Source organism: Lactuca sativa, chromosome 6 (genome assembly GCF_002870075.4).
Source record: "Lactuca sativa cultivar Salinas chromosome 6, Lsat_Salinas_v11, whole genome shotgun sequence".
Classification (NCBI taxonomy): Eukaryota; Viridiplantae; Streptophyta; class Magnoliopsida; order Asterales; family Asteraceae; genus Lactuca; species Lactuca sativa.
Genome location: NC_056628.2, coordinates 142,420,490 through 142,492,037, shown reverse-complemented (window position 1 = coordinate 142,492,037; position 71,548 = coordinate 142,420,490). Strand labels below are relative to the sequence as shown.

At 36.5% G+C, this 71,548-nt stretch overlaps 5 protein-coding genes and 1 pseudogene across 8 annotated transcripts; 1 reads left to right on the top strand and 5 right to left on the bottom strand.

The window, feature by feature from the left end:
• Positions 1–2,039: 2,039 nt before the first annotated feature.
• On the bottom strand, positions 2,040–7,041 carry LOC128126723 (beta-amyrin synthase 2-like). The gene is made up of 17 exons (XM_052764739.1): positions 6,564–7,041; positions 6,203–6,478; positions 5,841–6,038; positions 5,564–5,648; positions 5,311–5,477; positions 5,041–5,229; positions 4,818–4,931; positions 4,621–4,740; positions 4,425–4,547; positions 4,248–4,346; positions 4,082–4,138; positions 3,913–3,959; positions 3,635–3,778; positions 3,378–3,555; positions 2,648–2,728; positions 2,469–2,552; positions 2,040–2,381 (listed from the first exon to the last, which is right to left on the bottom strand). Exons 1-17 carry the CDS (start codon positions 6,762–6,764, stop codon positions 2,268–2,270), a joined length of 2,277 nt encoding a protein of 758 aa, XP_052620699.1. The 5' UTR covers positions 6,765–7,041; the 3' UTR covers positions 2,040–2,267.
• A 4,199-nt stretch (positions 7,042–11,240) lies between these two features.
• LOC128126722 (beta-amyrin synthase 2-like) lies at positions 11,241–15,933 on the bottom strand. Its single transcript, XM_052764738.1, has 17 exons — positions 15,720–15,933; positions 15,362–15,637; positions 14,985–15,182; positions 14,735–14,819; positions 14,482–14,648; positions 14,212–14,400; positions 13,989–14,102; positions 13,792–13,911; positions 13,595–13,717; positions 13,418–13,516; positions 13,252–13,308; positions 13,107–13,153; positions 12,829–12,972; positions 12,572–12,749; positions 11,842–11,922; positions 11,663–11,746; positions 11,241–11,575 (listed from the first exon to the last, which is right to left on the bottom strand). The coding sequence occupies exons 1-17, from the start codon at positions 15,918–15,920 to the stop codon at positions 11,462–11,464; spliced, it is 2,277 nt and encodes a 758-aa protein (XP_052620698.1). The 5' UTR covers positions 15,921–15,933; the 3' UTR covers positions 11,241–11,461.
• A 1,154-nt stretch (positions 15,934–17,087) lies between these two features.
• LOC111918114 (phosphatidylinositol-3-phosphatase myotubularin-1) lies at positions 17,088–23,656 on the bottom strand. 4 transcript variants are annotated; one of them, XM_023913779.3, is made up of 9 exons: positions 23,297–23,656; positions 22,040–22,265; positions 18,719–18,840; positions 18,272–18,305; positions 17,919–17,990; positions 17,776–17,836; positions 17,628–17,681; positions 17,499–17,547; positions 17,088–17,419 (listed from the first exon to the last, which is right to left on the bottom strand). In XM_023913779.3, exons 2-7 carry the CDS (start codon positions 22,085–22,087, stop codon positions 17,677–17,679), a joined length of 342 nt encoding a protein of 113 aa, XP_023769547.1. In that variant the 5' UTR covers positions 22,088–22,265; positions 23,297–23,656; the 3' UTR covers positions 17,088–17,419; positions 17,499–17,547; positions 17,628–17,676. The 4 variants fall into 4 exon arrangements, with proteins under 4 accessions (XP_023769547.1, XP_042751832.1, XP_023769548.1 ...); XM_042895898.2 differs by lacking the exon at positions 23,297–23,656 and having other exon boundaries at positions 22,040–22,447; XM_042895900.2 differs by lacking the exon at positions 23,297–23,656 and having other exon boundaries at positions 17,119–17,419; positions 18,234–18,305; positions 18,651–18,840; positions 22,040–22,067.
• Positions 23,657–25,271: 1,615 nt separating this feature from the next.
• LOC111918113 (uncharacterized membrane protein At4g09580) lies at positions 25,272–27,164 on the bottom strand. The gene is made up of 4 exons (XM_023913778.3): positions 26,609–27,164; positions 26,048–26,318; positions 25,808–25,978; positions 25,272–25,729 (listed from the first exon to the last, which is right to left on the bottom strand). The coding sequence occupies exons 1-4, from the start codon at positions 26,866–26,868 to the stop codon at positions 25,601–25,603; spliced, it is 831 nt and encodes a 276-aa protein (XP_023769546.1). The 5' UTR covers positions 26,869–27,164; the 3' UTR covers positions 25,272–25,600.
• A 334-nt stretch (positions 27,165–27,498) lies between these two features.
• LOC111918145 (uncharacterized) lies at positions 27,499–27,987 on the top strand. The gene has a single exon (XM_023913807.1). It carries the CDS (start codon positions 27,499–27,501, stop codon positions 27,985–27,987), a length of 489 nt encoding a protein of 162 aa, XP_023769575.1.
• A 37,522-nt stretch (positions 27,988–65,509) lies between these two features.
• Positions 65,510–70,421, bottom strand: LOC111918143 (vacuolar fusion protein MON1 homolog; annotated as a pseudogene).
• Between the last annotated feature and the right edge of the window lie 1,127 nt (positions 70,422–71,548).

Sequence of the window (71,548 nt, the reverse complement as noted above, 5' to 3'; positions counted from 1 at the left end):
GGAGCCATTATTGTAGGAATAGATAATAAAGTCAAATATTCAATACAACTTATATCTAATTGTGAGACTTAAGTCGTCCTTTAATATTCCCCGTTGAGCGGTAGGTAAACAAACACTCAAACCGGAACAAAACTCTTAAGTTGTCGAGTCAATCCCTTTGAGAAGATGTCTGCATATTGTAAAGCTGAAGGAATGTGAAGCACCCAAACTTGACCTAACTGAATCTTTTCCCCGGACAAAATGAGTGTACATTTCGATGTGTTTCTTCCGTTGATGTTGAACCGGATTATCTTGTACTGTAGAGACATTGTCACACTAGATGGTGGTAGCCCTCTTTAGGGGAACATACAATTCGAGCAATAGGTTATGGAACCATGTAATTTTGGCAACGAAATTAGTGGATCACTGCCCAATATTCTGCCTCGGCATTCGAACGAGAGACGGTAGGTTGTCGTTTAGATGACCACGAAATGAAATTATTCCCCAAAAATACACAATACCTGGAGGTGGAGCGTCGAGAATCTGCCTCCACTCCGCATCTCAATGAATGAATGAGTAGGTCGGGTGATAAAACAATCTGTAAGCCATATAATATTGTCGATAGGATACAAAAACAGAGGATCCTACTTCGCTCATGCGCCGTCTTTTCACCATCCTACCGCTGGTAAAGCTAGCAGTCTAATAAAATTTATGCATGTTAAGACAGCACACTAGTACATTTTCATTAACCATTGAGCCCATGCGTCCGTTTGGGGATCACAGGACTATGCGGAAGAGCCTTCTGAGGGGGGTATCCCTAAGGAAAACCTTCTCCTTTAATACGCCGAAGGTCTCAGATTTAAAATTCCTAGCCCGTAGGTCTGTACGCATTAAGTGTCCCGACGTGACCTGTTGGAACTGCAAAGAGAGTGGTCATGTCAAAAGTCGGTGCTCAATGTTCATGACAAATAAATACCAAAAGGAGATGAATATGGAAGAGGATTTTGAAGGTGTCATGCTTATTTGTTGAGTTGAAAACTCAATAGAATCCTGGGTCTTGGATTCTGGTGCGTCATTTCACGCTAGTCATTCCAGAGATGTGATGCAAAACTTCAGGCATTACCAAGGGAAGGTCAGATTAGAAGATAACAAGTGTTTAGACGTCATTGGTGTCGGAGATGTGGTTCTCAAGACGAATCTGGGTACATATTGGACTTTGAAGAATGTCAAATTCATTCCAGATCTAAAGAGAATGTTGATAGCAGTTGAGCAAATTGAATATGACGGTCATCATGTTACATTTGATGATCACAAGTAGAAGGTGAAGAAGAGAAACTTGATCGTTGCTAAGGGTCAGAAACATGGTACACTATATGTGGTGGAGGTTTCTAAAAATGAAGCACGCATTGTTGAAAGAGTTGGGACATACGCTCTATGCCACCAAAGATTTATTCATATGATTAAAGAGGGAATGAGGAAGCTTGTATCCAGTGGGAGGATGCCAAATTCGAAGATTGTGTAGATGCTTCTAAGCCATGCTCTAGAAGAAAGTCAGTTTTGCGAAGATATATAATCTGCTTATGTTTGGGAAGTTAGTTTCAGTTCATTCTGGTATTTATAGTGTCCCACTTCAGTTTCTTCAGTGGGAGGATCCCAAAATCATGTAAGACCTATCATTGATCAAAGGATAGGCAAATGTTCAGAAAGCAGTGGGAGCTCTGATAAACCTGAAAATAGTGGGAGCTCTGATGATAATAATTGTGAGGGTGGAGTTATAAGTGTATCAAAGATCAAACCACCTATTATCAAGAAGACCACTAAACAAAAAACTCCAGTGAGCAATTCCCCATCAACCAATGACTTGTTGATGTGTGAGAATTGAATTTGGGTCTTCTGACTTGTTTCTACACTACACTATGGAAGGGGATCCACATAAAAAAAGCTATTTAATTTCATCAACCAATGATGATGTTAGTGTTACATCAAATGTTGCTTCTATTTTGTGGAAAGTACCTTCTGGAATTATGGAACATACAAAAATTGTCTCTATGATTACTTTTATTTCAGCTTTTGTATCTGCTTTCTCAATTTTCAGGGCATGTCTTTATTATCCAAAACACGGAGAGCTACGTTAATTTTAAACAATCTTAATATGTTACAAGTTTCATTACATGAACAATTCTGATTCCTCTAAAAGCACCCTTCATCTTTCTTGAAGACGTGGGCCATTGCTTAAAAGTTTTGATAAATAATGAAGATAATGATAAAATTGTTTCATTTTTATTTCTTTATATCTTTAGCAACACCTTCTTGCGATAATCAGCTAGGGCCCACATTGGGTATATATTCCTATACAATGCATAATGCAACATGCAGTTCTTCATAAAGACTCCAGTTATTTCCTGTATTATGTAAACAAAAATAATAAATGTAACACCTTTTTTCATCTTTTCATTTAATTTTACTTGATTCAACTTATTTTTTGTTACCTGTTGTGGAAAATCACCATTTTCCAACTGGGAATTGATCAATAACTTAGCAGCTCTGTGTAGGGGTGTTGAATCTCTTTCCATCTATATGTTTTGAATAAATTAATTAATATATTATTACAAAAGAAAATGAATATTATAATTGAATTTAGAATTTAGAATAAAAATAAAATAGTGACCTGTTGAGAATGAATCAATCCCATCATAGCCCATGCAGTATGCACCAAGTTAGATCTGCCTCCTTCAAGGGGTATGTATTTCTGTTCATAAAGCAACAAAAAGATTATTCATTTTATTATTTTTTTTCTAAAACAAGTTTTTATCCCATATGCTCATTGAATTATGGGAAAATACCAGCAATAGTCAAAAAATGGGTGGTATTTTCAAAAGTTAGACATGAAAATTGACTTTTCCAGGTATAGACATGGATTCCGCGGAGATAGCTCCGTGGAATGGCAAAATCGTAAATAAATCAGAGTATCAAAAGAAAAACTCAAGATCCATTCCGTGGAGCTACCTCCGATGAATGAACTCATTCTGCGGAGGTAGCTCCGACGAATGGATCTTCAAAAAAAAAATTCCACATCGGTTCTTCGGGATTTATATTAATTCCCCAACTAATTATTTTCAAAAAAAGATTATGATAGTATGATAATTAGTTGGAGAATAAATATAAACCCCGAACAATCGATGCGAAAAGAAATCTGAAAATCCATTCCGCGGAGCTAGCTCCGCAGAATGGATCTTGAGTTTTTTTTTAATACACTGATTTATTTACGATTTTGTCATTCCGTGGAGCTACCTCTGCGGAATCCATCTCTATATCCAGAAATCCAATTTTTTGTGACTATATTTTAAAAATACCCCCCATTTTTTTACTAGTTCAGGTATTTTCCCTTGAATTATTACCTTTTCTGGACATGATTTGTAACTTTCACCCCAACCACCATCTTCCAGCTGTGTTTCCAGTAAAAATCTGACAGCTTTCCGAATTGCGTGACAATTTTCAAATGTTTTATTGACAACTGTCAATCCTCCAAGAGCAAACCAAGTACCATATGTAAAACACACCCCCCAGTTTCCATACCTAATATACACAAATTCTCTCATATGTTAAAAACTACAAAAAAGTTGATTTTAATTAAAAACAAAAACAAAAAACAAACCATGATCCATCTTGCATTTGTATTTTCTCCAAGTATCCACTTGCACATGTAAGGAAACTTTCTATTTCTTTTCTTCTATGTTGAGGGTATAACTTTTTAAACAAAACTAGTGCTTGCATTGCTGATGATGTGCACTCAACATACCTAGTCAAGACATTTCGTAAGTCTCGTGAAGGGTAAAATGGCCATTTACATCTTTGGTCATACAACAGTTCTTGTAGAGAGACATAGTAATTTAAAAGAAGATATTGAAATTGTAACGTATGTAGGAATCTTACTCGTGTTCAATGACAATGTCAGCAAAGAACTCTGTAGGATTGAAAATCTATGATGAAGGAGTATAAAATATAAATATCAAATCTTTTGTAACTTAATATATATATATATATATATATATATATATATATATATATATATATATATATATATATTAATTTCCGAAAATACCTCTAACCATTCTGAAGATCCTGATGGTTCCCATGATGCTACCCCACCATTTTTGCTCTATAATATTATGATCACAATCAAGTTAAAATGTTTAGAAATTAAATTGGAATGTCTATTGAAGAATCCAAATATTTGAGTCTATTTTAATTTTAGGAATGAAATAGACCTGTAGAGAAAGTATTATGTTGACAGCATCTTGCAATTTCTCAGGTTTCATTTTTTCACCAACAATTTCTGGTGGCATTGTTGAGAGTAGGAGACAACACTGGGGGCAAAACAGTAATTTGACAATAAGAACAAACGCGATTTGGAAAATTACGATTGTGGGCATCTCACATCATACCTTCAATGCTTCAGCAGTAGTGTCTGAACCTTGCCATCCATGATCTTGATCTGAAAAAGTCCATGACCCTTTTGAAATATGTCTATGCATGCTCTTAAATTCTCCAGAAGGATTATCTTTAACCTGAAACAATAATTAATGATTAAACAATCCAGTAAAAAAAATTAAGAAATGTTTTTTTAAGAGTTCTAACAACCTGTGAAGCTTTGATAAATTCATGTCCTTTCATCAAAGTAGCCCCAATTTCTTCTGTAAGATCAGTAGCTAGTAAAGCTTGGATGGATAAACTAGCATCCCACCCTTGACTTCCAAAACTCTGTTTCAAATTTATAACAATCAACTTCAAGAATTATAAAATTTATTATATTTTTTATGTTTAGATTTTTATATAACCTGCATTTTCATTCCATCTTCAGCAACCCAAATATAATCAGGGATTCTTGCAAGATGCTTTTTGAAACAAACACCATTTGGATCTTCAACCCAACATGCAAGCATACACAACGACTACACAAAGAATTGTACTTTGATATAATTTACTAGATTTTTCAAATATAATATAGGAAGAAATGATATAATCAAGCTCTTAGATATTTAGATTATGAGATTATCTAACCTTTACAACTGAACCAATGGTGATATATCGACTATTCTCATCTTCATAATGGATATGCTTCATTGTTGTCTCCAATGCTTTCTTTCTTAATTTATTAAATGGCCAACGATTTAATAAAGGCTCAGTGCAAATATATAAACTATCCCACATCAAATCTTGTAGCAACGGATGAGGATAGTATAAATCTTCCTGAAATAATAAGTTTCTGCAAAAGGGTAAGCAAGTATTATTATGCAAACTACACTTTTTACAAATATTAAAAAATTTCACCTTTGCACATAAATGCCTTATACTCTTCCAATTGATTTCATTGTAGGGTTGTGAGTAAAGTTCATCTCTAAGTTGTAGAATCAAAGGAGTAATGGGACCCACAAATCTTTTTCCATAGAGATACGACATTGGCATGTATACAAGCCGACAATAGCACCATAGTTTAGCTACATTTGTCCATTAAGCCGAGCCGATTAAGCCCATTAAGCCCAATAAGTCAAAAAGAAACATAAAGTATTCACTATTCACTAACCTGGATACATAGGAAGAAAAGAAGGGAGGATCCAGAACTCTGGAGGCATAGGGTTGGTTCCTGCCCACTCACACACACCAAGTATCTAAAACAAATAATATTTTATAAGTTTGTTACATATATATATATATATATATATATATATATATATATATATATATATATATATATATATATATATATATATATATATATATATAGAGAGAGAGAGAGAGAGAAACTAAAGAATATATAAATATATATACAAAATGAAAAAAGAAAAACTTAAATATCTTACAGAAAGCCATGTTTTGCCCCATGATGGGATGGTGGTGACACTGTCATGATCCAAGATCCATTTGCGGGCTTTGGTGCATGCACCATTCAGACCACCATCCGGATCTTCACCCAAAAGCCGCATGCAAATGTAACTTAAAGCAGTCCCAAACATCGTGCTATGTCCCTCTATGTGAAACCCCCATCCACCATCTTCATTCTATAAGCAATAGCAATGTACTTCTGTTGATTTGTTTGTTATATCATCATAGTTTCATTTCTTCTTAAGTAGATCTCTTAATAAGAAAAAAAGTTGGAAATATAACATGCTAATGAAAGTTCATTGTTATTTATTGCGTACGTTCCGATTTAAAATAGTTGTACCTGATGACAATATAAATACCGTAGAATTTCTTTACGGTATTCTTCTGGGAAAACAACGTCAAGATGATTGGTAATATACATACAGATAACCAGCGGTTGTATGAAATACAGTGGGCCTGCATTTTCAGCAGGCCAGTGACCATCACTGGCCTGCAAAGCTGCGAAAAAGCTGACACACCTTCTCAGTGTGGTTGTAGCTTTTTCACATGATATCTCTTCAGAATCCTCTATTTTCACCTGAGGCGTCGTTTGTTTGAATTCTTTCTCTTTCAAAAACTACACATATATTATATTAAGATTATCCACATTTTTATAAACAATACCAAAACAAGTATCAATGATTTTAAAATTTTCTTTCAACCTGCATGCGCCAAAGGACATCACTGCTGGGCTTGACCCGGTGTCGATGGTTCCAGAAATTGGTTTGAGCCTGTTCGACTGTGGCTCGGTCTTGTGGGGTTCCATGGTTCGGGTCAAACTCCCATATTTGTCTCCCGATAAAGTTGTTTGTGGAATAGAGACACAAATCATTGCCTCCTTCTGCTGTCTTTAGTCTCCACATTTTTTTAAGTGAATGAAAAAGAAGAAAATGTGGTGAAAAGTGTGGTAGGATGTTGTGTTTTTATATTGAGAAATGTGAATTTAAGAGCATAAGTCTATGATAATAACTTATGGGTTTTCTTCTTAAGGTGGCACACGATTTTATATCAATAGATAGTATATTAGGTATAGGGAATCATTAATTTATTGTACAACAACATAGACATTTTGCTGATGTAAAACATGTTAGTTATTTTAAGTATATACTCCTACTTAAATACCCTCATACTCATATTCCTTCCTGTTTCACATGACCTTTTTTTAACCAAATTTAGAAAAGATTCATCATTCAACATATCTACTTATGTCTGACCGTGTATCTCAAAAAGATAACTTGTCTTTTTTGTATAATTCTGTTTATTATACATTTTTCCTTGGTCCAAATTATGTAATGGTCCTAGCCAATATAAATAAATGAGTTATATATATCATGAAATAAGGTGGTGGTGCTGTGCAATGTTTTAAAAACCGGTTTTTTAGTTGAACCGGTATGGTGACCGGTTCCCGGTTTAACCGGTTCGACCGCCGAGTGAACCAGTTTCTATATTTTTCATGTTTTTTTCTATTTTCCTATACATACATACATATAGAAATTATGAATTTGATGTTTACAAGTTCAAACATTAAAAATATACATAAAAATAAGTTGTAGATGAATCCAAATATATTAAAATAATACATAACCATAAGTTTTAGTGTTTTACATCAATCCATATACGTCAAAAAAAAGTATAATATTGAAACGAAATATAGTTTTTGATGAATACAAACACATCAAAAGAATTTTTAATATTTACCATATGTTTTTATTTAAAGAGAACTAAATAGATTTGAAAAAAATTCACTAAAGTTTATTATGTAAATGGTTCTTTTTCATGTGTTTTTATTCGGTTCAACCGGTTTATTTTGATCGGTTCAACTGTTTTTTTTTAAACCGGCCGGTTCAATCCGGTTCAGAAATCAATATAAAATCGGTGATAGTTGAACCGCTCCCTCTCCCGGTCCAACCGGTTCGACCGGCCGGTTCAAACCGGTTTTTAAAACATTGGTGCTGTCTGTGTGTTTTGTACTTGCTGAATAGAGTTTCCAGAGAACACTCTTCTAAAAAAGTTTAGATCAAATTCGGAAGAAAATTTAAAATTTGGACTAAAAGTGTAAGTTTGAAAAATGACATGTTTTACTTGGAGACAATCTGAATAATTTGTTTTCTTGAGAAAGTGTTAAAACCCAAAAAAGAAATTAGGGTATGTTCTACTCAACTAGACTGATTCTAATTTCTAAGCCTTCACATCTGAATAATTTGACCACCTTATATCCTCTAAAACCACCCTTCGTCTTTCTTGTAGATGTGGGCCATTGCCATGGCTTAAAAAGATTGATAACTAATGAAGATAATGATAATTTGTTTCCTTTATTATCAATTTTTCTTTATATCCTTTTGATCATTGGCAACAACACCACCTTCTTGCAATAATTAGCAAGAGCCCACATTAGGTATATATGTATAGATGCAGTTCTTCATAAAGACTTCAGTTATTTCCTGCATTATGTAAACAAAAATTAAAAAAATTTAGCACCTTTTTTCATCATTTATTGGTATTTTCTATTTTCCTTTCTTTCATTTAAGTTTACTTGATTCAACTTCTTTTTTGGTACCTGTTGTGTTGTGCAATTGATGTGTGTTTGAACTTGTTTGTGAAATAAGTTAGAAAGAAACAGCAAAGAATGAAGAATGGTTTTCATCTTGTGATGAATTACAAAGATACCGAGAGAAAGAACGAAGAGCTAAAAAAACCGGAATGAAATGTCTCATGTACACGTCGACTTCTATTTGATGGTCAAAGTCACTTTTGACATCCCATATTTACAGTAATGACCCCTGGACTAAAGCCTTTTTTTACGAATTAGACCCTATACTTAGATTTAATGCCACATTTTATTACAGTACCTGTTGTGGAAAATCACCATTTTTCCAACGGGAATTGATCAATAACTCAACCAGAAAAGAAAAAAAAATACAATGTTGATTCTCCAAGAAAATGATAACTAATTAGTATTATTTTTTTGTCCTGAATTTATTTATTACACTATTGCTAATGTAAAACATGTTGGTTATGTCAAGTATACTCCTACTTAAATATCCTCATACTAATATTCCTCCATGTTCACATGCCCTTTTTTAAACCAAAGGTAAAAAAAGATTCATCATTTCAACATCTACTTACTTTTGACCTTGTAATCTCAAAAAGATAACGACCCAATCAGTTGGACCATAATCTAACAAGAAAAATCAAAATTTAGCATTATAATAAAGGAGATTATGGTGGGTTGAATCGATCATGTGTATTAACAATGAAAACCCCTTTATATAGGGGAAGAAATACAAGGAAATGGAGCCATTATTGTAGGAATAGATAATAAAGTCAAATATTCAATACAACTTATATCTAATTGTGAGACTTAAGTCGTCCTTTAATATTCCCCGTTGAGCGGTAGGTAAACAAACACTCAAACCGGAACAAAACTCTTAAGTTGTCGAGTCAATCCCTTTGAGAAGATGTCTGCATATTGTAAAGCTGAAGGAATGTGAAGCACCCAAACTTGACCTAACTGAATCTTTTCCCCGGACAAAATGAGTGTACATTTCGATGTGTTTCTTCCGTTGATGTTGAACCGGATTATCTTGTACTGTAGAGACATTGTCACACTAGATGGTGGTAGCCCTCTTTAGGGGAACATACAATTCGAGCAATAGGTTATGGAACCATGTAATTTTGGCAACGAAATTAGTGGATCACTGCCCAATATTCTGCCTCGGCATTCGAACGAGAGACGGTAGGTTGTCGTTTAGATGACCACGAAATGAAATTATTCCCCAAAAATACACAATACCTGGAGGTGGAGCGTCGAGAATCTGCCTCCACTCCGCATCTCAATGAATGAATGAGTAGGTCGGGTGATAAAACAATCTGTAAGCCATATAATATTGTCGATAGGATACAAAAACAGAGGATCCTACTTCGCTCATGCGCCGTCTTTTCACCATCCTACCGCTGGTAAAGCTAGCAGTCTAATAAAATTTATGCATGTTAAGACAGCACACTAGTACATTTTCATTAACCATTGAGCCCATGCGTCCGTTTGGGGATCACAGGACTATGCGGAAGAGCCTTCTGAGGGGGGTATCCCTAAGGAAAACCTTCTCCTTTAATACGCCGAAGGTCTCAGATTTAAAATTCCTAGCCCGTAGGTCTGTACGCATTAAGTGTCCCGACGTGACCTGTTGGAACTGCAAAGAGAGTGGTCATGTCAAAAGTCGGTGCTCAATGTTCATGACAAATAAATACCAAAAGGAGATGAATATGGAAGAGGATTTTGAAGGTGTCATGCTTATTTGTTGAGTTGAAAACTCAATAGAATCCTGGGTCTTGGATTCTGGTGCGTCATTTCACGCTAGTCATTCCAGAGATGTGATGCAAAACTTCAGGCATTACCAAGGGAAGGTCAGATTAGAAGATAACAAGTGTTTAGACGTCATTGGTGTCGGAGATGTGGTTCTCAAGACGAATCTGGGTACATATTGGACTTTGAAGAATGTCAAATTCATTCCAGATCTAAAGAGAATGTTGATAGCAGTTGAGCAAATTGAATATGACGGTCATCATGTTACATTTGATGATCACAAGTAGAAGGTGAAGAAGAGAAACTTGATCGTTGCTAAGGGTCAGAAACATGGTACACTATATGTGGTGGAGGTTTCTAAAAATGAAGCACGCATTGTTGAAAGAGTTGGGACATACGCTCTATGCCACCAAAGATTTATTCATATGATTAAAGAGGGAATGAGGAAGCTTGTATCCAGTGGGAGGATGCCAAATTCGAAGATTGTGTAGATGCTTCTAAGCCATGCTCTAGAAGAAAGTCAGTTTTGCGAAGATATATAATCTGCTTATGTTTGGGAAGTTAGTTTCAGTTCATTCTGGTATTTATAGTGTCCCACTTCAGTTTCTTCAGTGGGAGGATCCCAAAATCATGTAAGACCTATCATTGATCAAAGGATAGGCAAATGTTCAGAAAGCAGTGGGAGCTCTGATAAACCTGAAAATAGTGGGAGCTCTGATGATAATAATTGTGAGGGTGGAGTTATAAGTGTATCAAAGATCAAACCACCTATTATCAAGAAGACCACTAAACAAAAAACTCCAGTGAGCAATTCCCCATCAACCAATGACTTGTTGATGTGTGAGAATTGAATTTGGGTCTTCTGACTTGTTTCTACACTACACTATGGAAGGGGATCCACATAAAAAAAGCTATTTAATTTCATCAACCAATGATGATGTTAGTGTTACATCAAATGTTGCTTCTATTTTGTGGAAAGTACCTTCTGGAATTATGGAACATACAAAAATTGTCTCTATGATTACTTTTATTTCAGCTTTTGTATCTGCTTTCTCAATTTTCAGGGCATGTCTTTATTATCCAAAACACGGAGAGCTACGTTAATTTTAAACAATCTTAATATGTTACAAGTTTCATTACATGAACAATTCTGATTCCTCTAAAAGCACCCTTCATCTTTCTTGAAGACGTGGGCCATTGCTTAAAAGTTTTGATAAATAATGAAGATAATGATAAAATTGTTTCATTTTTATTTCTTTATATCTTTAGCAACACCTTCTTGCGATAATCAGCTAGGGCCCACATTGGGTATATATTCCTATACAATGCATAATGCAACATGCAGTTCTTCATAAAGACTCCAGTTATTTCCTGTATTATGTAAACAAAAATAATAAATGTAACACCTTTTTTCATCTTTTCATTTAATTTTACTTGATTCAACTTATTTTTTGTTACCTGTTGTGGAAAATCACCATTTTCCAACTGGGAATTGATCAATAACTTAGCAGCTCTGTGTAGGGGTGTTGAATCTCTTTCCATCTATATGTTTTGAATAAATTAATTAATATATTATTACAAAAGAAAATGAATATTATAATTGAATTTAGAATTTAGAATAAAAATAAAATAGTGACCTGTTGAGAATGAATCAATCCCATCATAGCCCATGCAGTATGCACCAAGTTAGATCTGCCTCCTTCAAGGGGTATGTATTTCTGTTCATAAAGCAACAAAAAGATTATTCATTTTATTATTTTTTTTCTAAAACAAGTTTTTATCCCATATGCTCATTGAATTATGGGAAAATACCAGCAATAGTCAAAAAATGGGTGGTATTTTCAAAATTTAGACATGAAAATTGACTTTTCCAGGTATAGACATGGATTCCGCGGAGATAGCTCCGTGGAATGGCAAAATCGTAAATAAATCAGAGTATCAAAAGAAAAACTCAAGATCCATTCCGTGGAGCTACCTCCGATGAATGAACTCATTCTGCGGAGGTAGCTCCGACGAATGGATCTTCAAAAAAAAAATTCCACATCGGTTCTTCGGGATTTATATTAATTCCCCAACTAATTATTTTCAAAAAAAGATTATGATAGTATGATAATTAGTTGGAGAATAAATATAAACCCCGAACAATCGATGCGAAAAGAAATCTGAAAATCCATTCCGCGGAGCTAGCTCCGCAGAATGGATCTTGAGTTTTTTTTTAATACACTGATTTATTTACGATTTTGTCATTCCGTGGAGCTACCTCTGCGGAATCCATCTCTATATCCAGAAATCCAATTTTTTGTGACTATATTTTAAAAATACCCCCCATTTTTTTACTAGTTCAGGTATTTTCCCTTGAATTATTACCTTTTCTGGACATGATTTGTAACTTTCACCCCAACCACCATCTTCCAGCTGTGTTTCCAGTAAAAATCTGACAGCTTTCCGAATTGCGTGACAATTTTCAAATGTTTTATTGACAACTGTCAATCCTCCAAGAGCAAACCAAGTACCATATGTAAAACACACCCCCCAGTTTCCATACCTAATATACACAAATTCTCTCATATGTTAAAAACTACAAAAAAGTTGATTTTAATTAAAAACAAAAACAAAAAACAAACCATGATCCATCTTGCATTTGTATTTTCTCCAAGTATCCACTTGCACATGTAAGGAAACTTTCTATTTCTTTTCTTCTATGTTGAGGGTATAACTTTTTAAACAAAACTAGTGCTTGCATTGCTGATGATGTGCACTCAACATACCTAGTCAAGACATTTCGTAAGTCTCGTGAAGGGTAAAATGGCCATTTACATCTTTGGTCATACAACAGTTCTTGTAGAGAGACATAGTAATTTAAAAGAAGATATTGAAATTGTAACGTATGTAGGAATCTTACTCGTGTTCAATGACAATGTCAGCAAAGAACTCTGTAGGATTGAAAATCTATGATGAAGGAGTATAAAATATAAATATCAAATCTTTTGTAACTTAATATATATATATATATATATATATATATATATATTAATTTCCGAAAATACCTCTAACCATTCTGAAGATCCTGATGGTTCCCATGATGCTACCCCACCATTTTTGCTCTATAATATTATGATCACAATCAAGTTAAAATGTTTAGAAATTAAATTGGAATGTCTATTGAAGAATCCAAATATTTGAGTCTATTTTAATTTTAGGAATGAAATAGACCTGTAGAGAAAGTATTATGTTGACAGCATCTTGCAATTTCTCAGGTTTCATTTTTTCACCAACAATTTCTGGTGGCATTGTTGAGAGTAGGAGACAACACTGGGGGCAAAACAGTAATTTGACAATAAGAACAAACGCGATTTGGAAAATTACGATTGTGGGCATCTCACATCATACCTTCAATGCTTCAGCAGTAGTGTCTGAACCTTGCCATCCATGATCTTGATCTGAAAAAGTCCATGACCCTTTTGAAATATGTCTATGCATGCTCTTAAATTCTCCAGAAGGATTATCTTTAACCTGAAACAATAATTAATGATTAAACAATCCAGTAAAAAAAAATTAAGAAATGTTTTTTTAAGAGTTCTAACAACCTGTGAAGCTTTGATAAATTCATGTCCTTTCATCAAAGTAGCCCCAATTTCTTCTGTAAGATCAGTAGCTAGTAAAGCTTGGATGGATAAACTAGCATCCCACCCTTGACTTCCAAAACTCTGTTTCAAATTTATAACAATCAACTTCAAGAATTATAAAATTTATTATATTTTTTATGTTTAGATTTTTATATAACCTGCATTTTCATTCCATCTTCAGCAACCCAAATATAATCAGGGATTCTTGCAAGATGCTTTTTGAAACAAACACCATTTGGATCTTCAACCCAACATGCAAGCATACACAACGACTACACAAAGAATTGTACTTTGATATAATTTACTAGATTTTTCAAATATAATATAGGAAGAAATGATATAATCAAGCTCTTAGATATTTAGATTATGAGATTATCTAACCTTTACAACTGAACCAATGGTGATATATCGACTATTCTCATCTTCATAATGGATATGTTTCATTGTTGTCTCCAATGCTTTCTTTCTTAATTTATTAAATGGCCAACGATTTAATAAAGGCTCAGTGCAAATATATAAACTATCCCACATCAAATCTTGTAGCAACGGATGAGGATAGTATAAATCTTCCTGAAATAATAAGTTTCTGCAAAAGGGTAAGCAAGTATTATTATGCAAACTACACTTTTTACAAATATTAAAAAATTTCACCTTTGCACATAAATGCCTTATACTCTTCCAATTGATTTCATTGTAGGGTTGTGAGTAAAGTTCATCTCTAAGTTGTAGAATCAAAGGAGTAATGGGACCCACAAATCTTTTTCCATAGAGATACGACATTGGCATGTATACAAGCCGACAATAGCACCATAGTTTAGCTACATTTGTCCATTAAGCCGAGCCGATTAAGCCCATTAAGCCCAATAAGTCAAAAAGAAACATAAAGTATTCACTATTCACTAACCTGGATACATAGGAAGAAAAGAAGGGAGGATCCAGAACTCTGGAGGCATAGGGTTGGTTCCTGCCCACTCACACACACCAAGTATCTAAAACAAATAATATTTTATAACTTTGTTACATATATATATATATATATATATATATATATATATATATATATATATATATATATATATATATATATATATATAGAAACTAAAGAATATATAATATATACACAAAAAAGGAAAAAGAAAAAGTTGATGTATTACAGAAAGCCATGTTTTGCCCCATGATGGAATGGTGGTGACACTGCCATGATCCAGGATCCATTTTCGGGCTTTGGTGCATGCACCATTCAGACCACCATCCAGACCTTCACCCAAAAGTCGCATGCAAATGTAACTTAATGTTGTCCCAAACATCGTGCTATGTCCCTCTATGTGAAACCCCCATCCACCATCTTCATTCTATAAGCAATAGTAATTAGTATTGTACTTCTGTTGATTTGTTTGTTATATCATCATAGTTGCATTTCTTCTTAAGATGTCTTAATCAGAAAAAAAGAAAAAAAAGAGTTGGAAATATAATATGCTAATGAAAATACATTGTTATTTCTTGCATACGTTCCGATTTAAAATAGTTGTACCTGATGACAATATAAATACCGTAAAATTTCTTTACGGTATTCTTTTGGGAAAACAACGTCAAGATGATTGGTAATATACAGACAGATAACCAATGGTTGTATGAAATACAGTGGGCCTGCATTTTCAGCAGGCCAGTGACCATCACTGGCCTGCAAAGCTGTGAAAAAGTTGACACACCTTCTCAGTGTGGTTGTAGCTTTTTCACACGATATCTCTTCAGAATCCTCTATTTTCACCTGAGGTATCGTTTGTTTGAATTTCTTCTCTTTCAAAAACTACGCATTATATAAATAAATATTATCCACGTATTTTATAAACAATTAAACAAATATCAATGAGTTTAAATTTTCGTTCAACCTGCATGCGCCAAAGGACATCACTACTCGGCTTGACCCGGTGTCGATGGTTCCAGAACTCGGTTCGAGCCTCTTCGACCGCGGCTCGGTCTTCTGGGGTTCCATGGCTCGGGTCAAACTCCCATATTTGTCTCCCGATAAAGTTGTTTGTGGAATAGAGATTCGGATCATTGCCTCCTTCTGCTATCTTTAATCTCCACATTTTGTTTTGTCATGAAAGTATTAAGTGAATGAAATTGAGAAGGAAATATGGGAAAAGTGTGGTAGGGTGTAGTGTTTTTATATTGAGAAATGTGAATTTAAGAGCATAATTCTATGATTACTAAGTTATGGGATTACTTCTTAAAGTGATACACGATTTTATATCAGTAGATAGTATATTAGGTATGGTGGAACCATTACTTTATCCTAATGTGAATTATTTGATTTTTTGGTCACGCAATCCATAGTCCATACATGCAGTTTAATTTGAATTATTCAACTATTGCAATCACTATACACAATAGGCAGGTAAAATATCTTTTTACAAAATCATGCTGTTTAATTTTTATCCACAAGGATACTTACTTCCATTAATCACCAATCAATGACTTTTTGAGTTATTCGATCTTTTGGTCACGCAATCCATACATGCAATCCAATTTGAATTACTCAACTATTACAATCACCATACACAAACAATGAGTGCACTCAAATTCTCATATCTCATAGTCAAAATTATGGAATCCATTCACCACTAACAAGTTAAACATAAGACTAGGGTTGGGAATTAGTGGTCATGTTTCCATCCTTCAATCCATTGGTCCACATCACATGAGTCAGTTTTTCTCTTTCTTCCCACAGTATCTTTCAACCATCCTTTGTCTTCTTATTCATTTTCATTTCTTGCTTGGGTGGTTGTCTTTCATAACCTACCAAAGTTGATTACCACAATATCCATAACCTGTGTACAAACTGCATAACACTACTAGAAACATGGATTTCAAAGACGACCAATCCGTCGCTAAAGAATGTTTGCGACGGATCATCGGCAGACATACTCCATAGGTGGTTAAAGTGTGGCTAATGACTTACAGATGGATTTAGCGACGGATTACTTATTCCTTGCGACGGCCTTAGCAACGGAATATCTGTCGCAAATACATCACTTAACGCATTTATTTAGGACATTGGCGACAAAACTCAATAACATTATTCTCTATCTCTGTTTTTTTTATATTCTGTTGCTGATCCCTAGCTAATATGTAAATATCTTTTTTTTTTTTTGGATTACATATCTAAAACAAAAAGAATACCAAAAACATCGAACAATTATACAATCCCAATCCATTATCATTTAAATACATAAGCATTAAATAAATATACAATCTAAAACAAACATTAACATTAAAATACTAAAGTTAAAATCCAAAACAAACATTAACATTAAAATACTAAAGTTAAACATTGATTGATATTTGATTTCATAAGATAATGTACCAAAATTCTCAATTTCCTATCATATTTTGCATTTCATCATACATCTTCTCCATTCCTACATATCTTGCATCCAAAAGAATGACTGGAATGGAATTGGATTCCGATTCCTATTAAATCCCATGGATTACTGTTTTCAGGTTCAACTTTCTGAGTGTCAATTTCAGGTTCACCATTCCATTTGATGCTGTTTTGTTAAAAGAATGGAGACTGGTTTTTGATCCTCTGTGAAAGAAACAAAAAGATGAGTAATTTGAAAGAAAAAAAATGTATAAAAGTATACCACATTTTTAAATATACATACCTAAGCTCCAGAAACAGTCATCAATTTTAACAGACTTGTACAAGTCCCCCTGTATTTATATATAAAAAAAAAGGTATGTTAATGAAGTTTATATTAATGAAGTATTATTTCATAAAACAATACAAGTACCTGTCATCAATCATTTCAAGGAGCTTGTTTTGATATTTTCTGCCCAAAATTAACCTACATGTAAATAGAGTCATTAACTAGCAACTCAAAGATCTTTTACAAAAAAGATGTAGTTCTCTTTTAGCTCAAAAAATAGGAAACAACTTACATGAGCTTTGGATCAAAGAAGGATTTGACTGAAATAGGAGAACAAATTTGAACACAAAAGCCTACAAAATTAGATTAACAAGAAAATATTAATAATAATATTCTAGAGAGAAATAACAAAATTAACCTTTAAGAAAAACTTACAATCTTGTTGAACTTTTCAATGGTGGCCAATGGTATTGTTCCAAGTGCATTAACTTCCATGGATTCTTCACTCTTATAGAAGATAACAAAATGTGTCAGATATAAGAGAAATTGACAAAGCTTGGTGCTAAGATGAATATTGAATCAAGCCATTTGATTTGCTACTAGATATCTACAACAAACTTCTGACGAACATTAAACATTGAACATTGTACATTTTCAATATCATATATAAGTTCTACAACTGGAAATTATAGTTGGTTTGTACTATGGCATGATTCAGTAACAAAAAAGATCAATAGATGGACAATTTACCAGGAAAACAAGAAGAAAATTGGTCACAACAATGGTACCTGCTTCACCAGTGTTAAAAAGACCACCATGCCCCTAACAACAAAACACACAAATATGAGACAAAGGCTTTTAAGTTTTAAATGAAATGAAATTAGCACAACATAACAACAGGAAAGCAACTATACACCACCAGAACACAATTTAAATGAAATGAAATTTTTTTAGCACTCCATCGTTGTGTCTACCATAATCCTTCCTCCATTTTATAATATCAGCCATATTTGTTTGTCTTCTTAATATCAAACTACCTGCTATGAACTCTCACAAATATTAAGAAACGGAAGGACAATCAAATGATCGATATTGTATTCGAGATGCTATGGTCTCCTAAATAGAAGAAACTTCTAATTCTTTCTGCTTATTTCAATAAGGATATACCTTTCCTAATATATAGACTGCCATGACAGAGAATGATCCTAATTCCCAAATTGCCCCTACTGTCTCACCAATCTTGCAGTGCTTTCGTGAGTGTCTGTGGTCCCCTCCATAAATGGAATCTTTTTAGTCCTCTTTCTCTGATAGGTGAATTGCACTGGTGGGTGCACCACACTACCTTGCCTTCAAAAATCTGTTTCATCAATCATCATGTCAGAATATTAACCACTGTTAATCAAACCAGCATTTCAAAATAGTAAACTGATACACCAAGAACAAACTCAAAAGGGGTTAATTATGACATTAACATCATGTAGTAAGGAAAGCTTACACTTCTCTCCTCGAAGTAGTATTCAATATCCCCTTGTCGAATCAGTTCAAATCTTAAAAAAAAATCTGTATGCTAATTTATATAATCTAGAACATAGAAATTAGAGTTAAGATGATAATCAATATGAAAACCCTAGGAAAACCAAAATTAAAGAGTTAAAGAAGGTAGAGATTAGAAAACGAGTGGTCATATGAGCTAGAAATGAAAGAGAAGTAAGAGATCTACATGGAAATGCAACTTACACACTATTAGAAATTAACCAGAATTGGAAGCTGATAAAGAATACTTTAGATTTTCTCGAGTTTACACGATCTGAAGCAGCAATGGATGAACCAACAGATCAAATGGCTTTGATAGGGAAACGAGTGAGTCAATAAGGAAGGGAGATGAACCGAGTGGAAAGCGAATGAGGATGTGATTTCTGAGATTTTTCTTTAATGAGCTTCAAGTGTACTTCAGAGAGTGATGCAGAGAGGGACGATGCATGTGGACGGCGGTGGAGGTGATTTCTCAGGGCGGAGGAGTGGATTTGAGTCGATATTATAGAGGGTTGATTAGGGCTTCGGGAAGAAATCATTTAGGGCTTGGGAAGAAATCGGAGGGAATGAAAATAGGAGGGAACGAAAAAGAAAGAAAAGCAGGAACGAAAAATAACATGAGGGAATTAAAAAAAAAAAAAAAAAAAAAAAAAAAAAAAAAAAAAGAAGCGTCTGATTTTCTACGAGGGATTGGCGAGGCCCAAGAAAAAAAGGCTTGTGGTTTTAAGCAATGTGTCTTTGTTCCCTAGCTAAAAGGAGTTAATTTGCGATAAAATACCGACAGACTGTTTTTTGTCGATAAATTCTTAACATTCTGTCGCTAATCGTTTGGTAATACCTCTCAAAATTTGTATAAGTTTTTTTGGTCCATATATTTATGTTTTCCATCGCTGATCTCTCGATATTTCATCACTGATTAGCTAAAGATCAAATCTGTCGATGAAGGTCAGGTTTCTAGTAGTGTAAATGCATACAAAGTATATAAATGTGTTGTGTTCTAGCCCTTTTTGTGAAGCCATTATTGCTGACAAAAAGAAACCTAGGGTGGCAAAGATTTCATATCCTCGATGAACACATTAAATGGAGAGGCTGGAATGGTGGCTGGGTTTTAGTATAATTAGAGTTTCTAGCATCAGTTGTAATGCATCCAAAACTCAGAGAGCATTTAATGCATTAAAAAAACATTAAATGGAGAGGCTGAAATGGTTACTCGATTGATAATATACTCAGGTAGCCCGAGCTTGACTCGAATTGAACCGAGTCGGATTCAAGTATTTTTTGAGTCGATCTCGAGTATCTCACGAGCTAGCTCGACTCAATTACATCTCTAACTTTGACAAATGACTTATTAGGTAAATAAATTAAAAATAAACGTACTCTAACTAAAAATAGTAAACAATGTGAATGGTTACTTTGGTAGGGGTGTGTTCTTGGGAATAAGAACATCTATGTAATTATATTGACCATTATAAATCATTGTTATTCCCAGTGGGAGGGAAGTGAGCTTCACTAATATAAAATTGTTATCGACTTCTTTGTCATCATCATTTCGAGTAAACTTAGAGGCAAATATTGCAGCCCTATACGCGACAGTCTCGTCCCCATTAAGGTTTTTGTAAAATTGTTTGCCATTAAAAAAATCCTCCATCATTTTCTGTAGCTTTGGGGTCCTGTTGGAACCGCCGACAAGAACCACATCATCAACTTCATGTTTCTCCATGTTGGTTTCCTTTAGACATTTTCCAACCAACTTAATGCATTTCTCAAAGTATTTAGAGTTTATTTGATCAAATTTAGTCTTGTAAATTGTAGCTGTAAAATCATTACCATCAATGTCTACTATAGTTGAAGTGGAAGAGGAAAGCACACTTTGCTCTCTCACGGACAGTTTTGAGCTTCATCATGGCTTTCGCATTAACTACCAGGTTCTTATTGTGTTTCTTTTTCAAGTCCTTAACAAAATTATCTATAAGTCCATTGTCGAAATCTTCTGCACCCAAGTTGGTGCCCCCTCCAAAAGTTTTGAGCTTAATCTTATTTTTCTCACAGATATCAACTTCCAAAGCAACTACATGGGTTGTGGTACTTTTGATGTAGATGTCTTTGAACTTAATGTCGGAGAAGAAAATAAGATTAAGGTCAAAGCTTTTAGAGGGGACACCAGTTTGGGCGAAGAGCTTTTCAAGAATGAAATAATAGACAATTTTGCTAAAGACTTGAAAAAGAAACAAAATAAGAACCTGATAGTTAATGTGAAAGCCATGACGAGGCTCAAAACTGTCTATGAGAGAGCAAAGTTTGTTGTCCTCTACCACTTCAACTATAGTAGCCATTGATGGTTTGCTTGATGATAATGATTTTACAGCTACAATTAACAATGCTAAATTTTATCAAATAAACTCTAAATACTTTGAGAAATGCATTAAGTTGGTTAGAAAATGTCTAAAGGAAACCAACATGGAGAAGCATGAAGTTGATGATATAGTTCTTATTGGGGTTCGAGTAGGTTCCCAAAGCTACAGAAAAATGTTGGGAGGATTTTTTAATGGTAAACAATTTTCCAAAAGTTTGAATGGGGATGAGGCTATCACGTGTGGTATGCAATACTAGCCTCTAAGCTTGCTCGAAGTGATAATAACAAAGAAGTCCATAACAATTTTGTGTTAGTGGAGCTTACTTCCCTCCAACTGGGAATAAAAATGACACCTAATGTTGGACCTAATTACATGAATGTCATTGTGCCCAAGAACCCATACCAACTACCATTATAAGATCAATTCAATCACTACCTTGAAAGGCAACTATGCTATAATCTTCTACACTTTAGGCTCGTTGTACCTCCTCCCAATGAGCCTCTTTATATCTTAAAGTTTAGAGGATTCCCATTAGCAAGACGAATCAAAATATAAAAATCAACCGATAATAATTAAGATACATGTAACAACAAATGGTCCCCCTATTCTTTCAACTTTTAGATTCCAAAGAAAAATATAAAATGGGAAATGAAGACAAAAATAACTTACCAAGGACAATGTTACTAGGGTTCCGAGCCATCTAGTACTTTGCAGCATTGCCTACCATCATTTTCTCATCATCAAACACTATGACAGATGGCGTGATTTTCTATCCTAGTTCGTTGGGTATGATGTCCACCCGATTTTTTGCTTCACACCAAACGCCAACACAAGAGAACGTAGTTCCAAGGCTGCTCCTTTTCCGCTTGCAGACATTCTTGAACCCGAAAACATTCTACATGGGACAATCTCAAATCATTAATCTCAACTTCAAATACAAAATCCATTCAATCATGATCAACTTATCAACACATCCAATTTATAATACTAAACTTGAGGCACACATATTTTGAAAAGCAAAGATGAATTTAAAAAAAAATAAAAAAATAAAAATAAAAAAAAAAAACGAAAAAAGAGTACTAGACAAAAGAGCTATAAAGAATGGAATCTTGAGACTGATTTCATGAAGCACGAATCATGGGTCATAGCAATCAAATAATTACCAAAACATTGCAATGAAACTAAACATTGAGTCACTGATGGCTTGTATCTTCACCACCAACTCACCAAGGTTATAATTTAAAATACACCTTAGTTAACAAGTAAGAACCCTTGGATAGGTTAAGGGGGTGTTTGTCTAAGCTTATTAAAAATGTTTTTAACTTTTTAACTTATAGCTTATTAGCTTATAGCGGTGTCAAAACAGAGATTTTTTTTTTTTTTTAAAGTGTTTCGATTAGTTTATCAGAACGCTATATGCTGATAAGCTATTTTTAGTGTTTGGCAAAAAAAAAAAAAAAACTGCTTATATATGTAAAATTACCAAAAAGAGCTTCCTTTTATATTATGACTTATTTTGATGTATCACCATCAACAAGATTATCATTGTTGGTGTCCATAACCTAAACTACATTCAAGTATCATATAAGCATCTTAAGAATATCATTCAAAACAATATGTATGTTCCTGTTATGAACACAATGTGTTTGGTCCTATACTAATTGAATATAGAGATAAATTAGGATATTAGAAAATACTACAAAAAATAATTGGCTAATGTTGTTTCTGTTGCAGCCATAACACGATTTTGATTTCACACATAAAACTAAAATTTGCAGAAATCACATAGATTTGGATTGCAACAAACTCATATGATTTCGATTTCAACTAAAATAAGATTTCGATTTCAACTAAAATAAGGGGGAAAAGGAAAATCGATTGCAGGCAAAATGCAGTTGAACGAAAGCAGGATGAAGAAAATCGCACCTGAATCGAATCTGTGGGGTGCGATGGTATCCGGCGGCGAGCAATCGGGAATCGAGCCGACGAGAGAAGAATGGAGGCGTGCTGTGTGTGTGTTTTTCTTGTCTGGTGTCGCAGCATATCAACAAAAACCTTTTTATTAGTTTTAGGGGTATATTGGTCAATTCCTAAATGTAATGAAATAAGCGTTTTTTTGTTAGTGTAGACAGCTTATCAAAATTGAATTAGTTCCTCTTTGTTTACTCTCTTAATTTCATAATTAAGATACAGTGTCTTAAAATTTCAAATTCACACCTTTTGTTTGCGTATTATTTTTTACCTTTTAAAATAAAAAATACCTCTTGTTTATTCAGAGAATAAACCAAGTCTAAAAAATAAAAAAAATAAAAAAAGAGACGTGCTTCCTTTTTTTCCTATTTGCCCTAAACAGATCGATGCCTCTTATTTTTCCTTGTTTACGAGAGTTATCATCCGGCTATAACCTATTTTTAAAAAATTGTCATCCAAATATAGGGACGAACAAGGTATTGGCCAGGGCCCGAAACCTGCGGTTACTATGAAGTTAGAACAGGAACCGATTTAGGAGGTTCTTAAATTTTTGGAACGAATTCCGGAACCGGCGGTTTCAGTTCCAAGAGCGGGTAAAAAAATAATATAAGTTACAACAGCAATAAAAATTATGATATAAGCTACAACGGCAAAAAAAATAATCATTTTAAAAAAGATAATTCAAGATCCAATTAGATAGTCTCAACATATATCCAATCAGATAATTTCAACATATGTCTTACTCATCAATATTGTTACGATCAATTCTTTAAGTATTAAGTATTTTTAAATTTTAATATTTCGGAACCGGTTCCAGCGGTTACTCGGCGGGTAACGGTTCCTAAAAAATGAAAATTGAAATCGGTCATAGACGGTTCCCACTTATAGGAATCGGAACCGGAACTAGAACCACGGTTCCGAGGTGGTTCCAGTTCCAAAAAAAAACGGATATCCATTATATGTACGCATCCTTATCCAAACACTCTTTTTTGGTTGATATCGATGTGGAACCGATAACAAGTCAAAAAACTCATTAAATAAATTTAGTCAAACACTCCCTAACTTGCAAAAAAAACATAGAATAGATTCTTCAACAATAACTCAAGAAACAATTAACATGGAACAAACCCTATTCAATCACTTACTTGGGAAATAACGAAGCGCATCGCGGGTAAACATACTTTTCAAACGTCAATTTTCAAAATCAAATGAAAGAATCTAATCGAAGACATCGCCACTCTGTTCACTAGCTAGCTGAGTCATCTTTCTCATTTGCCCCTTTGTGCTCGTTGACGCTTTCTTCCACTCGATCGCCTTGCTCCGCCACTTCCTCGTTACGAAGACATCGCCTCTCTTTTCACCGGCTGCATCCGACCACCACTTTCACCCTGCACCGATAGTCGTCGCCACCCTCCCCATCGACCATCGCCACCATCGTTACCTACCATATTGACCACCGCTACCGCCCCTTTCCTTTATTCTCGATCTCCACATGGCAATTAGGGCTAAAAGGGAGATATAGTTTTTATTTTGTATACGTTTAATCCTTATTGCGTCTTTTTAAATAAAACACATTTAGTCCCTATGACCTATGGATGAGATTTAAAACTAGAAAACTGCACCAAAACCGGAACCGTTGAACTGGAATATGCTAAATCGGTCCGGGTTTTGGGTTTAAATAATAGCCTTATCCGGGTTTCGGGTATTCCATGTTTATGCTAAGAATTACTCGGAATGTAAAGAGTTTTTTAATTTAGTATATAATTATTGTGATTTTAAGTTATTGATCGGTTAAAGGTATTGAAATATTCACAAAACCATGTTTCATGTTGAATGCAGACCTGCTACAAATTGTAATAATAATCTTAATTAATATACTATAGCTAAAACACCAGAAACTTGTGTTTAAAAAATAAAAACAGCCACATCATACTTAAATAGCTAAACATTTCTTATTTTATTAATCAAGATAAAACAAAGTTTACATCTTTGAACCCTTGATCACGTTTCATAAAATAGAATCCACCTTTTCCAGGATTCTTTCTACCAGAATTATTATTAACATAAAGGAGTAAGTAAGCTCCATCTTAAACTTTTTACCATTTTACCCTTCTATATCTGTTTGCGCCTCTCCAACATCTGAAGCACCAACCATTGAATCCCAACAAAACCCCAGGTGCAAATGGAGGCTAAATTTGTAATTTTGTACAGAGTTGAAAGCTCAAGAGGGGTTGATTTGAAACTTTATAATTCAAATTATTATGATTCTTTCTTTTTGGTTATAAGTGTAGGGGTAACAGATGCAATCCCAATGAGAAACAATGTTACTATCGAATGGATGTCATATAGGTCTCCAATTGACTGTAATTCTCCAAGAGTTATTCCTGCCTATAAAATTCTAAATAATTAATACAAAAAAAAGAGCATTGTAATCTCAAATTTGCAAATAAAGTTTATAAATAATACCTTAACTGTGACATAAGCAGCTGGAATGAGCCCAATAGAAGTCGCCATTAAAAATGTATGATAAGGCACATTGACTATTGGTGAAGCAACATTTATGAACATATTAGGCAAAGTTGGAGTCAACCTTAAGAACAACATGTAGTTCAATAACCCATCTTTCCTTTTAGCCACCTAATTATTTTTAAAACAAATTCATCAATCACGACTTAATATGGTAAGCTATATATACAGTAAGCTAACCTGATCTTGAAAGAAAACCAATTTATCGGGCCATAGAGACAAGATAAGGGGTCGCCCGATCAATTTAGATAGAAAGTAGCAAGAAGAAGCACCAGCTGTAGCAGCGAAGACGACAAGAGCTACACCTCTTAAAACCCCAAAAAGGGATCCAGCGAGAAGCGACATGAAAACAGTTCCTGGGATCATAAAAGTTTGCATGAAGATGTATACAGTGCAATACCCCACTAAGACTTGAACTGTGTAGTCGCTTGTATATCTCTCGAGATGATTTCTGGCAAAAATCGAGAAAGGAGATTGATAATGATTAATGAGATGATCGGTTGTGTAAAGCTACGAAATTGTTTTGGAATTCAAAGACAAGATTCAAAATTTCAAATCAATATGATGATAATTGATATCTTTTGGTTGTTGATTGCAAAAGATTTTGCCGATTAATGGAGGCTTACGTGTTTGCTAATCAAACAGGGGATGTGAAGAAGAATTATGAATTGTTGAAAATTAAAAGGATCTAAAATCGTAACACGTAATGGATTTGATTTGTTAAAAGGGGAAAGTAAGTACCTGAGGATATGAAGATCTTCAAGTGTTTTTGGAAGCTTGAGAAAGCTGTAATCAGAATCCGGCAAGGTGAGGTAAACTCCGAGGAGACCAACGGCGAAAGCGAAAACAACACCGGCTGCACCCGCCATCTCCCAAGCCGTTAATGGAAATTTTGATGACATTTCTAATGATTTCATCTTACTTTCATCATTTTTATCATCGTTCACTATTGAAGGTGAGAATGAAGACGAAGAGTTTGTTTCAATCTGTTCTTGTTTCATCTAATCCAATTTTTATTGCTTTTCTTGCCCGTAATGGAGACTTTTGGGTTGGATAAATAAATGGGATTTTAGGGAAACTTTAGCACTGCATTTAAGGCACGAAATTGGGAGATGAAGAACCCAAATACGTTTCTTCTTGGATTAGCTTGTGAGGCAATTCTGTTGATCATTATATGACGATGACGAATTGGGGAATTTCCCATTTTGTGGTTTCTCTCTCCTTTTGGTGAGATTATCATTGAGATTTGGGAATATTCGATGCAATTGATTAGGGTTTGACATGGGCGATATCGTTGAGAATATCCTTTTGGTTCCATGTATTTACATTAAAAAATTCCAATTGAGTGGAATGTTTTTCACATTCTCAAATAAACCTCTATATTACGGATAATGGCTTGAGAGGCTGATATATTTTTGTCTTTGGTCACATTTTGTCACTAATTTTTTTTTTCGTGTTCAATTAACCCTTTAACTTGTTGAATTGTACTAATGTTCCCCTTCCGATTGTTTTTTGCCGGTTTCAAATGACTTATTGATCCTACATGTCAGTTTGATCCTACGTGGCATGTAGGGTTATTGTTATTAAAAAAAGTGGCGTATGTTGTTCATTTATTGTGCCCTAATACCCCGATGGCTTCCTCCTACAGCTTCTCGTCGTCCCTCAATCGATCAAGCAAGAAATCCACAGTGAACGATCCAAAAACTTGTGATTGTGGGTTCCCTGCACATATTCTAACATCAACAACACCAAAGAATCAAGGGAGGCATTTCTCGTCGTCCCTTAATGCTTGTTTGATGATTCCTTCAAAATATTGCCTCTTTCCACTTCTACCAACTAAGGACCTTCTTCTTGGCACGGGAACTGCAGGTGGTGGTGGAGGAGGTAGTTGGGCTACAGGTGGTGGTGGTGGTGGAGGTGGTTGGACTGCAAGTGGTGGTAGAGGGGGCGGTTGGGCTGCAGGTGGTAGTGGTGGAGGTGGTTGGACTGCAGGTGGTGGTGTAGGAGATGGTTGGGCTGCAGGTGGTGGTGGAGGATGTGGTGGTACTTCATTGCCCCTAGATAAACTTGGGCCTGCTCCACTGGCCCTAGATGAACTTGGTACTACAAACAAAAATTAAAATGTCAATTCTTTTTTCAAATGATGTAATGTTTTTAAAAATATTAACCTGATGTATTGCTTTGTTGGTTAGATGGATACTTTTTCTTGTTGTGACCTAGTTCCTTACAAATACCACACCTTATTAGGCTTCCCCTTCTTGTGACAGTTTGTCTACTTGGTCCACTCAACTCTCTTTCAATTTCATCCCTCTTCATTTTCACTGATGGCCTACCAGGTAATCTTGTTTTGGGAGGCAAAGGGTTGTGGTATGGAACATCTGGCCACATATCACTACTATTGAGAGGATTAATGCTATATTTGTAGCATTTTAGGTAAGCCTCATTAGTGTATGATTGGGACACATATGTCTCTGCATCATGATTTAGGTAAGAGATTATTGCCACTCCATGTAAGCATGGTATCCCTGTAAGTTGTCATATTCTACAGGCACACTTCTTTGCAATTAGATCCACTCCATATGCAACACCAGTGAATCTAACCTCATACTTTTGATAACCACAAGGAGTAACTCCCCACAATATGTTTAAGGCAAATATATATATATATATATATATATATATATATATATATATATATATATATAAATCAATAACACATCTCCATAATTAACATAATCATATTAAACTAAAAAACTTACCTATGTTTAACCTTTAACTCTTCTATATGCTTCCTAATAGTTGGACATATATCCAAATCCCATTCCATTCCTTCAACTCTTTGAGTGTATATCCTTTCCATCACAAATAACCTAATCTCCTCTAGCATAGTGATTATAGGTCTCTTTTCTAGCATGCCTAATAGCAGAATTGAAACTCTCACTGACCCCATTCTCCACTGCATCACAATCTCTTCATTCTTGAAAGAATGACTTAGACCAGGTAGTAGGATCTTTGTATATAAGGTAATCATGAGCATGAGTATCAATAGATTTGATCTTCTCCATTACACCTCTGAACTTCTCCATAGTACTAGCCCTTACAGCCCTCCAAAATAACTTCATGTATTCTTGACCAGTAAACCTTTTACTAAAATTGGCCACAATGTGTCTCGCACATTGCCTATGTTCAGCTTCTGGACATCTTTCCTTAACTGCTTATAATAACCCCTACAAATCACAACATCGTTATGAGTGAAAAAGCATAAAAATGAAGCATAAAAGGACCTAGTACTAACCTTGTGTCCATCAGAAAGAAGGGTAATGCCTGCACCAAGACCACCATTAATGTCATCCATAAGCAAATCTATGGACCACTTCCATGTTTTTTTATTCTCAACACATACCACAACCCATGCTATAGGGTAGATGTGGTTGTTTGCATCTTTCCCAATAGCTGAAAGAACTTCTCCTCTAACTATACCCTTTAAAAAGCAACCATTAAGCCTAATTACAGGCCTGCACCCTTCTAACCAACCATCCCTTATAGCTTTGAAACACACATAGAACTTGGAAAAAAAAGTTGTGGAATATGGCATGATGTCTACATCCAAACTCACAGTAGACCCAAGATTTGACCTGATAATTTCCTCACCATATGACCACAATCTCCCATAATGTTTAATTAGACTTCCTTCAATATCTTGTAATGCAACTTTCTTTGCATTTCTGCATTGCCCCCACTCACATTTATGTTGAACGTCGTTGCACTTTAGCTTTCATCTTCCTTGCACTCATTTTTGGGTTCTCTACAATTTGAATCATAAAATGTTTGCCTATCCATCTGTAAGTTACTATTGACCCAAACTTAAACATCCTACAACAACTATGTTCACTCACTAGAGATTTGATCTGAAAATTCTTTTCTTTACTCATCCAGGAGGCCCATAGTCTGAAGGGGCAAGATGGTGACTTATTCTTTTTGCAACATTTTAGTAACAGTCTATCGCAGTCATTTTTTTCAATCCATAGATCATACCCATTAGCAACTGCATAATTGCTTAACATATGTTTAAGCTCAGTAGGGTTAGAAAATCACATACCTATCATTCATTTCATCTGATCCCATGGATGTCTCTCATCATACACGTGGTATTGGGGTGGCACGTATTCATCATCTTGATCTTCACTCTCTGTAGGTTCACAAAGGATGTTTAAAAATCTAACATGTGTAGTTTTGTTTGCTGGAAATGGATAGGTTGCATCATCTTCTTCATGATCAACATAATATGTATATGGAATAACTGAATCCTCATCTTCATCTAGGTCTTCATTTTCACTTTCACTTTCCTCAGCCTCAATCCATTCAAAGATAGGTGCATTATGGTGATCCACATATACATTCATTCTCTTGTCATTAGCATACGCCAAATCCAAAACTTCCTTGTAATCACCCTCGTTCACCAGTGTATGAATTCCCATACCTAAAGACTCTTGTGGAAGGCATAAATGGATGTTTTTGCTTCTCGATTTGGTGAGCTTACGAAGGAATTCCATGAACTGCTCATACCCAAATGCACCAAAGTCAACATCTCGCATTGATGCTCTGTCAGGATCAAAGTAAACTATGCAAACTGACCATTGTAGTGGAAATCCACTATAATGAAGTTCTGCTCAGTAGGATTTGGAGATGATGCCATTCTACAGAACGATTGAAGGAGACGAATGATCGATGGAGAATTTTGTGCCCTAATCAAGTTTAAGGACCAAATGAGACTTCGGGGTGAAGTTTAACGAGAGGGAGACGACAAATCAGGGCCTATATGTCAGCTCTTTCGCCATGTAAGATAAAAAGTACACATAGGATCAATAAATCCTTTAAAATCGGCTACAACCGGTCATAAGAGGAACATTAGTACAATTCAACAAGTTAAAGGGTTAATAAAGCATGAAATAAAGTTCAGTGATCAAATGTGATCAAAGACAAAAGTATCTATCTTACCCTCTCAAGTCATTATCCCTTTATAAAAAGCTTACTAACAAAAGTAACCAAAATTTTATAATATTTGTGTCATGGATAAATGTCTTAGGGTCATTTCATAACCGATATGGTCGATTACACTAACATTAACCTTATTCATGTTTCTCCGATTCATATTATTGGCATGTTGTCACTAATTATCGAATTGTCATCTAAGACTAAAAAAAACTCAATTAATGGAACTTTTTGTTTTCAGCCATTCTAAAATAATTAAATAAACAAATGGAACTTTTTGGTTTAACGGACATACAAATTGTATAAAATATTTTATTTCGTAGAAAATTTTGCTAGGCTAAAACATGCAATTTTGATTCAACCTGAATGGTTTGACAATATTACTCATTGAAAATTAAAAATAGGCAAGAGCATTTTTCACTAACATTCATTTCAATATAATGACTCCTAATATCATTATCATCATTATATACTTATAAATGAGACATTTTTCAATCACCTCATGCATTTGAAACCACCACATAAATTTCCAAACACCTCATGCATTTGAAACCCCAACACTTTTTCACCTTCAAAGTAATTAATGGCACATCACACACTTTATATAACTAACATTTTGAAGCTATGAATGAAACTATGGATGGTGAATTTAGAGCATGACATGAAGGAACAATTGATTTTGCTCCTATATACTTATAAACTAGTTGTGAGACCTGTATATTATACGGGTTGATTAAAACAAAATGTTAAATACGAACGATTAAATAGAAATTTTATTTGAATTTGAAATTGAAATAAATGAAAATTATGAGAAAAAAAAACATGCAAAAAATAAATAAATTAAAATTATTTGTTTAGTGTGTACTAAACGGGTTAATTATTACAAAATGTTAAACATAAAGGTTTAAACTGTAAATTTATTTGAAACTGAATTTGAAAGTTGAAATTTGAAATTAATAGTCATTATGGTAGGTTTAATTTATGGAAACTAAATTAATGATATATTGAAAATTAAAATTAAAGTAATGACAAGTGGAAAATAAATATATCTCAAATTATGACAAAATGACATGTGGCTAATTTTATGAGAGAAGGACATGTGGCAAAGTCATTTTCATTTATTATAGTAGATATGTTCGCAAATGAAAACTTGACAAGAATGATGAAACAAAACTTATAAAGGAAGCATTTTTTTTCCTTTCACCACATTCATTTGAAACTCCCATGACTTTTCAATTTTTTCTAATAATGATTATAAGTTGGTGAATAAGGTTAAATAAATATCAAGCCTAAAGTGTAATCATAAATAAACTAAATTTTAATATTAAAATAATATTTTTACTTTTACTTATAATGTTATGTCTTTAAGTTTTAACATATTATACTTAATTTATTAAATTTAATATGTTGTTATATGTAAATCACTATCAGCTTAAAGCTACAACTTTTGAACAGTTTTGACAAAATGCTTAATTTGTTAATTGTAATTTTAACATTATAGGGTCAACATAACTATAAATTTTAGTTCCACTTAAAAAACTCAAAAAATATTTTGTGAATAATTAAAAGTGATAAAGTGTAGTGCTAAATGCAAAAACTAAATTGTAATCTCAATTTAACTAAAATATTTCTTAAACATATTTTATAATCGTAAAAAGTTTTCAAATAAGTAGCTTAAAATAACTTATAATAACAATGATTAAAAATAACTCTATATAAATGATTATATTGTACCTTTCAAAACAAAAAACAATGTTTGATGTTTTAAATAATTACAATGAAAGAAATTAAAATGTTAAGAAAATAAATTTTAAAAAATTATTTAACAATAACAACTATAAATAACATTAAACCATATATTATATTTATTTTTATTCATGGGTAACCTGTGGGTAGAGGTCATTCAAACGATTGAGATTATGCAGTTTTAATAGATATATGTATTATCATATAATTCAAAATAATCACTACATTATATTAACTTAGTATACAAATTATTATATCAAATTTAACAACAACATTATTGTTATATTTAAAAAAACATATATTTGTAAAGATTTCAACTATATAGTTGTTTATGCGCAACGCGCGGATGTTCGCCTAGTTCCTTAATATTCGTGATGTCATGTAAATGATATCAATGGATAAACAGGATAGTACCAATAGCAACACTCATTAAGGTTTTATGTGGTACCATGTAATGTTGGTTTTATTAGTTTTAAATGGTCGGAATGCAACCATTAACAATGTGGAACCGAAACCAAATCTTCATAAAAATTAAGTAGTATGAACCACATCCAAAGCCATACATATAAGTTATCTTTGATCCATAATTTAACATAGCGGTGGTCGATGTATAAGACAAAATAAACTACCTATGTCTTATCATTTATGAATATGAGAAGCTTGAGAGTAACAAAATCAAATTAAGTTCCATGATGGGATTTGGGCCATTGTTAGGCTTTGGTCCTTCTTGGATTTGGGACCATATTGGGCTTTGGACAACCTTTAGGAATTAGGCCACCATTGGGATTTTAGTGCCATTGAGTTTGGGCCTCGATTATTGTGCCAAGTGAGGAAAGGGTAAAATGGTCTTTTACCCTAGGTGTTGGAGAAATGAAATAGATTCTTGGTTATGGTTTATGGTCCAATTATTAATTGGGGTTTTATTTGATTGATTAGCATGGGGATTTTCCGGTTCAGCAATCCGACCATTTGTTTGACTGACAACACATTGAGGTGAGTTTTCTCAGTATACTGTAGGACACTAGGATATGTTATGTGTTTTGTAGTCTTTGTGACTCATGTTGTATGTGTTGTATGTCTGTGCCTGTTTGCTATATATATATATATATATATATATATATATATATATATATATATATATATATATATATATATATGTGGGGTGAAATAGACTTGGTACAGCCTTGTGCTGACATATGAGTTGAAATAGACTTGGGGGTAAAATAGAACCGAGGTGAAATAGACCTAATACAACTTTGGGCAGGCGCATGAGGTGAAATAGACCTGGGGTGAAATAGATCCGACACAGCCTTGAGCTGGCAGATATGTATGGTATGCGATATTTTGGGGAACTCGCTGATCTTCATGCTTATAGTTTTCAATTTATGTTTTAGGTACTTTCGGATCGAATGGGAAGAGCTCGGGATGATCGCATCGCACACACCATGACTTTTCACTTATTTGACTCTAATATGTTTTGGATGATTACGAATACATTATGATTTCCATAAATTTTTGATAAACACGTTTGGTTGATTTTTTTATTTAATATGAAAACAAAAAAAATTGGTTTATGAATTTTGGGACGTTACACTACAGCTAGCATGTAGTTCTATCATAAACAAATAACAGTGTGGGTATCTTGGGGTATACTTTCTTGCTCCGACTGATCGTACACATCTCATCCTTCCTTGGTTACCTTTGAAAACTTTGAAAACAATTTTGGAATTTTTTTTGAAAACTCTTACAGATCCTTAGTTTGAGTCTGGATTCACACGAATTCTTATCTAATTCTTTCAAACCATGGCTCTGATACCAACTTGTAACATCCCAAAGATCAAAGTAAAATTTTCATTTTTCAAAACCATTCCAAAGACCATAACTGTTTACAAAACATTGTTCCAAAATTAATAATCATAAACCTGAGTATCCCAAGATCCAATAACATAAAAAAATCAGAAGGATGTGCATGATCACGCCTTTGTTTTCCCCCGATCATCTGAAGTACCTGAAACATAAAACTTAAACTGTAAACCAAAGCTTACTGAGTTCCCCCAAAGTACCATACACACAACCATACAAACAACAACATGGATACATGAGCCTTCAGCATGACTGGACCGCCTTACAGGCCTACAGACTATATGGACCATTCTCAAAGCCTTCAACATGACTGGACTGCCTCACCGGGCCTCAACCTATCTGGACCGCTCTCCAGGCCTTCAACCTGACTGGGCCGCCTCACGGGCCTTCAGTCTATCCGGACTGCCCTAGGTATCTTGGCCTCCAGCACGAGATGCTTCACCTCAACCCAATAAACCATAACATGTCGACATATACAATAACAATCAATAATCAACAAACACAGTTAGTCCTACAGATCTACCAGTCTAACACATATCCAACAATACATGTAATCATACAGATCTACCAGTCTAATCACATAACCAGTGAACACATTCTCACAACATAACATCACACAGAAAACCAAGATATCTAATCCAATGGGCTGACATTGGTGCCTTCGAACCACAAGTGCAATGAGGAAAACTCACCTCTCAATCCGGAAAGATAGTTGAACAGGAAACTGCTTCGAATATCAGCTCTACAAGTCACCTATACATCAAATAGTGACCAATCTCAACTACAACTCAAAATACCCATAATACCCTTAGGTTAAACTTGGTCAAATCTTGGTTAAAGTCAAAAGTCAAAGAAGTCAATCGAGTCAACTCAACTGAGTACACCCAACGTACTCAGCTTGTACGCACGACGTACTAGCATCTTAACGAAAATACAGTTTGTTGACCAAGTACGCACAGCGTACCATAATGTACGCCCAACGTACGTGCAAGCCAACTTTTCCTTCTATTAAGAGCTTAATCCTTTAAGCCCTTTCATCCAAAATCTGGATCTAGTCCTCAAATGACGTCCTTAATCATAAAGTTTCCAACTTTATGATCTTGCATGGCTATTAAGTGCCCAATACTAAAAGCTAACTTAATACAAGGTCTAAACCACTAAAGAGCATGCATGGAGGGAAACTAAGGATCAAGATTACATTTTTATGACTCTAAACTCTTCAAAATGTCTGAAAGGACAGCTCATATGATTTAGAGTAAATCATACTCATAAACACCAAGCTTATGCGACCAAAATGAACACAAATCCATGGCTAACAAGATCTAAGCAAAACTTCATAAAGATCAGAGCTTTTTACCCCCTAAGTGGTGCAAAATGATGACGTGCTTCTGGATCCAAATTGATTCACTTATCTAAGATGGTCCCTTTACTTTCTTCTTCCTTCAATAATACCACAAAGCACACTTTCAAGCTCAAAAAGGCACAAACAAGGAATTAGGTTTTGCTTGGGATGAAGATGGGGATGGAGGCTAATGAATAAAGGGATCTCAAAGAGTTAAGGATGTTTAAATAGGGTCCAAACCCTAAAAATTAGGGTTTGAACCCTAACCACGTACGCCCAACATACTCATGCAACCCCTACTTTTTATTTAAATGCCAATTGTGACCAATTTGCAAACAATTCTCATACCAAGGGTCAAAATTTAGAATATCTAGAAATCGAGATGTTACACTCTTAACCATGTCTTAGGGTCATTATCCATCAAATACTTATGAGCACTTGGGTTTAATACTTCAAGATATTTCATTGAAACTTTAAAATCTTCCTTGGTTGATGCTTTAGAATCCTTCAAGAATATGGTTTCATAGCGGGCACCACTAAACATTTTTTTCAAGTTTTGGATAATAAGCTTAGCGCATTGTCTGTCCTCTGCATATGGAAGGAGTTCTTTGACAACCTCAGTTAGACCCTGTAAAAAATGCCAATTATATTAATGAATATGTACATTTTAATGGGAAATGGAATATACTAAAGTACATTACCTAAGTTGATCAGATATTAGACTGTATCTATATCCTAAATTAAGTCCCAAGTCATAAATGAGTAGATTCAAAAACCACTTCCAATTTTCTTTATTCTTCATACAAACTATTTGCCCATGCAATAGGATAAATCTGATTATTTGCATCCCTTCCAACAGCACATAACAACTCCATTTTACAAATATCTTTAAAGAAAAACCATTTTGTCCTATTATCTTCCTACAACCATTTTGCAATCCCTTTTTCAATCCATCAAAGAAAACATAGAACTTACTAAAGAAGTTATTCCCACCCGACATACAATTCACATCAAGCTTCATAGTGAAACCTAGATTTTATCTCCTAATCTCTTATGTATATAACCAAAACTTTGCATAGTGGTCAACAAGGGTAGCATCTATTAGTTGCAATGCATATTTCTTAGCTCTCATGCATTAACCAATACTTACATGAATACCAAACTTCTTTGTCACTGCTAATCTTAGTTTTTTAACACTCATCTTTTTTCTAAGTAAGATTTTTTCTCTTGTATAATGACTCCCTATCCAAGCATAAATGACCATTGAGCCTAACTTGTAGTTCCTTGCACAGTGGTGATCTGAATTTAAATACTTGATTCAGAAGCTTTCTTCATTACTCATCAAATATGCTCACAACCTGAATGTGCACTCACCCTTATAACACTTAACCAACAATCTTTTCCTATCATTTTTTCATAGCAAAGTCGGTACCCATTGGAAACAACATAGTTGTATAACATAGATTTGAATCGAGTTATACCTTGGAATCTCATACCAAGTATTGGCTTATATTTGTGCATGGTATTGACTCATTAAAAATCGAATGTTCTTAATTCATTGGAACTGCTTCACCTGTAACACCCCATTTTCGTCATACAATATAAACAACGAGTTACATAAATAGACACTTTTATAGAAGACTGTTTAGGATAAATAGAATCGATGAAAGTCATAGTAATCATAAAAGAGAGACCGTATATATAAAGAACACCTAAATCTGATTTTGTATGAGGAAGTTATGATTTTTAGAAGCTTCACCGTAACAGTGTACGATACAGAAATCGAGATAGAAATCGATTGATTGTTAGCCGAAACAATCTAAACGAGAGTTGAAGATCTTGTAGATACAATTACCTCGAAGTGGTGATTGTGCCACAACATGGTGGTGGCTATTGGGTGAAAACCCTAAATTTTAAGGTTTGTGCTCTATTTAAAGATCTTTATACCCCTTCTAGCCCCTTCCCATCAGCCTCTATCTCTCCAAATCATCCCTTGCAACCCTAGAGCCATTATGTGAGTATAAGCCTAAAAAGTGTAAGTTTTTGGTGCTTGTGCAGGAAAAAGGTGGTGGAAGACCTTATTGGGAGTCCAAGGCAAAGATGATCCATGAGTTTACCTTCCTCTAGCACCCAAGGAGGTATAAAGTCTTCATCTTGATGATTTTATGATTAGATCTATGGGTTTTCCCCTGTGTTCTATTTTCTTGTTGCCTTGGGTGGTTGAACTTCATAAAGCGTGCAACTTTATGAATCTCCGAGCCATTTGGAGCATTTGGCTCTTTGGATCTAGTTTAGATTTGAGTTTTGAGGGTAATGCATGGAATCTTGGCCATTTTGCCCTTATTTTGACCTAATAAGAGTTAAGATATGCATTAGAAATGCATGTCTGAAAAGCATCGACTTGTAAGGTGTGTTTGGAGTTAGAGACTCTCTTGTAGCTTTTGGTCAAGTAACCCCATGGATTGGACGAGTATTGGTGAATCCATGAAGTGTTTTGGATCTTAAGGAATTGTTTCTGTTTAGGGGTTGAGTAGAGCTTATATTGGGGTCGGGATCTAGTCAACTATCGTTCATTATTCGAGGTGAGTCTTTTCACCACACTCATGGGTCGAAGGCGCCAAGGTCGGCCCATTAATTGTTATGAAATTTTTATTCATGGAATATGTAATGGTTGCTAGTGATCTATATGTGAATTATGTGAAGATCATGGGGGGCATGACACTTGGCAAGACGATGGGAGGAGCCCGTGGCTCGGGGATATAAGACCATGGGGGTAGCCCATGGCATTCCAAATGAAGACCATGGAGGGAGTCAATGGCAAACTTGTATGTATGTGTGTGTGGCATTATATGATTATATGTTTTGTGTGTTTGGGGAAACTCATTAAGTGTGTGCTAATAGTTTTGTTGGATGTTTCAGGTACTTCTAGCTCTAAGGGCAAGGGCCCGGCTTGTTAGCATAGTGTGCGCTCTCTAGCATTTTTCTCCACTAGTTATTATGGACACTTTGATCTTTCTAAATAATATGTTGATGAATTGGATCTTTGGAAATATTGTATGATGGGCATTTCTAATAATTAAATATGGATTATTAATATTTAAATGAAAATTTTTACTTGAAATTTTGGGCTGTTACATATTATAAGTTAATACTTGTTAGGCGTATTACCCGCCAGCTGGATCGCCAATAGGATTGCCCAGACAGCAGACAATCGTCTAAGTAATTTTCCAGGTGATTTCTCTCACTATATTATTTTCTTCAATATATATCCTATGTATGTTAGAATATAGTTTCCTTGTAGTAGGAATTAGACCATATTAGTTAGTTGCTTGTAGTGATGGAATGTAGTTTGCTATATGTGTTAATATATTATGTGGGGAGTTGTGGGCGGCTCAGCTTCGTTTGGAAGGACAATAACTCGAACGGACTAGCATAATACTAAATGCCAAAGTAGCAAAGTATCTTTATGATGAAGGAAAAAGGCAGACCAGCTTTATGCTGAAGGCCAAGTGGCGACCAGTTTTATGCTAAACGCCATTATGTGTATTCATTGTATATGTATTGCGGGATACTTTATTTTGGGGAAATGACTAAGCTTCCTTCTTACCCATTTGATTATAAATGTTTTCTAGATACTTCAATGATTCTTGAGAAGGGAAAGGCTGGACTATACACACGCGCATTCGTATCATGTTTTCCACAAATGTAGTTATACTTTGATATATTTGAATAAATAAAAATTAAAATTTTGGGTTGAAAATCGGGACATTACATCACCCCCATCATCATTATCTTTGTTGTTATCATTTGCTTCCTCTTATTCATCACATAACTGACTCAAAAACTCATCACCCTTTGCTCTGTTTATAGTGACTATATGATCATTAAATTTCACCTCCACATCTCTAAGGTTATCGATTTCCTCTTCATTTCCCCCACCATCAATGCATAATTCATCACCGTCTTCTTCATTTATCTCAGAACTAAACCAATCCTATATTCCTTCACCAATGTGGTCCACATAGGGGGAAATTATACCATCGGTTCCATACACATCAAAAATGAAACCATCATAGTTTTCATCATTAGCAATAATAGTTATCCCAACCAATAAAGGCTTACCTGGCTCACAATAGTATAACTTCTTTATACTTTCTTACATGAACCGTTCGAGAAAGTTGATACACTTAGAGTATGTCATTCCAGAAAAATCATGATCATTGAAGGTGAATTTGATTCCATGATTATACGAGAAAAGGTTTCGAAGAAAACCACCTTTGAAGTTGAGCTCCACTAGAGGATACATTCCATCGATGTTTGGCACCGAGGTTGAAATTGTTAATTGGTTGGCTGCTCCCTGACTTCGATCGGAGAAAACAAGTCTGAAGCCTAGATTTTTTTCATTCTTGGTCACTGAGATTAGAAAGAACGAAGACGAGTCTAGTTATTTTGTAATTTAATGTGATGTGTTTGATTTGATTTACTTACACATATTTAATCACATTTATATCTAATTGATTGTAATGTCACATCAGGGATACAACCTGTTGTTTTCTTAACCCGGTGCATAATGGTTTAGTTAGAAGGTAATTCCTAACTTTAAGGACTAATTGCGCAAAAAAAAATACTTAGGAGACTAAATGGGTAAATTCACCAAACTTCTTTGTGTTATACTAGCATTTTCCCATGATATTTTTATGATGGAGGCGATAAAAGGAATAAGTTTTATATTTAATGTAAAAACCTTATTTTTAGGTAGTATTATTTATCAAATTAATTACCAATATCAAATTATTATACCCTTTAGAGTATTAGATTCAATGGGAAAGGATGCATAATTTTACTATGCGTTCTTTTAATCTAATTCCTTTATTTAATAATCATAGGGTTAAAATGTTAATTATGTGGTGCTATGAGTTTCAAATGGTTTTATATTGATCCTTCATATATATATATATATATATATATATATATATATATATATATATATATATATATATATATATATATATATATATATATATATATATGTGTGTGTGTGTGTGTGTGTGTGTGTGAGAGAGAGAGAGAGTAAATTACACGAATCATCCCTCAGACGAGTACCAAAATAAACATTTATTCCTTATTTTTAAATATTAACTTGGACGGTCCCTCATTGGTTTAAAAGTTACACGTTTCATCCATTCGGTCATAAATGACCGTTTTGCCACTATTTATTTCTTTTTTGATTTTTTTATTAATTACTAATTATTAATCTATTAAAGATTAGTTAAATATAAATATCAGCAACACTATTGATTAAGTTATTGGATTAGGTGTCTAAGCCCATAACTATTATTGGTATGTACTTCATGTAACAACTCAAATTTTTCAAACAAATTTTTCATTTTTAAAACATAATATTTTCCATTAGAAACAAGGCATAAATAGTTTAATTATTCGGTCAATACAATTATTCAAACTCCCAAGATCCTAAAACAATCTTCAGTGTGTATCGATCATGCCGGCGCCTTCCCACGGTCCTCGCTAGTACCTGAAATACATACATACACAACAACTGTAAGCATAAATGCTTAGTGAGTTCCCCAATATACACTTACGCACATACGCCTTTCCAGGCCCTGACCTTCCGGTCCTCATAACATAATCGCCTTCCGGCCATAACATATTGCCTTCCGGCCCACATATCATACATAGCACACATAACACTTAACTTACCACACATAGCATACACATCCATATAACACTTAACTTACCACATATAGCATACATATCACATAACATATTCGACCTTCCGGTCACACAGTCGAACCCTTCCGGGTACAGTATAGTGAGAAAACTCACCTCGTAAGTGCTGAAAGCTAGCAGCTCCTGAAATCACTCGCGCACAAACCAACGAGCTACAACCCTCCTATAACATTACATAACTCATTAACACTCATATCAGCTAAGTGTGACTATCCCTAAGAAGTCAGACTTAGGTCAACTCTGGTCAACGGTCAACTCGACTGGACTCGGCGAGTACCATGGCGACTCGGCGAGTCTAGTCGTCCTCACAGATTCCTGAATATTCCCTTTCTACTCGTCGAGTATACCTCTTGACTCGACGAGGTCCTCGTGGAAGAATCGCGGGGCCACCCCGACTACACTCGCCGAGTCTGATGAACAACTCGGCGAGTCCCAGCACATCTTCAAGCTACTCGCCGAGTCTGAAGAACAACTCGACGAGTCCATGCCATGCAGACGAGTAACTGCTTCCTGAGATAGGTCTCGTCCCGAAGTACACGTGCATGGGACCTTCTGGACCTCTAAAGGTCCTAATACAAGACTATAATCGTGGGGTAACAAGGCATTTCTTCATCAAATCACTAAATGGGTTCTATAAACCCTAATTTCATAAATACATCAAAATAACAGATTTGGTCCGAGTATTACCTGAAAACGCACTCTCTGTGTCCCCCAAATCTCAGGACTCAATCCTCCTTGATATTCCTTTAGCCAAATCCCTCTTCTTCTTGCCTAACCAATTCTTCCAAGTTCCAAAGCTTTCTCCCTTGCTCTAGGCGTCCACAGCGATTAGGGTTCCTCTCAATTGACCAAAAGACTGAAAATGACGGCCTAAGAGGCGTTAAATACAATCCAAACTGAACGGTTAGGGTTTCTGCTGAACAGCGTCGACTCGCCGAGTCCATATCTGGACTCGTCGAGTCCAGTCGCGGACCCGCGACCAAGTCCGCGATCCTACTCGGCGAGTCTAGGCTCCAACTCGCCGAGTCCCCTCTTAAATCACCCCAAAAACATAATTTTAATAATACCTGAGATTCCGGGCTGTTACAATTCTCCCCCACTTGGATTAGACTTCGCCCTCGAAGTCTCATTCTGCAAATAGTTCCGGATGCTGCTCCCGCATTTCGCGCTCCGGTTCCCAAGTCATTTCTGATCCCTTACGGTGTTGCCATTGAACCAACACCAGAGGTACTTCCTTGTTCCTCAGAACCTTGATCTTCCGATCCCTGATAGTCACTGGTCTCTCCGCGTAATTCAGGCTCGCATCCACCTGAATATCCTCCAATGGAACCACTGCCGACTCATCGGCTATGCACTTCCTCAACTGCGACACATGAAAAGTGTCATGGATCTGACCCAACTCCGCTGGCAACTCCAACCGATAGGCTACCCGACCTACCCTTGCAACCACACGAAATGGCCCAATATACCGGGGCCCCAATTTGCCCCTCTTCCTGAATCGAATCACTCCTTTCCAAGGAGAGACCTTCAGGAGAACGTAGTCGCCGACTTGAAATTCAAGCTCGGATCGGCGCCCGTCTGCATAACTCTTCTGTCGGCTCTGGGCAGTCAATAATCTTTGTCTCACTTGTTGAATCTGCTCTGTTGTCTGGAGTATGATCTCCGTGCTGCCCATCACTCTCTGTCCCACCTCTCCCCAGCAAATGGGAGTCCGACACCTCCTACCATACAACAGCTCGAAAGGCGGCATACCAATGCTCGAATGATGGCTGTTGTTGTAGGAAAACTCTGCCAATGGTAAATACGCATCCCAACTACCCCCGAAGTCTAATACACACGCTCGGAGCATGTCCTCCAGTGTCTGAATTGTCCGCTCGCTCTGACCGTCTGTCTGGGGATGGTATGCGGTACTAAAATGCAATTTAGTACCCAGCTCTTCATGGAATTTCTTCCAGAATCTGGAAGTAAAGCGCACATCACGGTCTGACACAATCGAGATCGGCACCCCGTGCCGAGACACCACCTCTCTCACGTATATCTCCGCCAATTTCTCCGCCGAAGAACTCTCACTGATGGCAAGGAAGTGTGCACTCTTGGTTAACCTATCCACGATCACCCAAATTGCGTCTACTCCCCTAGCAGTCCTTGGCAATTTGGTGATAAAATCCATAGTGATCTGTTCCCACTTCCACTCGGGGATCTCCAATGGCTGTAACTTGCCATGCGGTCTCTGGTGCTCAGCCTTAACCCTACGACAGGTCAAGCACCTCTCAACGAACCATGCCACGTCCCTCTTCATACAGGGCCACCAATATTCCTTCCTTAGATCCAAATACATCTTTGTAGCACCGGGATGGATCGAGAATTTCGATTTATGAGCCTCTTCCATCAACGTAATACGCGTACCGCCCACGAACGGCACCCAAATCCGACTCCGAAACGTCATAAGGCCTCGACCATCCTTGACAAACTCTGAGATTAACCCCACAACCCGCTCTTTCTTCTGCATTTCTGGTCGCACAGCCTCAGCCTGTGCCCTACGAATATCGTCCAATACAGGAGTCATCACGGTCAGTCTAAAGCACACATCTCGCAATAGAGTGCTCTCCGCCCTGCGGCTCAATGCATCGGCTACCACATTAGCCTTGCCTGGGTGGTACAGGATCTCACAATCATAATCCTTGACCACATCCAACCACCTCCTCTGACGCATATTTAGGTTGGGTTGATCCATCAAATACTTCAAACTCTTATGGTCTGTGTATATCGTACATCGAACCCCATACAAGTAGTGGCGCCAAATCTTGAGAGCGAACACTACTGCCCCCAGTTCTAAATCATGCGTGGGATATCTCGCCTCATGAGGCTTCAGCTGCCTCGATGCATAAGCTATCACATGACCCCTCTGCATCAACACTGCACCCAATCCCGAAATCGATGCGTCGCAATATACCACGAAATCTTCCATCCCTTCTGGGAGAGCTAATACCGGGGCTTCGCACAATCTCTGGCGAAGTGTCTCAAAGGAGGTCTGCTGCTCGGGCCCCCATGAGAACGTAACACCCTTCCGGGTCAATCTGGTGAGTGGCACTGCGATCTTGGAGAAATCCTTGATGAATCTCCGATAATACCCTGCCAACCCAAGGAAACTTCTGATCTCAGAGGGTGACTTCGGCACCTCCCAACTCATCACCGCCTCAACCTTGGCCGGATCGACCAATATCCCTTTCTGATTAACCACATGTCCTAGAAACTGGACCTCCCGCAACCAGAAGTCACATTTGGAGAACTTTGCATAAAGCTTCTCCGACCTCAATACCTCAAGGACCTCCCTCAAATGCTCCTCATGCTGCTCTCTCGATCTCGAATACACCAGAATGTCGTCGATAAATACGATCACTGACCGATCCAACATCGGCCTGCATACCCTATTCATGAGATCCATGAACACAGCCGGGGCATTGGTGAGTCCAAAAGGCATCACCACAAACTCATAATGCCCATATCGCGTCCTAAACGCTGTCTTCTGGACATCTTCATCCCGTACTCTCACCTGATGGTAACCCGACCTCAGATCGATCTTGGAAAACCAAGATGCTCCCTGCAACTGATCGAATAAATCATCGATCCTCGGCAACGGGTAACGGTTCTTGACCGTTAGCTTGTTCAACTCCCGGTAATCAATGCACATCCGGTGTGAACCATCCTTCTTCTTGACGAACAAAATAGGTGCTCCCCATGGCGAGCTGCTCGGCCGAATGAATCCCTTTCCCAGCAACTCCTGGAGTTGCGAAGACAACTCTTGCATCTCTGGAGGTGCAAGACGATAGGGCACTTTAGCAATAGGCGCTGCCCCCGGAACCAGATCAATACTAAACTCTACTTGCCTCACAGGCGGCACTCCCGGCAACTCCTCGGGAAAGACATCTGAAAATTCGCGCACCACCGGAACTTCCTCAACTGATTTCGGTTTCTCGGAAACCTCCCGCGTATCCATCACATACGCCACAAAACCTTTACAGCCCTGCCGTAGACACTGCCTCGCCCTAGCGGCCGAACAAAAAGCTGATCCCGAACGGGTACCCTCGCCGTACACCGAAAGAACTCCCCCTCTAGGGTCTCGTATAGTCACCAACTGACGCTCACAGTCGATGACAGCGCCGAACCGGCTCAACCAGTCCATGCCCACGATGACACAGACATCCCCCATCGCGATAGGAATCAGATCAATTGGGAACCCAATCCCGAAAATCTCTAGTACACATCCCCGAAGAACCTCCGTAGCACAAATCACCTTCTCGTCAGCTATAGAGACTCTCAAAGGTCGACTCAACGACTCACGACTAACGCCAATATGCTGACTAAAGGCCAAGGACACAAAGGACCTACTCGCACCCGAGTCAAATAACACTAAGGCAGGCACAGAGTTCACAAGGAAAGTACCTACGCGCATAATAACATAAGCATAACATATCGACATTAAAATAAATACATGAATTACAACATACCTGCCACAACATCGGGCGCAGCGCGGACCTCCTCCGCAGTCAGCTGAAAGGCTCTCCCACGAGCCCTCGGGGCCTCGACCTTCACCGGTCGAGTCTCAGTAGTCCTGGCAACAGGTGCAGATCCCTGACGAAGCTGAGGGCACTCGGCCTTCCGATGACCGGTCTGGTTGCAATGAAAGCAAACCATAAATCCCTTGGGACACTCCCTAGCAATGTGTCCCTCCTTGCCACATTTGTAGCAAGCACCGGCTCGACACGCCCCATCGTGACCTTTACCGCACTTTACGCAAGTGCGGTTCTTCGAACCTCCCGTCCTCGAATCGGCGGACTTGATCCGCTTGGCTGCCGGCTGAGACTGAGCCGGTCGCCGGTCTGCCTGCTGAGACTCGGCCTCCTCCCTGGCCTGAGTCTCTAACTCGATCTCACGCTTCCTGGCATTCGCCTGAAGCTCAGTAAAAGTATGGTAAGTGGAGTTTGACACAAACTCCCGGATCTCCCTCCTCAGAACACCCAAATACCGGCTCATCCGAGCCTGCTCTGTGGCCACTAGCTCGGGGCAAAACATCGCCCTCTCGTGGAACTTCCGCGTGATCGCCGCCACCGAATCAGTACCCTGCTTGAGGGTTAAGAACTCCTGAACCAATCGTTCCCGCTCCACCGGGGGAACGTACTCGTCCCTGAACATGGTAGTGAACCCCTCCCATGTCACTGCCGCAGTCTCTGCTAAAGTGAAGTTCGCCGTCACGAACTTCCACCAGTCCTTGGCTCCCAGACGGAGCTGGTTCAAAGCGAACCGTACCCTCAGGTGCTCCGGGCATGAACAAGTGTAGAAGCACCCCTCTATATCTGCGATCCACCTCATCGCAGCAATCGGATCCTGCGTCCCATCGAACTCTGGTGGCTTCGTGTTGCTGAACTCTCGGAACAGCAATGAGTCACCTCCCTGTGGCCTAGCAGCGGCCACAGCTGCGGTAGCTGCAGCGGTTGCAGCCTCAGTCAATGCGGCGTACCGCTCGTCGAACGTCTCCATCAAGGTGGTCTTGATAGACCCAAACATCTCCGGGATCTCGGCCCGGATCGCCGCCGCCACCTCCTCGTGGATCATCTGACGAATATCCTCGTCACTCACACCGCTCGTACTCGCCCCGTGCCGCGGTCTAACCATGATATCTCTGAAATACACATAAAACTATCAGAGATTCTACCGAGTATAATCGTACTCGACACGCAACCCTACTCAGTCCCAGATATCCAGGGATTCTTACTTGGGCCTCCCACTGACCCGGTGTCCTCGGTAGTACGGGCCCAATACTACCGACTACACCGCATTAATGTTCATCCCAAGTCCTCCTCCCTAAACTCCAGATAGTGAGTACTCTACTTCTGATACGCTCAAGCTACCCGCATACTAGCAAAGCATCACATATAGGCAACTTCCCTAGACTAAGGCATCACAAATCAGGCCACTCTAGTCATATCATGAATACCTAGTCTTCTAGCATGCCTAACAATTCATATCATATAATATTGTAAGGTATTTTGGGGATCTTTTACCGTTCGGACGCTGACTGATCGTACACACTGCTTCTTTCTTGCTTACTACAAAACCCTTTACAAAAGTTTATGCCTTTATTTGAAAAGTTTCCTCAAATCCTCGGTTTGAGTTCAGTTACCCCCGAAGGTGCACCTGAATCCCTCAAACCAAGGCTCTGATACCAATTGTAACAACTCAAATTTTTCAAACAAATTTTTCATTTTTAAAACATAATATTTTCCATTAGAAACAAGGCATAAATAGTTTAATTATTCGGTCAATACAATTATTCAAACTCCCAAGATCCTAAAACAATCTTCAGTGTGTATCGATCATGCCGGCGCCTTCCCACGGTCCTCGCTAGTACCTGAAATACATACATACACAACAACTGTAAGCATAAATGCTTAGTGAGTTCCCCAATATACACTTACGCACATACGCCTTTCCAGGCCCTGACCTTCCGGTCCTCATAACATAATCGCCTTCCGGCCATAACATATTGCCTTCCGGCCCACATATCATACATAGCACACATAACACTTAACTTACCACACATAGCATACACATCCATATAACACTTAACTTACCACATATAGCATACATATCACATAACATATTCGACCTTCCGGTCACACAGTCGAACCCTTCCGGGTACAGTATAGTGAGAAAACTCACCTCGTAAGTGCTGAAAGCTAGCAGCTCCTGAAATCACTCGCGCACAAACCAACGAGCTACAACCCTCCTATAACATTACATAACTCATTAACACTCATATCAGCTAAGTGTGACTATCCCTAAGAAGTCAGACTTAGGTCAACTCTGGTCAACGGTCAACTCGACTGGACTCGGCGAGTACCATGGCGACTCGGCGAGTCTAGTCGTCCTCACAGATTCCTGAATATTCCCTTTCTACTCGTCGAGTATACCTCTTGACTCGACGAGGTCCTCGTGGAAGAATCGCGGGGCCACCCCGACTCCACTCGCCGAGTCTGATGAACAACTCGGCGAGTCCCAGCACATCTTCAAGCTACTCGCCGAGTCTGAAGAACAACTCGACGAGTCCATGCCATGCAGACGAGTAACTGCTTCCTGAGATAGGTCTCGTCCCGAAGTACACGTGCATGGGACCTTCTGGACCTCTAAAGGTCCTAATACAAGACTATAATCGTGGGGTAACAAGGCATTTCTTCATCAAATCACTAAATGGGTTCTATAAACCCTAATTTCATAAATACATCAAAATAACAGATTTGGTCCGAGTATTACCTGAAAACGCACTCTCTGTGTCCCCCAAATCTCAGGACTCAATCCTCCTTGATATTCCTTTAGCCAAATCCCTCTTCTTCTTGCCTAACCAATTCTTCCAAGTTCCAAAGCTTTCTCCCTTGCTCTAGGCGTCCACAGCGATTAGGGTTCCTCTCAATTGACCAAAAGACTGAAAATGACGGCCTAAGAGGCGTTAAATACAATCCAAACTGAACGGTTAGGGTTTCTGTTGAACAGCGTCGACTCGCCGAGTCCATATCTGGACTCGTCGAGTCCAGTCGCGGACCCGCGACCAAGTCCGCGATCCTACTCGGCGAGTCTAGGCTCCAACTCGCCGAGTCCCCTCTTAAATCACCCCAAAAACATAATTTTAATAATACCTGAGATTCCGGGCTGTTACACTTCACCCGATAGTGGCATAGTCTTTTAGGGTTGCCTTCACAATAGAAATTTGATAGGATGAATTATGGAAAAAGAGGTTTATTATGGTTTACTTATATACTATAAGAATAATATATTAATTGAGAAATCATATTACTTAATGAGTATTGATCAGAAATTAATTTAGTGATCAAAAGAGACTGATTAAATTCACAGGGACTGATTATGTAAATCATTAATAGTTGTAGTTGTTGGAATAGTGTCTAAGGCTGCAACTATATTAGGCAAGTATTTGACCCGATTGTGCATGGTCCTTTTGGGTTGCCTTCACCATAGCAACTTGACAGGATGATTTATTATGAGAGAATAAATATTATTAATATATTATGAGAATAATATAAGGAATAATAATATTGTTATTTGGTTAATATAAGTCATAAATTAATTAGAATTAATTTGGTGACTTAAAGAGATTAATTAAATAAGAGGGTATAAACTATCAATTGTTTGATAGTTACACTTTGGGCTGTAAATCCTTCTTGGATAGGGTTGGACGATTTCTAGGGCTTAGGATAAGCCACAAATCGTCCAAGGGCTTATCATGGAAAGGATTTGGATTGATTTGAGTAAAGATTATCCAACTAGGGTTTAAGGGTGAAACCCTAGGAGCCTTACAAGTATAAATAGACCCTTGGGGCAAGGGAAATCAGCACCTCTGCTAAAGCAAAGAAACCCTGGCCGATTTCTAATCCCTCTCCTCTCTCTCAAATCATCCTCTTGCTAGTTGGTGTTTGGAAGCCATTATAGGAGTGACATTTGTGAATCTAAAGCTCCAAGAACAAGAAGATCAAACAAGTGTTTCAAGGTATACTTCTAACTTTGAATTTTGTATTTTTCTTATACTCTATTAGCCATTAGAAGTCTTGTATCCAATGCATGTTTAATTAGAGAAACCTAGATCCAAGCATTAGGGTTTGCATGCGCACATAGGAATGTTCATATGTCTAAAACCCATCAGTGGTATCAGAGCGTAGATTGGTTTCTATTAAATTGATGCATAATTGTTTGTTTCTTGCTTGCAAAATTCGAATTTTGTGGTTCTGTGTCATGAACTTGACGAGTCCCATGGTGGACTCGACGAGTTAGCCTGACTCGACGAGTCCAATTGGGAACTCGACGAGTCCGAGCGTCAGGAAGGGCCAAAATCAGGATTTTTTGATATTTATCTTATGGAAACTTGCCTTTATCATATTAGATCAACTCTAATCCGATTTTTTGATATATATGACTATAATCTTGATCTAATTAAAGATATTTATCAATTAATAAAATATTTAATTTCCTTATGTGATAATGAATTAATTATTTTGATTAAATTGGTAAATTATTTTGCAAGATATCATTAAATAAATCAAATATGGATAATTATGAAATTAATTGTTAATTGAGATTATTTGTTATTTGATCATCTGTGTTTTAAATGTTTAAAACTTGCCCTCAAGTTTAGAAATTTAAGTTTTTTGATTAAAAGCTTAATTTAGACAATTTAAATTTCAAACCCTAGAATTTTACAAGTTTAAAAATTCAGCCCTATACTAATATAATATTACAAGATTAATATGTATATATATGTATAACTAAAATGCTAGTCTTACCGTTAGTAGGCCTCATTCACAAAGCCGATCTATAAGGTGGGTATAAGGTTGCGGCCTATAAAATGGCGCTTAATGGGTGTACACTCACACCCACCGCTTGCTTGATCGGTGGAGGGTCGTTAGCCGAACGGGTAGGATAGGGCAACCTCATCTCTCATTAAAAGTATAATATGAAATACAAAGTAAGTACATATTTTTCAAAAATTTTCCAATCTTAGTTATTTTAGGAAAAGTGAATTGATGCAATCCCATGAAATCACACTTTGCACCATTGCTAAGAAGTTAGTGGAGCGTGTGTGGTTTACCGACACACTAATTGGTTCTAAGCAAACATGGCAAAGGGTGATTCATTGTTTATCATAGTTCGATGGAGCGTGTGTGGTTTACCGACACATCGAATAGGTGATCGTTACAATGAAGGCACCATGTAAATTTGCATGGTAATTCACACCCGCTTTGCGATCCTCGGTATCCCAGTCACAAACAAGAGGGGCATATCGAGATTTAAACATGCCATTGAAAAGTTTCAATGAATCTCATCTAAACCTAGGAATTCTCAATACATTTAGAACTTAAAGTTATGTTTTCGTGATGGAGAATTAGTGAATCGTCATTCACTTACCTTCAAATTGTTTGCATGTTAGATTACGACATCCCTTTTGTAATATGTAAATATTGTTGTTGGATCCTAGCCTTAATTTTCTTATTGGGTGATAATTAGGGATTCATATTCTAATCTATCTTTGCATCATGATAGCCACTATGAACTCCGAATTCCAAAAGTCCTATGAGGACATGTACATGTACGAGATGCACCAAGACTTGTTGGAGAGATACCAAAAAAACGCGAGACAAGAGCGTTATGATATTTTCACTAACATGATTTCCGCTAAAATGGGTCATGGAGAGTCTCTTACGGTGCACCTGCAAAAGATGCAAAGGTATGTCGACCATCTTCGCAAGTTGAATGTTGACTTTGGGGAAGACTTGGCGATCGACATGGTGCTTCACTCTTTGCCTCCAAGTTACAATCAATTTAGGATGACCTACCACATGAACAAAGAAGAGGTCACCCTAAGCAAGCTCCAAGGTCTCTTGAGGGTCGCTGAGAGCAACTTCAAGGACAAGTCTGTTGCACTAACTCCCAATCCACCCGCTGCTCTTGTGTTGGCTATTGGACAAGGAAGGGGAAAGAAGAGGAAGGCTTCATCTAAGAACCATCGCAAGGTTAAGTCCCGAGATGGTGCCTCTTCTAGTGGGACCAAAGTTGATCCTGCTAAACCCTGCCCTAACCCAAAGGAGGCAGAGTGCCACCACTGCCACAAGATAGGACATTGGAAGAGAAGCTGCCCAGAGTACCTGCAAGCCATCAAGGAAGGAAAGATCAAGCCGTCTTTCGCAGGTATATACACAATTAAATCTAACGATTCATCTCATGCTATTTCTTGGGTTCTTGATACCGGTTGTGGTTACCACATTTGTTCTAATGTGCAGGGACTAAGAAGAAATAGGGATGTGGAGGCTGGAAGAATAAATCTGATCATGGGGAACAGAAGATCGTCGCCTGTGACCAAGATTGGAGTATATTCTTTAGTGCTTAGGAATGGTTTGTCTTTAGATTTGAACAATTGTTGCTATTCGCCAGAAATGGCTAGAAACATCATTTCATTTCATGGTTTGTTTAGACAAGGTTTTAGATTTTCTTTTAATAATGAGAATGGTTCTATTTTGTCTTATCTAAATGGTGTTTTTTATTTTGAAGCTATACCATGTAATGGAATTTATGAAACCGTTATGATTGTAGATAACTTAGGAAATGATGTTTTATGCATGGATTCTTCTAATAGTATGGATAGAGCATCCTTATGGCATTGTCGTCTTGGACATGTCAACAAGAAGCGCATAGCCCAACTCCAAAAGGATGGAGTGTTGGAGTCATTCGACCTTAGGGAAGATGACACATGCGAGTCTTGTTTACTTGGAAAGATGACTAAGTCACCCTTCACAAGTACGTGTGAAAGGGGTGAGGGTCTATTGGACCTAATACATACCGATGTATGTGGACCGTTTAGATCAACCACAAAGGATGGGAACCGCTTCTATGTGACTTTCACCGATGACTATAGTAGATATGGGTATATCTACTTAATCAAGCAAAAGTCAGAAACTTTTGAAAAGTTCAAAGAGTTCAAGAATGAAGTGGAGAATCAATTGGGCAGGAAAATCAAGATGCTTCGATCCGATCGAGGAGGAGAGTACCTAAGTCTTGAGTTCCACGATTATCTCAAGGAGTGTGGAATAGTTTCACAATTGACGCCACCTAGGACACCACAATTGAATGGTGTGGCAGAAAGGCGTAATCGAACCTTGTTGTACATGGTTCGCTCTATGATGAGTCGTGCTTCACTATCAATCTCTTTTTGGGGGTATGCCTTAGAGACTGCCGCCCATATCCTTAACCGAGTCCCTACTAAGAAGGTTGCCAAAACACCTCACGAGATGTGGACAGGGAAAGCTCCCTCGTTGGCACATATCAAGGTTTGGGGCTGCGAGGCTTTCGTAAGACGAGATACTCACGACAAGCTCGAACCTCGTAGTGAGCGATGTATTTTCATCGGCTACCCGCAGAAATCCTTTGGATATCTCTTCTACAGACCGAAGGACAATGTTGTCTTTGTTGCAGGGAGAGGAGTTTTCCAAGAGCGAGAACTCATAAGCCAAGGAGACAGTGGGAGGCAAATCGAGCTTGAAGAGATTCAAGAATCGATGTAGTACACCATAAGAATGATGTAGTGCTCAAAACTTAGACCCAAAGCATTAGGGTTGCATGTACACCATAAGAATGATGTAGTGCTCAAAACCCATCAATGGTATCAGCGCCTATGATGCTTTTTCTGTTATATATGATGCATTCATGAATTGTTCAAAGAAAAAGGAAATTGTTTTTTGGAACCTGCCTGATGACCACGGCGTGGTGTCTCGTCAGTTAGCAGATTTTCAGGATTTTGGCTTAAATTAGGTTTGGATAATTACCATAAGTTATTTTCTGAATTAAAAATTTTGAATTTTTGATATGGTAATGGATATCCTAATCTAATTGGAAGATAATGGTCAAAATTTAAGATAATTACTAGATTATATGATAAATTAATTATTTGTAAAATTTGATTTGTGTTTATCTTACCAGAATTGTAAGATTAGGTCAAATTATGTGATAAGGATAAATTATGTGATTAGTTTAATTGGTTTTCAAATTTGATCTAAATGTTTTGAAAAGTTTCAAAATTTGCCCTTAAGTTTTGGTATTTAAAATTTGATTAAAAGTTTTAATTTTGAAATATTAAATTCTTAAACCCTAATAATTTGAAATGTTTCAAAAGTGCACATCTTGGTTTTGTAATTTGAAATTTAATTAAATAGCTTTAATTTTGAAATCTTAAATTTAGAACCTTGATATTTTGAATAGTTCAAATTACACCCTTATGGTTTTATTAAATGAATTAAGTGTTTAATTAAAAGAGAGAATTAATAAATTCATATTGACATGGTTTAAGTTTAATTGAATTAATAGTCTAATTTATTAATAGATTAAACCACTTAGTATTTTAAATGTGTAAAATACACCCTTATACTATATAAAATTAAAAGTCTAATATACTATATATGTATAAGTAAACAGTCAGTCTTACCATTAGTAGGCCTCATTAACGAAGTTGGTCTATAAGGGGTGTTTAAGGAAGCGGCCTGTAAAATGACCACCATTGGGTATCCACTTTTACCCACCGCACCCTTAACCAGTAGAGGGTCGTTAGCCAAACGGGTTTGATAGTACATTTAAATCCTCATTAAAAGTATAATGAAATATAAAGTCACTAAACCTTTTATAAATTCCCAATCTTAGTTACTTTAGGAAAAATGTGAATTTGATGCTAACCCATGAAATTGCACATTGCACCTTATTAGTCGTTAGTGGAGCGTGTGGTTAACCGTCACACTAATATGGGACTTGTTGAGTCTAGGGTGTTGCGTCTTTGGGCTCGTGTTATAGTCCATCTTGTATTGACGGTTTGGGCCTGTCCAACCATGTTTTGTCTTTAGGGTTAGTATATATAGTGCATGCGTGCTTAGTTATTATCACGCTTCTCATTAATTGTTTTGTATTGAATAGCACAATAACCCTAGCACACCTCTACAGTCGAAGTTCTTCATCGAGCTCTTCTAAGGTGGAGCATAATTTAATCATTCGACATCCGTTTGATTCATTATCGTGTTCTTTTGTTACTTTATATTCGTTTATCTAGTTAAGAATCTGTCGATCTAATAGCGCATTATTCTCATCAAGTGGTATCAGAGCGGGAGACTGTGTAATACATACGCATCTCTTCTGTTTGAAGAATCCTTTAGGGTTTCCGCTTTTATCGAATCTATAGGAGCCATTGTTTCTTTATCGACGGTGTTTCTTGTGTTTGATAAAACCCTAAGCCAAACTTTACAAGTCTGATTCTAGCAAATAAAAGAAGAAGGTCATCATGTCTCACGATGATTCTCAAACCTATCCGATCAACATCTCCAACAACATTGGATCCACTACTAGGATTCCCATTCTCTACACTCAAGACTATGAAGTATGAACGCACCACTTCGAGGGCTACGTGGTTGGATCAGAAGACAATGGTTATCTGATCTAGGAGGCAATTACCTTGGGTCCATTTGTTCACTTTGGAATGAATAGAACAATTAAGACTCAAAAGGAGTATAACCAACTCTTGATAGATGTGGAGAAGATTCCTCAAGACGAGAAAGACAAGCTGCTGTGTAATGTCAAAGCCCTGAGAATGATTAGATTCGCTTTGCAATCGGACACATTTCATCTAGTAAGCTCATGCACCACAACAAAAGAAATATGGGATAGGCTGAAAGAGTTGTATTCCAAGGATGAGGATCTAGAGCACTCAATCCAAACCCTGTTGTTCTCTGAGTTCGGTGCTTTCCAACAAAAACCAAAAGAGAAACTCATTCAGACGTTCAGTTTCGGTCGCTTCAACCATCTGCTTTGCAAAATGATCAAGCATGGTATTGAAAGGAAGGTGATAGAAAAAAAGTTACATTCATGAATGGCTTAAGACCATAATGGATGGCAGTGGTCTCGACTGTGAAGGCTCATGAGCAATTTAAATCCTATTCACTGGCGAAACTGATGGGTATTCTCAAATCACATGAAAGCGTGGTGTTAAAAGAAACAAAAGTAGTTTCGGGTGTAGGATCCTTGGCCCTTGTTTCTAAGAGAAAGAATGTGATAGAAGAAGAGGAAGAATCAGATATGTCAGAATGCGATCTAACAAGTGAAGAATATGCAATGATGGTTACTAACCCGAAGAAGTTTGCTCATAAAAAGTTCCCTGTCAACAAGAACCGAAACTGGCAGGGAAGCTACAGTTCTGAAAAGAAGAAAGAGGGGCCAAATAAAGTTTCTTAGAAGGACGAAGAAAAGAAGGAGAGCAAGCTTATGGAAGATTCAAGATATGATTGCAACTACTGTCACGACAAGAACCACTTTGCTAAGGATTGCATGTTGAGAAAGATGTCCGAGAAGAAGGATGGTGAAGATGATGAAGCTTACTACATGTGTAAGCTAGAGGAACTAAAGAAGACGAAAGCCTCTAACAGTTCTATGAATGCTTTAATTGTGCAGGAAAATTATGATGATGATGAGTTCAGTGGCATGGAGGTCTGGTCTACTGACTCTGAAGACAATGAAGTACGAAAGCCCTCGCATGGCAGAGCCTTCGTGGCGAAAAAAGAAAGTGAAAAGTTTGTTGGAAAATGCTTAATGGTGACGGCTGGAGTATTGAAAATAAGGGGCTATACGACCGAAGGTGAGCATGGTGAAGCGAAGCAAAAGGAAGATAAATGTTTCGCTGCCAAACCTGTGAGTGAAAGGATCAATGATTGTGATCAGTTGATCAAGAAGGTACAATCCACTCTTGAGTCACTTAAAATAACAGTAACCAACTATGAAAAAGGGTTAAACGAATTAAAATTCAAGTTTTCTAATTTAAGTGGAAGTCTAATGCCAACATGCCTAGCGAATGCTAACCTAACTGATCAACTCAGCAGGGTGTCTTCCAAGAATGAGGAAAGAATTGAAGGATGTGGAAAGAGCAGAAGGAATCGGAGTTAGTTAGGAATAGAGATGAACTTATTTATTTGCAACGTGAAAATTTGAAGTTTAAAAAAAAGGAATATTTTTTGTTTGATTGCAAAACGTTTATATACAAATATCACCCAGTTGCATCTAGATTGTGAAATAGGCAAAAAGATTCATAAAATGATTTTTCCCTTTCTTGAATTCAAGGAGGATGAAGTCGATGCTGAATGTTATGAGTGTGAATCTATTGTATCCTCAGAGAAGGTTTCAGAAACCTAAAAATACGGACTGGACAAAATTGAGGCCTTTATTAAGTCCAAAGAACACAAAAGCATGCTTAAGAATCTATCGGATGAAAATGAAAAATTAAAAATCAAGGCCGAAACCATAGAGAAATTTGACTCATCGAATGTCAAATTAAGTTCAGAACATAAGATTAATATGGAAGCCACTTCTGAATTTGACGATGACAATGAGATGAGTGAAATCTCTATAGAAGACGTGGTTGATTGTTCTGAGTTTCTTATGAACGAACCCGAGCCTATAAAACCACTCATATCTGAAAATTCTATTGGGTACGCTCGCTTGTCCAAGGATAAATCCAAGGTCCTCAAAGAAAAGGCAGTTGTTTATCAAAAGGTGCAAACTGTGCCTAATCAAGTGTATGCCGTCACAGGGGTAACTAAGAAACAGATAGCCGAGTTGACCTCCTTGGTTGAAAAAGATAATGCTGGAGGTTGCTCTTGTTATGAGGAAAAGGCCTACAGTCAAACCCATTGGAACGTCATGTGATGCTACCAAGATGAAGAGGGGCAAGATTGATTCTAAGTATCGTGTTGTTATGTTCACCAGACAAGAAAATCAGAAGTTCGTGTTTTATCTTGATGACAAACACCTGTTTTCCACATCTTGCTTAGAGCATATTTTGGATATCATCCATAGGTGTAAACAGAACGAAGCAGTAGATAAGAAGAACTTCATAGATATGCTTCAGTGGTACATAGATTTCCGTCATACTCTTCTTGCCATCATACCGAAGATCTTCAAAACTATGAAAAAGGTTTCTGTTACTCAACCCATTTGATCTCTTGACTCTATTGACGCAAAGGGGGAGATTGTTGAGTCTAGGGTGTTGCGTCTTTGGGCTCGTGTTATAGTCCATCTTGTATTCACGGTTTGGGCATGTCCAACCGTGTTTTGTCTTTAGGGTTAGTATATATAGTGCATGTGTGCTTAGTTATTATCACGTTTCTCATTAATTGTTTTGTATTAAATAGCATTGTAACCCTAGCACACCTCTACAGTCGAAGTTCTTCATCGAGCTCTTATGAGGTGGAGCATAATTTAATCATTCGACATTCGTTTGATTCCTTCTCGTGTTCTTTTGTTACTTTATATTCGTTTATCTGTTAAGAATCTGTCGATCTAATAGCGCATTATTCTCATCAGGACTAATGAAGGATGGTAATGGGTAGCTCGTATATTATTGTTGATTGATGGAGTGTGTGTGGTTAACTAGCACATCGATTAGATGATAAATGATATCGAGAGTACCAAGCTAATTTACATGGTTATTCACACCTTGTTTGTGATCCTCGGTATCCTAGTCACAAACTTGAAGGGCATAATCAAGATTAAACATGCCATTGAAAAGTTCAATGAATCTTAAAAGATCAAGGAATTTCATCTAAAACCTAATTCGCTAAAAATTTTGTTTTCATGGTGGAATTGGTAAATCATCATTTACCTACCTTCAAATAATTTGCAATTGGATTACGACATCCCTCTTCAGAATTGTGAATTATTGTGTTGGGTTCTCGCCTTAATATTTCATTTGGGTGTTATATTAATGATTAAATCAACTAAATTGAATTTCTCCCCTTTTGTAGATGTCTAGTTTTGACAACTATGGTCTTCCTCAATCCTTTGGAAAAGGATTTCCATTCGAAGATGATATTCCACATGACGATCGAGGTGAAAGATCAATCCCTTCTCCGTGCTTTGGTGGAACTTCTCTTCCTCCACCTCCTCCAATTATTCTCCCTGACCCACATGTTCGTTGACTTGAAAAGTTCAAGGTCACTCAAGCCTTATTGGAAAGCAAAAACCAAGATGGAAGGTTTGTGTGTGCACACATATTGGAGATGAAGTCGCACATTGATAGACTAGGGATGTTGGGTGTCATTTTCCGGAGGAAGCTAGTTGTTGACTTGGTTCTTCAGTCACTTCTCGATTCATATGGTTAGTTTGTTAAGGACTACTACATGATAGATCACAATGTGGCCCTTATTAATCTAACATATTTGCTTATTACTGCTGAATCAGCAATGATTTGGAGCACTTGTCAAGCAAATTTGTTTGGAAGATCAGCCTCCCAAACTTCCATGGAAATTGACAATGGCCACTTTGGAAGTCCAGAAAAGCTTTCTCTTCCCAATGGAAAGGGATCGACCAAGGTCAAACTGTTTGACCAGATGGTAAAGAGAAAGGTTGGGTTTGAGATAGTTCCATGTACCATTCTAAAAGAGTCTGTTTGTTTCTATTGCCAAGAGAAAAGGCATTGGATGCGAAGCTTTCTTATCTACCTGAAAGATCGCAAGGATGGTAAAGTCAAAATGTGTGACTCTGCTTCAGGTAAGTCTACTATCTAACTCTTTTAAGTTCATATTGTTAGATTCTTAATACATGATGTGATAAGATTGCATTTTTATGTTTTGTAGGATCGGAAAAGAGAAAGGAAGCTTAAAGGAAAAGTGAGTCGAGTCTGATTGCGAAGAGATGGATTTCGATCGCATGGTTCGATGATCAGATTTTGAGCTGTTGCTTAGGAGTTATGATAGATTGCTTAGGAATATTTAGTAACATAGTTTTCATTTGAATTTTCATTGTAAGGACAAGTTTTCTGCATTTTATAAATAAAGAAAAATTTTGATTTTATCTTATTTTATGTTCCATTGCAATGGCATTTGTGAAAATTGTTGTTCATATGTTTCTATTAATAGAAATATTGAAAATGATTGATTCTTAGTTATATCAATTATGCTAGTGTCATAATTTTCTAAGTAACGAAAGACTCCCATCGCCCAAGTTCAATTGGAAAGAAACTTGGAATCATATGATTTGAATCATGTGATCTATGAAAATCTTGGTACTTGGGAAATTGAGACTAATTCCTTATTTACATATGTATGCAAGTCAAGTGAAACATGAAAGGATCTAGTACACATTGATGTGCATTGGTCAGATCCACCACAAAGAATGATAAAGGTTATTCGTCATGATTTACTAATGGTTCAGTAAATATGGTTATGCTTACAAGTTTAAGTGTAATTCTAATACCTTGAAAAGTTTCAAAGTATAGCAGAACGAATAAGAAGAATCAATTAGGCACAAAGATAAAAGTTTCTTCAATCTGAAAGGAAAGGAGATTACTTTAGCATCAAGTTTTATGATCATCCTAATGATTATGGAACCATGTCACAATTGATCCTCTAAGGACACCTTAGTGCATAAGTATGACTAATAAAAGGAATCGGGAATGTTGAAATGGTTAAATCAAGAAGGTGAGTCATACTTCGTTCCGAAATCAAGTCTTAGAGTCATACTCCAAGATTGTGTCTTGAGTGACATATCATAAATAGGGTTATAACACATCATGAATTATGGAGTAGAAAAGTTTTCTTGCTCATGCACATTTGAAATTGGTAGTTATGATGTCTTAGATAAGACAAAGACCAACTAAGACCAATTATATGAAGTGTTTTTCTTGATAAGAACCCGCACTAACTCTTCAATATTTGTTTGTCAAGGAATGTTTCTTGACAAGAGAATCTTATATGTCAAAAGGTCAGTGGGAGTCTTAATGATCTTGAATATCTTCAAGAACTAATCAAGAATAAACCTATTGTTTATCACTAGCACACAACTTGAGGTTTGTAACCTATCGTGTTAACATATTTTTGTTTTTGTGCCCATTCTAGTTAAGTTGACTGTGCATGTGAGTTCTATGAGTTCTCATTTGAATGCATAAGGCAAAGTACCTTGATAAATGGAAAGTACATTAATTTGTTGGGGGTGAGCTGCACAATAACTTGGAAGCAATGGTAGGACCCTTGTGCTGCCAGATGGCAAGAAATTAATATTGAACAAGTTCAATCCATATGAGTTTGGATTTTAAGATTGAACAAGTTCAATCCATATGAGTTTGGATTTGTCACAAACCTTGTCTTGTGATTATGGTTATGACAAATTCACATGGATAGGAATACATACACCATAACATTTAAGTGGAAAAGGTTTCTCTCCGCTTCATAAAAGGATTGTGAGGAAACACTTTCACTAAGTAGATTTTAAGAGCTAGCAGTTGTGTTAATTGCATGCTCAAATTTGATTATGATTACGACATACCTCTTCATAGTTCGAATTGTGAGAAATGGCAAATAGTCTGAACATTCGGGACTTACTGTTGTACGTTCTGAAATAGTTTAGACATACATATGAGCTATCTAAGGAAAGGTGTATAAGTTTGAGAAGCCTAGATAAAGTCTTATCGAAGTATCTTGTATCAGAAATCTAAACTTTGGTAAGAAAGTCAGTAAGTATTGATTTCTAGAAGTCCAGCTAATTTCTGGGTACATGTCTAAGGTAGTGGGAGCATAAGTGTTATGCTTGTAAGGACATAATCATTGTTCTAGTGGGAGCATAATCATTATGATAGATGTTGCGAGTTAGCAATGCTATTTATAGGAAACAAAGTTTTGATTTGCAAAGTTGTAGAGTTTGAAAAGTAGTTTTGCTATAGTAAGGGAGAGGATACTTATACTTTATTTCGAATCTAAAAGTTTAGATTGAAGTATTAATCGAACTTAGTCATGAGCATATATGAATAGCGAGTTGAAATGTTTCAACATTGGAAATTCCATATATGGAAATATTATAACGAAAGATTGGGAAAGTATCATATATTTATTATGAATCGTATCCCATATGCTTTGGGTATAGGATCGATTGCATATGTTATAATTTTCACCTGTTATGATTTTCCAAATGCCTAGGGAATTAAGAGGGAAAAAGGACCAGAACCGGATATGACTAAAGTAATTAAACAACTATCAAGGAAGGTCTAAGGTTCACTAAGGATTAGTTGCTTGTGGGCAGTTGGAAGTATAGTAATGGATGGATCATATTGAAATAATCATGAATAGATGGGATTCTATTAAGAATGAATTGTCATATGGAAAATATGGGAATGTTTCCATAATGGGAGTCGGATATTAAGAACCTATGTGTAGAAACTTTCATGCAAGAAGGATGTTCAAAGGAATGTACTTTGAATATGAGACTTCGTATCTATGGAATTGTCTTGTAACAATGTCCAATGGAATGTTTTGTAATTGGCAAAGTCTCTATGACTTTGTTGCCTAGCATTACAAAATGATCATTTCATGATAGCTTAGAATCTAACACATTCTAATAGTGGAAGAATTTGGTATTCTTACACTTATGATAAGGATTTGGAACTGTGAAATGAGCATCATTGGAAATGTGCTCAATTGATCTATTTCACAAAGTAAGGAACATAGGTAAACAATTTATGCATGCTTGGAGCATGGGATAACTTTTGTTTTAATTCAAGTATTAAGTTGATTAGTCAAAACAATATACAATGAATAAGTCAAATTAATATGGTGATTAAATAATAAGTGTTTTATTTATATTCAAAAGTTTTGAGACCATAGTTAATTAGATTGTTCTTGTGTTTCACTTTGCATGTTTTACTTCCCGAATAACTAGGTTATTCAAACATCCACAGTCAATCATACTTTGGGAGTAAGTAATGAGGTAAGGTTGTCATGAATCCGATTGTAGATTGTCTAAGTGTTTAGACATAGCACAAGTTTGATGTAGTGTTCATGAGTACCCCTGAAATAAGAATTTGATTATTGGATTAAACCCATACTCACTTGAATCATTTCATGGATTTTATCACGAGTGATTGTGAGACGATAATATATTATATTCTTGAAATGGAGACATATGAGTTGTTGTTTACGAGTCGGTTGCGCATTGATACTACGTAAACGCATCAGTAACTTGATGTTATAAAACGTATTGTTATGTGTGATTTGATGAGTAAATAGTACAAGCATATGAGTCAAAGTTTATATGTTCCTTTTACCCAAAGTGGGATAAAAGCGATATCTGTGGGCCCCTCGATGATTTAGTGATGACATCCTAAGCGCTTGGCCAAGCCTGGACTAAGTTGATGTGTTCAATTGTAGTCTTTTGTTAGTCGTCATAAATCGGAAATCGGGAAAAAACACATGGACATAGAGAATGATTGTAATCCATGTCTCAGTCCATATGGTATCTTGTAGAATGGAGGAATATTTGATCCCTTATCTAAATCACGCGATTCTGATATGATAAGAGTCCGACTGCGACTTTTGAGAGCTACGATTGCTAATCGGATTCTGAAGTTGTACTTGCAATAATAATTATTAGACTTATCCAAGTGGAGACTGTTGGATTAGGTGTCTAAGCCCATAACTATAATTGGTATGTACTTGACCCAATAATAGCATTGGTCCTTTTGGGTTACCTTCACCATAGCAATTTGATAGGATGAATTATGCAGAAAGAGGTTTATTATGGTTTATTTATATATTATAAGAATAATATATTAACTGAGAAATCATATTATTTAATTAGTATTGATCAGAAATTAATCAAAAATTAATTTAATTAGTATGTAATTAAATCAGTAGTAGTTGTAGTTTGGGTTAATAGACTCTATTGGTATAGGGTGGACGAAAACTATATGAAATTCCATATAGATTTCGTCCATGGGCTTACTATAAGGGATCCATGTGTTAGTTAGGGCCTAAGCAAGGGAAATTAGGGTTTCCACTTGAAACCCCTAATAACTAAAGTATATAAGAAACCCCAAGGCACACAAAATTGGCCCCTATGAGTTTCTAAGAGAACCCTAGCCGGTTTTGAGGCCTTCTCTCCTCTCTCTTGTTCTTCGTTGTTGCTAGTGGTGTTTGTGACTCCATTAGAGGTGCAACAATTGGGGCACTAAGCTCTTGAAGGTCAAGATCAAATCAACAACAAGAAAGGTAACATCTAAACCCTATTTTATGTGTCAATTTACCCGAAAAATGGTATGCTAGCTGTTAGGGTTTATGCTTTGGATGATTATTTGCATGTATAACTTGAGAAAAACTTAGATCCAAAGCATTAAGGTTGCATGTACACCATAGGAATGGTGTAGTGCTCAAAACCCATCATAAATGTCATATCTCTTCCCTGTTATTTCTCAAGTTCAGCAACCACCACATTTTACCACCATCAACTACCACCTATCACAACCTAAAACTGCGACATGTCACTCCTATTTCTCTCCCACCGCTTATTTTAGAAGAGAGGCCTTATGTCCGACCAACATTGAACACATCCCACATTTTTCCTTCCCAAAAAAATTGATGGCCCCCTTGAAATTGATAAACTTATAAGCTGAAATCAAATCTAACGAAACCTTAAACCTGAAAATCAAACTATAAACTTGTAAATCGAAACCCATAAGTTGTAGGAGCAGAAAGAAGATTCAAATCACTACTAGAAAAACAGTCTTTTACGACGCTCATTACGCATCGTAAAAGGCTCAGAGGACGCGCAAATGCACGTCAAGGAAGGCGCTGTCATAAAGAGAAACGATGCGCATTTACGACGCTCATTTATGACGCGCAATTACGACGCGCGTTTACGACACGCAATGCGTATCAAGGAAGGCCCTGTCATAAAGGAAGACGACACGCATTCACGTGTCGTAACCTTACGACGCGCGTGTTAATGACACGCAATGCGTATCAAAAAAGCCCCCGTCAAGAAAGGCCATGTCATAATGAAGACGACACACATTTTTGCGTATCATAATTTTAAATGTTTAAAAAAATATTATTTATAGATTTACTTATTTTCAAATTAAATTTGTATTTAATGTTTCATAATAGAAAATAAAATATCATATACAAAAAATAGAATCCATTGCATAAATTTAATGTCATACAAATAATCGTTCCATGGAAAGATAACACAAATCAATAGAAGTTGTAACAAAAATTTACAAACAAATTAGATACAAAAAATACAATCCATTGCCCCTTTGCTTATTCAAGATCAACCTACAAGTAGCTAACTAATCTATACAAATTCACCCTTGTTTCTAATCATTTTCATAAATACTTTACAAACATAATTCATCCATAGTACCTGAACTATAGTTGCAGCCTTGTTTCTTCTTCTTCTGAACTCATCTCTTGCAATCATTGCTCTAAGCCTAGTCTGAATAGATACAACAGCTCCTTGTCAATTATGTGAAAATACAACCGAAGAGTGGCCTACCTTCATAATAGCAATAACTAACGAAGTAGGAATGAAAGAGAAGGCAATACTCACAAATACAAACATTTCTTCCTTAGTTCTTCACATTCTTGCACTGCCTCATAAGCTTTACCATCCTACATCAATGTAAAATAAAGGCATTAAATGTTAAATCTATTGTGAAAATATATAATATATAAGAAAGGAAATCAAATAATTACCTTACAGTGTGACCTTGCCAAATGAATTGAAATCAAATTAATTGATAAATCAAATTATACGATATAGTTTCGAATGTGTATTAAATGGAATGTTCTTTAACAAATGAATAAATAAATACATACCGACAATCTTTTAGATGAAAGAAGGCATCAGAATTAGATGTTAGCAACACCAGGTATGTATCATCTTGTAACAATCACTAGTGAGTAGTGAAAAAAATATCATAAGAAAAACTTAATTAAAGTTTCTCTCACTTACATCAAAATAATGAACATAAGCATGTAGAAAGGGCATGGAATTGTATCTTGGTAAAAATATGGGGGAGAATGACTCAGATGTCCTGCATCAAACATGTAACATTTCACACACACACAATTAATATGGAAAATAAAAAGTGATGGCATAATGAACTTGCCTAAAAGATTCAAATGACATGACAAAATTAGCAAGAAGCAGCATGTCATCAAGATGGAGTTGTGCTTTCTATGCACCTACAAGACTCACAACCTACATTTGAAGAAAATAAATTACATAAAAGAAATCCATTTATGAGGTAAAAAGAAAAAAAAAGAAAAAACCTTGTATTTACTCATGAGCATTGAATAGATGACGCCTGAATTAGAAACATCTTGCAAGATAGCAGCAACAGCTTGCCTTGTTGCACAAGGAAGGGGAAGATAGGTGTATGCATGAAGAAAAGAGGCAGGGTTCCTGAAAAAAACAACAACAATGAAATGCATAATTTTTGGTTTTGTAATTTGATGGAATACTGACATTGTTATAATTTTGAAAATAAAATAAGATCAAACGAACCAACCTAAAAGAGTGGAAGAGGGAAGAGAAAACAACATCTATTCCTCTAAGTAAAGGCGTCATATCAAACTTTGGATTGTTCTCAAAATATCTACTTACAGACTCTGTGAGTATAAGCACCATCTGCATCCCATGTAAAATGATATATCTCAAAACTCAAATGTATAAAATCATATAATAATGATAATAAGAATGTAAAATACAAAAAGGTACCAACCTGGCCATAAAGAAGTTCCAGTTGACTACGTAATGACTCATAAGGCTCTTCTGTACAACTTATGCAAACTAAATGAATTGGTCCTTTTACAAGAAAAGCCACCTGTCCACCAAAAAAGGAAAAAAAACCATATTTGGTTTTAGTATATTTTGTTAAAACTACAACATATCTTATCTAACCTGGTGTTTTCCTGCCCTAATCAAATGAATCCGCTCGCCCCTGAAAAAAAAAGAGATCAATGAACCAAACTATTAGAGTTAAGAGAAAATAAATATAGAACAACAAGAGTAAATCCACCTGTATAAAAAAAATAATAATAAGCGATGGTGATATGTATTTAATATACCCGTGTTCAACAGAGGAAATAATGGCTTGTAGAGTTGCTGAAAATCCTGCTAGCTTGTGTTCATTTCCATATCTTGTGAACTGAGCTCTTTCCCATTTTAAATGCCTTCAGCTTTTGAGCTGAATCCTTATACCCTTCACCCGGAACCAATTCATCAAAAACTGAATCAACACAAGTCATTATATTAGAAATCTACTGAATATTTGTTTCTTGTTATATACTGTTTTGAGTTTTGAGTGATTTCAGTGTTTACAAGACCGCTGCAAACATAATAAATTATTTCATATTTCAAGAATATTATATATTTTTTATTTTTTTAGAAAAAGTAATTTATATATATATATATATATATATATATATATATATATATATATATATATATATATTTTGAAAGGGATTTTTGTACCTTCGGTGACTGGCCATTACACCTCACCCAGCATGCTTGGACATCTTCACAACTTCTATACACTCAGTTACGGATCCAATTTGGTTAACCTAATAACAGTAAACAATAGAATTAAGGGCAAAATTTAAAATATGTGGGAGAAGCTATAGCTTTCATTTCTTTTGAAGCTATACCAAATGGTTAAATTTTATATGCAATTTCAGTAACAACATAATGTTAAAATATGTGGGAGAAGCTATAGAAACTTGAATCTTGAATGTGATAGGTTTGACTCACCTGTTGACCAGCCTTGACTGATATTTGACCTCTCAAAGAGAATATTTGATCTCTGTTATCCATCATGTTAGCAGGACTAGAAAACAGATCAGAATCACCACCCCTTGAGAAGAAGTTGTTTGCAGGTTGAATGGCTGACCGTTTGACCGACTCATACTCACTTCTCAATTGGTCATACATCTCATCCAGTTTTCTATTTTGCCTGTTAGCAAAAAATAAAAACATTGATGTAAGTAAAAAACACGTATAGAATAGTGAATAGTCCATCAGGTTCCTAACAAAACATCAACTTTAAACAGACAAAAAAAACTTTTTACGGATGCTATTTTCAATGATAAGGGCATTTACGTCTTTTTACCTTACAGGAGACCTACTTGGGCTTCTTCCATCAACAACTCTTCCTAAAATTACCAATTTCAAAAGAAGCACAAATCTCCACCCAAAGATTGGTGGATAGAAGATATAGCAGACCTTAATATAGACCTATTCAGATGTGTCATTAATACTGTAAGGTCAACAGACATGATTCCACCAAAGCTTATAGGTGAAGCTTTGCATGTTTATGCATGTCATTGGCTTCCAGATGTTACAAGCGGTAGATCTGATCGGCCTAAAACATCAACATCTTCTCAAATCACTCAAGAAGAATCTTTAAACAGAAAGAAACAACTTGAGATAATTGTAAGCCTTATTCCAGAAGATAGAGGATCAGTTTCAGTTCGATTCCTACTGAGACTCCTTAGCATGGTGAGTATTTTAGGGGCATCTCCATCCATACGTATGATACTCATTAGGAAATGTAGCTTTTAGTTAGAGGAGGCAACACCAAATGATTTGATATTATTATTACCTTCACATGATCATGACTCTTTTGGTGATCATCATCAAACTTATGATATTGATTTGGTAATGGCTGTCTTGGAGGGTTTTATCATACAATGGAGAAAATCATATTGTAAAGATGAAGAACAATCAATGATCTTGATTTCAAAAATTGCATAACTTATAGACTCTTATCTCCAAATTGTCTCCACAGATGCAAACATGTCATGATTTTCATAATCTACAAAATCCAAGAAAAAGGTTGTTACTACTTAAGGAATAGGACAAAAGAAAAGATATAAGAGCAGTGGTCTGCACCTTGTTGTAAAAAGATACAAGTGCATAAGCTTCATATGACGATTGTTATCTGTTTTACCCCTGTCCATGTTTCCTTGAAGACCCCCTACAGATTACAAGAAAATGTAAAAAAAAGAAGTAACAAAAATGTAACAAAAAGAAGTAATAAAAGCCTAGTTTTTTCATCAGCATGTTCCTCAAACTCATGAGCACGAAAAATATGAATTTATCAAGAACACTAGTTAAGCTTTCAATAATGCTCTTCCAATAATTAGTTGGATATATTTCTCATGAACCCTGTGAGGGTTGCATCTGGAGAAGGATTTGGAGAAACAATCCTTTCATCTTTGGGAGAAAGTGGTTGATTATACAAATAAAGAACTAATGAAAAACATATATGAAAGGGGAAATTAAGATGAATAGAATTTAATAGCCAACAAGTACCTTATCCATGCAGTTAGCGATTATGGTTCGTAGTTGTTGATCGACGTTACAATCAAGGGAGTTGTAGTTGCCGAACCAGTTAGTGTGAGGCTCGATGTGGAAGAAATTGGACTACGGATCTACTTGCTTCACCTTTGTGATTTCATAGATGTGTTTTAGGGTTACGGTTGATGCAGCAACACGACCTGCACGCCCACTCCCGGAGTCAATTCCACCAACGTTTTTAAGAAATCGGGTCACTAAAGGGAAACAAACACTCATCTCAAAAGTTTGTCTTTGAAAACATCACAGTGCCAGCGATCAGGTCTTCCAATTTGTATTTTTGGGTGCAAGCGTTGACTTTGTACTGACCTACTACCACCGGTGGTCCAGGTATTCCTCCGCCAGCTGGGATGGTGAGACGGACTGTCGACACCATGGGCCGACGGCCCGACGCATTAGACTTTCCTTTAGGGATGCCATTTGAATAAAATCCAAACCTGAACAAAAAAAATTGGAACAGTAATATGAAAAAACCCTAAATCCTTAATTGCAAGAGTAAGAAATTAAAGGAGAATAATAAGAGAGTGATGTATGTACTTGTTCTAGAGTGTGAACGAATCAAAAAATCAATAGCATAACTGATGGAAAATGGGAGAGGAGAATTAGTGGGGCTTTTGATTTTTGGGATTTCATTTCCCTCCTTAGGTATACAGAGATGCTATATGGATGGAGACGCGTGTTTCATTAAAATATTATAAAACGGCAGGCCTAGACGACACACTATTTATAAAAGGTTCCCTCCGTGTTTTTTTTAGACACAAATTTAAGGGCACGCCAAAATACGTGTCCTCTATCCTTCAGTTTTTGGAAACCTAACATTATTTTTATGGACACACAAGAATGCGTATCCTAAATATGCGAGTGTCATTGTTTGTGCGTCATTAAAGGCCATTTTTCTTGTAGTGAATCGATGCATTGGGGGTCACCCTGAATCCCACTACTATCAAAGAACCTCACATTGATGATGTTGACCTCCATCAAACATGAAGAATCGGATCTGTAACAACCAACCCTTCATCTTGCACACTTCATTTCTTGTGTTACTGATCCCCAAACAAGTGTTGGAGCTCGATCTAAAACCCTAGGCGGCAACGACATCTCTATATTTGTGTGGAACCCGGTGGAAACCACCTCTCCGCCTCTACGGTACCATTGATTTGGACTTTTCTTCTATTTATTTCTGACAACATCTCCATCAATGGTTTGGATTCAAAGAAAGGTGACAAGAGCCATGACCCATGTGATAGCAATGACGATGTAACAGTCGGAATTCAGGTAATTACTTTTCTTTCCCTTAGAATGAACTTTCTTTGCGAAAAGGGTCCCTACATACGCTGGGCATAGATAAGTGTACGCTTAGCGTACTAGGGGAGGCTGGTCATGGGCATGCACCAGGTACGCGGGGAGTACGTGGCTCAAGACTAAAACCCTAATTTTAGGGCAAGGCCCTTATTTAAACACTCTTATGTTGCTTGGACCTTACCCTAGACAGCCTTCAAAGTCTATTATTATCCCAAATCCTTAGATTTGCATGAGAGTGTAATCTTTGAGATTAAAAGTGTTTTAGTGGCCATTTTAGTGGGTTTATAAGAAGGAGAAGGTGGTGATCAAGTCTTCGATGTTATTGAGCTTCTAGATTCTGCATCTAGTTCATCTTGAGGAACTTCTGGAGGTAAAAAGTCTAGACCTTGCTATCTCTTTTGCGATTTTGAGTTAGGGTTTGTTGTGAAGTCCAATTTTAGTTCATGGAACCTTTCTTGTGAGTTTGAGCAACTCCATAGGCTAGAAATGTTAGATCTAAGCTCCTTGGACATGCTTGATGCGTAAAAATGCCATATTGAAGGTTGTATTAGGACCATGCATGAGTTTAAGGTCTTAAAAGTTGTCTTAATGGGAATAATGAAGTATTGGGGTCCCATGTGGCATGTAAGGGCATAAAGTTGCCAAATTTATTCCCTAGGACACCTTAATAGACTCAGATCTGGAGTTAGACGTTGAGGTCCCAAGTATTAAGCACTTAATGGACTTTTGTGTTGGATTAGTGTCTAAGTCCATAACTATTTTGGTATGTACTTGACCCGATGGTGCATGGTCCTTTTGGGTTGCCTTCACCAAAGCAATTTGATAGGATGAATTATGGAGAGAAAGGATTAATTATGATTTATTATGAGAATAATATATTAAAGGAGAAATCATATTGTTTAATTAATATTAGTCAAGAATTA

Bases quoted from the DNA above. Each gene is read 5' to 3' on its own strand.
- LOC128126723 (XM_052764739.1), bottom strand. From the start codon at position 6,764: ATGTGGAGACTAAAGACAGCAGAAGGAGGCAATGATTTGTGTCTCTAT. The intron at 4,347-4,424 runs GTATGATGTGAG...TTTTGCCCCCAG, and splicing joins CTACTGCTGAAGCATTGAAG to TGTTGTCTCCTACTCTCAAC. The intron at 3,779-3,912 runs GTAAGATTCCTA...TGTCTTGACTAG, and splicing joins GACATTGTCATTGAACACGA to GTATGTTGAGTGCACATCAT.
- LOC128126722 (XM_052764738.1), bottom strand. From the start codon at position 15,920: ATGTGGAGATTAAAGATAGCAGAAGGAGGCAATGATCCGAATCTCTAT. The intron at 14,401-14,481 runs GTGAAATTTTTT...TTATTATTTCAG, and splicing joins TAAGGCATTTATGTGCAAAG to GAAGATTTATACTATCCTCA. The intron at 11,576-11,662 runs GTAACAAAAAAT...TACATAATACAG, and splicing joins ATGGTGATTTTCCACAACAG to GAAATAACTGGAGTCTTTAT.
- LOC111918114 (XM_023913779.3), bottom strand. From the start codon at position 22,087: ATGCTGCAAAGTACTAGATGGCTCGGAACCCTAGTAACATTGTCCTTG. The intron at 18,306-18,718 runs GTGAGACAGTAG...TTTTGTTGTTAG, and splicing joins ACGAAAGCACTGCAAGATTG to GGGCATGGTGGTCTTTTTAA. The intron at 17,837-17,918 runs GTAAGTTTTTCT...CTAATTTTGTAG, and splicing joins TTGAAAAGTTCAACAAGATT to GCTTTTGTGTTCAAATTTGT.
- LOC111918113 (XM_023913778.3), bottom strand. From the start codon at position 26,868: ATGAAACAAGAACAGATTGAAACAAACTCTTCGTCTTCATTCTCACCT. The intron at 25,979-26,047 runs GTTAGCTTACTG...AAAAATAATTAG, and splicing joins TGGTTTTCTTTCAAGATCAG to GTGGCTAAAAGGAAAGATGG. The intron at 25,730-25,807 runs GTATTATTTATA...AGAATTTTATAG, and splicing joins CTGCTTATGTCACAGTTAAG to GCAGGAATAACTCTTGGAGA.
- LOC111918145 (XM_023913807.1), top strand. From the start codon at position 27,499: ATGGCTTCCTCCTACAGCTTCTCGTCGTCCCTCAATCGATCAAGCAAG.